The sequence below is a fragment of the Pristis pectinata genome, chromosome 34 (assembly GCF_009764475.1).
Source record: "Pristis pectinata isolate sPriPec2 chromosome 34, sPriPec2.1.pri, whole genome shotgun sequence".
NCBI lineage: Eukaryota > Metazoa > Chordata > Chondrichthyes > Rhinopristiformes > Pristidae > Pristis > Pristis pectinata.
The window spans coordinates 12,781,219-12,852,950 of record NC_067438.1 but is presented as its reverse complement, the minus strand read 5'-3'; the positions used below and the strand labels follow the sequence as shown (position 1 = coordinate 12,852,950).

The window sequence follows — 71,732 nt, the reverse complement described above, 5'->3', positions numbered from 1 at the left end:
GCTTCCTTCCAGCCCCTCCCCCCCTTTTCCCTCCAACCACTCCCCCTCACCTTCCCTCCATCCCCTCACCGTCCCTCCCCACCCTCTCCCATCCCCACTTCCCTCCATCCCCTTCCCCTCCCTAACTCCACCTCCCCTCCTCCTCACTCACCTCCCTCCCCTACCCATCCCCCTTAACGTCCACTCTTCCCCTCCCTCCTCCTCCTACACATCCCTCCTTACCTTTCCATCCTCCTCCTCCCCCTCCCCTCCAACCCCCCTCCCTTGCCAGCCTCCTTCCCTACCCACCCACCTCCCTCCTTACTCGCCACTCCCCCTCAGTCCACCTCACTCCACTCCCCCAGTCCCCCTTGCCTCACTACTCCTCCCACTTCCCCTCCCTCCCCCAACCCTCACCCCCTCCCTCTTCACACCCTCCCCAATCCATCCCCCTACCCGCCCCTCACCCACCCTTCCCCTCCCACCCCCTCCCTCTCCATCCCTCTCCCTCCCCCTCACTCCCTACCCTCCCCACATCCCCCTCCCTCCCCTACCCATACCCCTCCCCCACCCCTGCACTCCCCATCCCTCCCTCCCCTACCTGAACCCCTACCACTCTCCCTCCCTCCCCCTTATCCTCTCCCAACTCCTACTCCTCCCTCTCCCTCCACCCTCCTCCCCTTCTCGCCCCCTCCTCCTCCTCCCCCCACAATCTTCCCCTCTCTCAGCCTCTCCACTCCCCCTCCGTCCCCTCTCCTCCTCTTCCCCCACACCTCCCTCGCGCACTCCTCCCCCTCTCCCTCCTTCCCCTCCATCCCTACACAACCCCTCCCTCCTTACCCTCCCAATCTCCCTACCCCCTCCCCTCCCCACTTACTCCCCTCCCCCTTTTCCCTCCATCCTCCCCCTCTCCACTCCATCTCCTCCTCCCATCCCCTCCCCTCCACACTCCCATCCCCTCCTTCCCCCTCCCTCCCTATACACCCCTCCCTCATCCTCCCACCCTCCCTCCTCTCCCCACCTCACCCCATCCCCTGCCCACTCCCTTCCTCTATAATCCCTCTCCCTCAACACTCAGACTTTCCATCCCCACTTTCCCTCCCCCCTTCCGTCCTCCCTCCTTCTCCCACCACCCCCTCCCCCACTCCTGCTCCCCACCACCAGCCCTCCCCATCCTCCTCCCCCTCATCACCCCTCTCTCCTCCCCAATCCCTCCCTCCCTCGTTCACACTACCCCTTCATCCTACCTTCCCCTTCCCCTCTCTACACTCCTCTTCCCCTACCCCACAATTCCCTTCCCCTCCCCTCCCTACCCAACCCCTCCCCCCTCCCCATCCCATGGCCCTCCCCTCCCTCCTCCCATCCCCATTCATCCCACCTCCCTCACCTCCTGCTCCCCACCTCATTCCCTTCCCCCTCCCCTCCCCTCCTCCGACTCACCACTCCCCTTGTCCCACCTCCCCTCCTCTTCCCCCTCCCCTATACTCTTCTCCCTCTATACCCCCCTTCCCTCTCCCTCCATCCTCCTCCCCCTCCCTTGACCCTCCTCTTCATCCCCCTCCCTCCCCCGCACTCCCCTTCCCGTCCTCCCTATCCTCCCCTTCCCAACTCCCTCCCACTCCTTCCGTCTCTTCTCCTCCCCTCTTCCCCCATCTCTTCCCCCTCCCCTCTCTCCCATCCCTGCTTCCCTCCACCCCCTTCCCCTCCCTAACTCCTGTTAACCCGATTTTGAAGTTCCCCTTCTGTCTGTTGGAAGATCACACAGTGCCACAGTTCACTTCCAACGCATTTATTTAGCAATAAGTTGCTGGGGAGAAATTTTTTTAACAAAATAAACTTTATTCATAATGAAAGACAAACTATATACAATTACAAAACAGTGCAGGCCTTTCTATTCCTGTACAGATCATTCATTAGTGTTACCTTTTTATGTAGAAAATAAACAGCACCGATGCCACACGTGTGGCTCCCTGAAAACTACCCGGTCCCGTATTTACAATATTTAGGGGCTTTCTCCCTGACTCCGGCCCTCCCTCTCCAGTGGCAGAAGAACCCTACGCTGTCGTCCTTCCCCACCGAGCCTTTGCGTTGGCTGTGCCCAGCTTTAGTGCGTCCCTCAGCACGTACTCCTGCAGCCTGGAATGTGCCAGCCGGCAGCATTCCCCTACGGACATCTTGCAGTGCTGGGAGACCAACAAGTTTCAAGCAGACCAAAGAGCATCTCTCACCAAGTTGATGACCTTCCAGCAGCAGTTGATGTCCATCTCTGTGGGTGTCCCCGGGAACAGCCCGTAGATCAGAGAATCCTCTGTTATGCTGCTGCTGGGGATAAACCGTGACAAGGACCCCTGCATCTTTCGCCACACCCTCCTCGCAAACCTACAGCCCGCAAAGAGGTGGGCGACCATCTCATCGTTATCATAGAGACTGCAGCGGAGCTCTCCGAGGTACAGAGGGGGCAGACAGTAACTTATAGAAACATTGTCACGCACACTTTAATGAGCCAGGCGCCGGAATTCTTGGTTGAGCAGGAAACAAGCAAAGGGCTACTGCAGATGGACACAGGCAAAGGGCTACTGCAGATGGACAAAGAGCAGCCTCACACCCCAGGTTCAGCTCATCGTTTTGCAATCGGGTGAGACAAAGCCAGGTATCACCTTCATTGTTTGAGACAGCCTTCCCATTTCCCATTAAGATTGACCATCATCCATAGTCAAACATAATGGGAATCCAATTAAGTTCCAGACACAGCAATTACCACACAGCACCCAGCCCAGGAAAGCAGTGGTGTGGCTGTTCTGGCCTGAAGGACACTTTTAAAATCAGTATTTCGAGCAGCCATAATTCTCATCCGTTTTAAGATATGAATAGTTATAGTTTATTAATCCTACACCTCCTCACCTCTACCCTCCTCTTCACACCTCCCTCGTCACAACATCCCTCCCCTCTCTCCCCCAACCCACACCCCCTTAACCTCATCCCCTCCCCTTCTCCCCTCCTACCCCCTCAACTCCCTTGCCACCCTCTTCCCCATCCTCCCTCCCTTCCCACCTCACCCTCCCCCCTCCCTCCACCCCACCCACATCCTCCCTCTCCCTCCCTTCCCAACCCCTCCTTCTCCACTACCCCCTCTTCCTCCTTCCCTCCTTCCACCCTCCCCTCCTCCTCACACGCTCATCTACTCCCCCTCTCCCCTTCCACTCCACCCTCCCCGTCTCCCCCTCCCCTCACCTCCCTCCCCCTTCCTCCTCCCCTTGCCCTCTGCTCCCCCTCCTTCACCCCTCCCCCTCCTTCCCCCTTCCACCCCCTCCCCCTTGATCCCCCATCCGCCGCCTTCTCCGTATTCCACCATTCCCCTCCTGCCCCCATCCCCCACCCTACCCCTCACTCCCCATCCCTCCCCTACCCCAACCCTTCCCACACCCCCTCCCTCCCCTACCCCCTCCTCAACTCACACCCCTCCCTTTCCACACCTTTTCCTTCCACCCCTCCCTCTATAGAATATATAGAAAGTAGAGGCTATACTTTTTTTATTCATAGTCTGCTCTGTGTTTAAGATGGCTGCTGATCTCCTTAAGATGGCCGCTGGGCCTCCTTCTTCTTCAGCTTGAGCGCGGGAAACTCTTAGTGCGGGAAACGTACAGCTAATTAAGCAAATAGTTAGCCCATTCCTAGGAAGACACTGTTGATCTATTGTGCAGCTAATAGTTGTTATGGCTAGTGCAACTAATGATTTTGTAGCAGTTCTGTAGCTGATAGTTTTCATAACTAATAAGCCAGGTGCCAGAGTCTCAGAACTCATAAGTAATAGGGACACATTGTGATGTTTTATAACTGTTAGCCTTGCAGCGAATAAGCCTAGTATTGTTTTATAACTGAGTTCTGTAAGCCTAGTACCAATACCTCCAATGAACATAAATAATTGGGGCACCTTGTGATTGACTCAGGAAATGACTGTGGCGAAAGACAAATGGTTGTGAGCGAGGAGACAACTGTGAGGGAAGGCAAATGGTGATGGGTGAAACTGTGAAGAGAGAACACGATGGATTGTGATAATGTAATTGAGCTATGAAAAAAGGTATAAAAAAGGCCCACAAGCTTTGCTCGGGGGCAGTCAGAGAGAGCAGTAGTCAGAGGGTGACTGGTAACTGACTGTCTGACTGTCACAACTTTCCAAATAAAAGTTTAATTCTTGAGTAATCTTCTGCTTCTCCCGGTCATCTACTTCTTGCGGGTAACCGCGACACCTCCCCCTCCCTCCCTCTCCCTACCCCCTTCCCGTCCCCCATCTCCCTCCCTCCCCTTCCCAACCCCACCCCTCTGCCTCCCCTTCCCCTCCCACTCACTCCCCCCTCCCTGCCCTCCCCCTCCCACTCCCCCTTCCCCATCCTCTCCCACCTCCTACTACCCCCTCCTCCTTCCCCCACACTCTCCTCCTCCACTCCCTCCCTCCCCTCCTCCCCCTCATTCCCCCCTCACTACACACCCCCTCCCACCTTACCCTCCCACCCTCCCCACTCCCCCTCACTAACTCCCCCCTTTCCCTACCCCCTTCCCCTCACCCATTCCGTCCCCCCTTTCCCTCCACCCTCCTCCTGCTCCCTCCCTCCCACCCTCCCTCCTCTTCCTCCCCCTCCCCTACCCCTCATGCCCTCCACTCCTCCTCCCATCCCTCAAAACCACTCCTCCCTCCCTACCCTCCTCTTCCCCTCCCCTCATCCCCTCCCCCTCCTATTCCCTCACACCTCCACTCCCCCTCCCCTCCACCCTCCCATCCCATACACGCCTCCCCTTGCCCCACCACTCCCCCTCCCCTCCCGCCCTCCCCCTCCCCTTCACCCCTTTCCTACCCCTAACCCTCCTTCCCCTCCCCATCCCCTTCCCTCCATCCCCTCCCCAACTCCTTCTCCCCTCCCTTTCCTCAAACATCTCCCTCCCCTCCCTCCTATCCCCCCTCCTCCCCCTTCCTACTCCTCTCCCTCACCACCCTCATCTCCTCCACTCCCAAACCCTCCCACCCTACCCACTCATCTCCCCTTACCCTCGCCCCCACTCCCTCCTTCTTTCCCCTCCCGTCACCCTCCCACTCCCATCAACTTCATACCCTCCCCTTGCCCCTGCGTCCCTTCCCCCTCCCCACCGCCTCCCCACCATCCACTCCCCCTCCCTCTTCCTTCCATCCCCTCCCCTCACTCCCCCTGCTCTCCCTCCCTCCCCCTCCTTCCCTACCACCCTCTCCTTGCTCCCCCAATTCCCCTCCCTCCCCCACCGCACCCCCTCCCTCTTGCCCCCTCCCCACACTTTGCTCCCCACAGACCCCCCACTCCCCCCCACCCCCCCACACCTCACCCCCAACCCCCTCACACCTCACCCCCACTCCCCCCTCACCCCCCACTCCACTCACACCTCACCCCCAACCCCCTCACACCTCACCCCCACTCCCCCCTCACCCCCCCCACTCCCCACTCACACCTCACCCCCAACCCCCTCACACCTCACCTCCCACTCCCCCCTCACCCCCCACTCCCCCTCCCCTTTCAACAATCCCCTCCCCTTCCCTCTCCCCCACCTCACTCACACTCCACTCCACTCTACCCCAACTCACCCCTTCCACCCAATGCTCTCCTCCCTCCTCCATGATGCAAATCCAACTAATTTGCTCTGCCTGTACATGGTCTGTATTGCTCCCTCTGCCTGTACATGGTCTGCATCTCTCCCTCTGCCTGTACATGGTCTGCATCTCTCACTCTACCTGTACATGGGCTGCATCTATCTCTCTCTGCTTGTACATGGTCCGCACCTCTCTCTCCCTGTAGATGGTATGCTTCTCTCTCTGCCTGTACATGCTCTGCATCTCTCTCTCTCTCTCTGCCTGTACATGGTCCTCATCACTCCCTCTCTCTCCCTGTACATGGTCTGCACCTCTCTCTCTGCCTGTACATGGACTTCATCTCTCACTGTGCCGGTACATGGTCTGCATCTGTCTCTCAGCCTGTACATGGCTTGCACCTCTCTGCCTGTACATGGTCTGCATCCCTCTCTCTGCCTGTACATGGTCTGCATCTCTCTTTCTCTGCCTGTACATGGTTTGCACCTCTCTCTCTGCCTGTACATGGTCTGCACCTCTCTCTGCCTGTACATAGTGTGTTTCTCTCTGCCTGTACATGGTTTGCATCTCTCTCTCCGCCTGTACATGGTCTGCACATGTCTATCTGCCTGTACATGGTCTGCATCTCTCTCTCTCTCTGCCTGTACATGGTCTGCATCTCTCGTTCTGCCTGTACATGGTCTGAAACTCTCTACCTCTACATAGTCTGCTTTCTTTCTGCATGTACATTGTCTGCATCTCTCTCTCTGCCTGTACATGGTCTACACCTCTCCACCTGCACATGGTATGCATCTCTCTCTGCCTGTACATAGACTGCACCTCTCTTTGCCTGTACATGGTATGAATCACTTTCTCTGCCTGTACATGATCTGCATATATCTCTCTGCCTGTACATGGTCTGCACCTCTCTCTGCCTGTACATGGTCTGCATCTCTCTCTGCCATGCCCGTTTAACCCTACTCCTTACACTAACCCGACTTAGACCTCAACTGATGACTGTGGGTGTGGAGAGCGAGTCCTCTCCCACAACTCTGCGGCTGGCTTGTTATCACCTTGTGCTGTACATGATGTGTATCGCTTCCATTTCCTTCAATTGTTCGATGTTATTGAGGCCAATGTCACTGTTTCTTGGAAAGTTTCTTTGTGTAGAAGAACGAAACTGATGAATGAAACAGAAAGCGAATCTGCAGAACTGCGTCCCAGTCTGTTGCGGAGTGAGAACCCACTGCAGCCCTTGCACGGGTCTGGGACATCCTTTCCCTGCACATAACTGCACTTGCATCGGTGTCAACTCCAGGATGGTTGAAAGCACCTCGGCACATCAGAGCTCCCAGTGCTAGGCTTTTCATCAGTCCAATGACGTTCTGAGTCTGACTGACATGCTGAGAGTGCTGGAGGGGGCTGCCAGCGAGACCATCTGTACCACCGACAAGCTGCAGTCCCTCGTCAGCTTTGTGTGTGTGTCTCAGAGTGTGGGTATGTGGGTGTGTCTGTGTGAGTGTCTGTGTCTGTGGGTGGGTGTCTATGTCTGTGGGTGTGTGTGTATGTCTGTCTGTGTGTCTGTCCCTCTGTGTATCTGTGTGTTTGTGTGTGTCTGTCTATCTCTGTGTGTGTCTCTCTCTCACTCTGTGTCAGTGTATGTGTCTGTGTGTGTGTGTGTATCCTCCCACAGGTCCGGGACATCCTTTCTCTGCACATCTCCCCACTTGCTTCAGTGTCAACTCCAGTATCTGCTGAAAGCGCCTCGGGTCATCGTGGGGCTGTTAGTCAGCCCAGTGAGGTTCCGAGTCCGACCGACGTGCTGAGAGTGCCGGAGGGGGCTGCCAGTGAGACCATCCGTACCACCGACATCCTGCAGTCCCTCGTCAGCTGCAGACGGAGGCTTCATCTACCAGTGAGTGAGACAGGTTCATGTCCATCTGTTGAGTGCGAGTGAGGGTGTGTGTGAGGGTGTGTGTTTGTGTGTGTGTGGGAGTGGGTTTGTCTATTTGTCTGAGGGTGTGTGAGTCTGAGGGCGTCTGTGATGGTGTGTCTGTCTGTGTGTGGGTTTGTCTGTGTGTGGAGGTGTGTGTCTAAGGGTGTTTGTGTCTGAGGGTGTGTCTGTGTGGGAATGTGTCTGTGAGGGTGTGTGTGTATATGGCTGTGTGTCTGTGTGTGGCGAGGGTGTTTGTGTGTGCGTGTGCGTGTGTGTCTGTGAGGGTGTCTATGTGTGTGTGTGCGTCTGTGTGTGGGGAGTGTGTGTGTGTGTGTGGATGTGTGTGTGTCTGTCTGTCTGTGAGGGTGTGTGTGTGTGTGTGTGTGTGTGTGTGACACCAAGCGGGTCGTTAGTTTCAATGGATGTTCCCACTTGCGGGCGAGTTGAACAAACCAGCCCGTCACTTGTTCACTGACCGACGGTAAACGCTCAATAACAATCTGCATCCCGTGGGTTTGTTGTAGTCAGCAGTGTTCGTGTCATATTTAACATTATAATGCTGCTCTCAGTGGTGATTTGCCTGAATATTATTAAACAAGCGGAAGCCTTTCTCAACTGCATTATTTTGTTGTGAACAATCGAGGCGCGGAGTAAAACAAAGTACCGGGATGCACTGTGATGGCGGTCTGTTGGTTGATAAACGTGCAGAAAGTGACGGGTCGAGGAACAGTAATAACTGGTTTACGTCGATTACCTGAACACCAGATGCAAACAGGAACATTATTAGTTCCTGCCGTGTGCCGCAGACATTGGTTGAGGGAACCGCTGCCCCAGGAGTCTCCGCCTCCACCACCGCCTCAGGCCGTGAGCGCCGGATTCCAACCATCCCCTGGTTTATAACAATCTTCATTTCCCCATAAGACCTCTTACTGCTGCCACGGAGAGAAAAGTTTCTCACTGTCCGCCCTATCTCCACCTCTCAGAATTTTGTGTGCCGGGTTCGATTCCGGCCGCTGTCTGCAAGGAGTTTGTACGTTCTCTCTGTGTCTGCGTGGGTTTCCTCCGGGTGCTCCGGTTTCCTCCCACATTCCAAAGACGTACGGGTTAGGAAGTTGTGGGCGTGCTATGTTGGCGCCAGAAGCGTGGCGACACTTGCGGGCTGCCCCCAGAACACTCCGTGTTTCAATGTACGCGTGACCAAAAGGTACGCTGTCCTTATCACTGCTGAATTACTCACTTCTCCTGCCACTTGAACGGCTCCCTGTGCCATGGGGCCATGGACAGTTTGCACATCCTCCCTGCAGTCCTCATTAAACCACGAGCAAGGACCTGTTAGACAGGGGTAAAATATGAGGGCCTCCAGGATGACCCCCTGTACCTCCCTCTTTAACAGTCGGACCGTCCCGTCACTGAATCCGAGGGGTGCGACTGCCTCCTGGAACACAAGTGTCCAGGTACCTTTCCCACGACCTAAGGTGGCGCAGTGTCCGGAGCTCAGACCCCAGCACATCAACCCTGCGCTGAGGGTCCTCAGGTGCTGAACGCCTGCTGCAGATGTGATCACCGGGATCCAGCGGCTGCATCACGTTGGAAGGACAACACGCCGCCTGCTCAGCCGCTGCTGTTTTATCTCATCAATGAGATCAGACAAGTTGGGATTTAATTCTTCCGACCCGGACACAACATTCCCTCTTCCCGAAATCTCTTGGCCAATGAGAAGAGACTTTGAAGAAATACCCACCAATCACCGAGCCGCTGCGCGGTGACGTCGCAGGGCGGCCCCGACCGCCAGAAGCAGCTGTGACCAGGTGCGCGGCTCCTTCACGTTTCAACTCAACTTTCCCCCTCGTTCCCACCTCCCGCCCTCTCCCCCCGGACCTCCCGGCCTCTCCCCGCCCTCACCCCCCGGACCTCCCGCCCTCACCCCCCGGACCTCCCGGCCTCTCCCCGCCCTCACTCCCCGGACCTCCCGGCCTCTCCCCGCCCTCACCCCCCGGACCTCCCGCCCTCTCCCCGCCCTCACTCCCCGGACCTCCCGCCCTCTCCCCGCCTTCACCTCCCGCCCTCACCCCCCGCACCTCCCGCCCTGTCCCCGCCCTCACCCCCCGCACCTCCCGCCCTCTCCCCCGCACCTCCCGCCCTCTCCCCGCCCTCACCCCGCCCTCACCCCCCGCACCTCCCGCCCTCTCCCCGCCCTCACCCCCCGCACCTCCCGCCCTCTCCCCGCCCCCATCAGATCCCGGACCTCTCGCCCTTTTCGCGACCCGCCTCCCTCTCCTCCTCCTCCCCCTCGTCTCCTCCCACCAGACCCCGGACCTCCCGACTCTCCCCGCACCAGACATGGAACTCCCGCCCTCTGCCCTCACCCCCTCAGACCCTGACCTACCGCCCTTTCCCAGCCCACCTCAAACTCCGGACGTCCCGCCCTTTTCCCAGCCCCCTCAGACTCCGGACCACCCGCCCTTTTCCCCACCCACCAGACACGGATCTCCCGCCATTTCCTTGCTACCCCTCCCCCCCCCACTAGATCCCGAACCTCCTGCCCGCCCCTCCACCACAAGACCCCCTGACTTCCCGCACATTCCTAGGCGCCCCCCCACTAGACGCAGGACCTCCCGCAAGCTCCATCCCCCACTCCCCCCACTTCCCCCACCCCCCACCAGACCACAGACCTCCCCAGGACCATTGCTTCGGTCTGGCCAGTGCTGATCTCTGCACCGGTGCCCCACTCCGTGCCCACCGCCCCCCGGGGGCCCCTCACCTGTTGCTTCCTCCGTCCCTTTGGTTCAGGTCTGAGGCCCATCTCTCTCATGGATCCTGACCACAGCAGTGACGTCTCTTCCAAGGGACGACAGGCTGGAGAGGCTTTGGGTCTTGTTGCAAGGGACGGCATCATAACTATTGGTCAATGTGATTATCTGGCCTAAAGAACAGAAGGTGGTGCAACAGGGGTGGACTATTCGGCCCATCTTGCCTGTGCAGTGGTGTGTGCTTCCCCCGTACAGGTTGTCTGTCGACCCTATTGTGTAGCCACAGCTTGATACCCTCATCTCCTGTATAGGCTTGGGCTGCCATCGGGGTGTGCAGCATTATAAAGGTACCACATCAGTTCAGTGAACAGTCACATCTCCTCATTGCACCTCCAGTCACAGTCCAATGTGCACTTCAAAGTTCAGTCAGGAAAGTCTCCCAAACCGGGCAATTTCCGCTCTGCTGCTGCTGTGACCCTCCTGGTTCCCTCCATCTCGACATCCCAGCTCTGACAGATTTCAGTGTGAAATTCCCCCTCACCACAGACATGTAATGGGCCAAGCTGCTGTCTCCTGCTCACTGAGACTCAGCTCCTCTGTGAGGAGCCTGTCTGTGAGAAGTCGTGGCTGGTACGTGTGATCACTGTCCCTGCACCCCATTAAAACTGACAGATGTAACTTGTGTTGTTGTTCCTGATTTCTTACCAAACAGAATCACTTTGCCCTTCTTTGGATCAAATCATCATTGTTATTTGCTGCCTATTTCCCAACTCTGTGTTTCTGCTGGAGATTGTTATAACTCACTGAACCGTTCACAGCAGTTTTGTGTCCTCTCATCCTCATTTTCATTGAGGGTATTTATTTCAGAGAAACAACTACAGAGACTGTTACTGAGGCTGTTAAGCATTTTACTACGTGACTGAACAACTGCGAGCGAATGCTCACACTGCAGGGGAAGAGATCACCTTGTTCTGGGAGAGATGTGGATCTTCTAAATAGTTGTTCCACATCTTCATCTTCACTTTTCCCTCTAATGCCTCCCTCTGGCAGCTTTCCCATTCCCCCTCCAACTGTGGCCTCTCTCTATCACATTCCTCCCATCTCTCCATCCATCGCACTCTCCCCCTTTCCCAAAAACCTCTCTCTTGTTCTCCCTGCCCCTCTCTTCCCCTCTCTCTGTTGTCTCTCTTCCCGTCTCTATCGCATCTCTCGCGAAATCTCTGTCTCACTCTTCCATTCTTTACCGCTCTCTGGTGCCTCTCCCTCTCTCCGTTGCCTCACTCTCTCTCTCGCCACCTTCTTCATGTCGCCTTTCCCTTGATATCTCACCCCTACGTCCGTCACTTCTCCCTCACCTTGTCACCATTTCCTTCCTGATAGTCTCTCCTGGAAACACTCACGTTCTGCAGACCCAATTTTGAGATCGGTTGATCAATACTCGATAGGAGTGTTCAATTTCCTTGATTTGTAGCCTCTGGTGACCCGACATTTCTCTCAGGACAAGGTTAACTTCCTAATGAGTAGGTCTGAGCTTGAGCAAATGGTCTATTGAACAATTCTAGTGCATCAGCAATGTTTAATTCACAAATTTAGCTGCTATTGGAGTAAGCAAGCTGTTTATAGCAATGCAATGTCTAACAGGTTAACATGATTTAATATGCAGCAGAAACAAAGTAATAGAATCAATAATGTAGCATCCAGTAATAGAATCAATAATGCAGCAACAAAGTAATTTAATCAAAATAGTGGTCCCTTGGAAAGTTAGAGAATACTTCAGAATGGATAATGCTTGGTTCAAGTGATGCATCACTGTCTTCATGCTGTTGGGACGAGATGTTTATCCTACCGTCATGGTTTGAATTTCTGGACGTCCAGTCCAAATCTGACATGTGAATGACATTTAAAACTGAAGTAGTTCGAGTTCAGGACCAAGGTGTTTGCGCAAGGGTGAATGTAAGGACTGCAATTCCAAGGGACCTTGGGTGTCACGAGAAATCAATGGTTGGATAAAACAAAACGGGGTATATAGTAGGAATATAGAATAAAAAATGAGGACACTCTTAAAAATATCAAGAGTAGAACAGGCACAAAGTATCACTGGTGGATAAAGTCAGGAACAATCACAAAGCATTTTCTGAGAACAGTTGGGTAACCAGGGAGACAGTGGAGCCCATTAGGCAACAACCTCTCTGTGGAACATGTTATCATTAAAAAGCAGGTATTAGATATCGTAGCAGGCTATCTCCTCAGGGTGTGGATGTATCCCAGGCTCCTGTGGGAGGTAAGGGAGGAGATTGCTGTGGCCCTGACAGAGAATTTTACTGTCCACAAATGAAGTTCCAGGTGACTGAAGGACAGCAAATATGGCAGCTTTATTCAAGAAGGAATAAACCAGGAGATTACAAGGATCCGAGTCTAGAGTCAGTAGCAGGGAAGTTCCGGTGAAAAAAAATCGGAGGGCCAGGCTTGATCTGCACTTGCATGGTCCGGGATCCGTCACAGATTGTCAGAAAAGCATTGATGGGAGGAGATCCAGTTTGACCAATTTGAGTGAATGTTTTGAAGAGGTAACAAAGTGTATTGGATGAGGGCAGTGGGGTTATTGAAGTCTTTGACATGCTCGTACATGGGAAAGAATTCCAAAGGGTTAGAGCCCAAGGAATCCAGAAAAAATTGGATCCAAAATCGAATAGGTAATAGGAGTCAGTGGGTGTTGCTGCTGGATTGTGTTTGTGATTGAAGCCTGTGACCAACCGACAGTCAGCAGGCTGCTCTTTGGTAACACTGATAACATTGTACAGTAGGTGAGATGGACAGAGAGAAGGCAGGTAGAATTTGCCGCAGATAAAAGTGAGGTGAAGGCAGTGAGGTGAAGATCCTTGAGGTGAAGGATCCCTGAAGGCACAGACCGGCAGTGGAGAAAGCAGAAGGGATACTTGCCTCCATACCCCAGGTCATCGATGATCAAAACAGAGAGGTTACAATGCAGTTTATTAAACACTGGTCTGGCAACAGATGGAGTACTGTGAGCAGTTCTGACTGCAGCACTGCAGGAAGGAGGTGATTTTATTGGGCAGGGTGCAGAGCAGATGTTGGCTGGAACGGAGCATTTCAGTTACTGAGAGGGACTGATTAGTCTGGGTTTGTTTTCCTTGGGGAAACATGGGATGGGAGAACTAATGTGAAACCGAGAAATGCTGGAAACACTCAGCAGGTCAGGCAGCATCTGGGGAGACAGAAACAGTTAGCGTTTCAGGTCCTGACCGTTTATCAGAACCTCCCTGTGTCGCATTTGCTCCAATGTTGAGACATTCCACGTGTCTCTGAAGGCTCCGAAACATTAACTGTTTCCGTCACAGCAGATGTTGCTTGACCCACTGAGTGGTTCCAGCATTTGCTGGTTTTCTTTCAGGTTTTCATCATCTGCGGTTTTATTCTCTTTCATTATCAGGAGAATGAGGAGGTTGGTTGGCATTTGGCAGAGAGTAGATCACAGGGAAGGTGAAGGGAATGGGATTGATGATGCTGCTTTGAAACCAGCATTGACTCAGTGGGCTGAATGGCCTCCTATGCCGTTTGACGGAAAATATTGCTCTATTTTTCCCAGTTTGCATTTTTCTGCTGGGCATTTCATGGAACACATCCACCCCTCCCACCAGCCCGTGGGTCAGACTCTGACAGTGGCCCGGGAGCAGCACAGAGCTGGGAGAAGATTTCCCGTCATCCGGCACTGGATGGGGGAATGTGTCGTCTGCCAGCACGGAGAGAGTGGGGGTGGAGGGAGGAGGTGGGAAAGTGGAGCTGGGGGCAGCCTGTGTCCACAGGAAATGGACACTGTGACTCCGGTGTTATTTCCAAGGGGCGGGACACAGATGGGGAACAGGAGGGATGTGGATGGATTCTCGGGGTTGTCCACAGGGACCAGTGGACAGGGACAGGGACGGGAAGCAATTTCAGGTGAACCTCTGGCAGTGACTGGACCCAGGTGAGGTGGGTGCCGGCCAGTGGGGTGAGGAGAGGAGCGTTGAGGACCGAAGGTGTGGCGTTAAACACTGTGGGCAGATGGGGGAGGAGAAGGAGGGTGAATTGGAATGAGAGACTTGTTTATTGGCCAAGTGAGATATCCGGTTCTCCTTGGGAACAGCTGGAATGTTTGCTCGTGACCAGTGAACTAAGTTACCACATCCGTCTATGTCTTCCTAATGCATTTTACAGTCCATGAGATCCCTTTCTATTTTGCTTCACATCCTCTGCTGACATCTCTCCATTGGCAACTTTCTGTATTAACTCTGCCCGTTCCTTGACCTCCTGCAGTGCCTGAATTCGCTCCATGAACCCAGGCTTTGCCTCATCTTTCTCAGACTGAATCAGGAGGTCAATGTAAGCTGGGGTGGATAACGGGTTTGGTCTCAGAGCTATTTCCTCAAGTCTTCTAATGCTCTGTGATAATTGTTGTATCAGCTCCAGCACTGCATTCCGAACCTCAGCTAACTCAATCTCAAGTGCCTCCATGACTTTCTGTGTTGTCATCTTCTTACCATTGGCCTTCTCATACTTTTCTTTCAGCTCGTTGTATGTTCTCTTCTCCTTCTTTGTTTTATACTCAAACCTGTACTTCTGGTTGAAGTGAACACTCCAGACACAGTTTTGGGGACAGACTTCACAGTTCCCATCCCTGTCCATTGCTGCACATCCTCTTTTTTCATCATCATTAGGAATTTTACAGGGATAGTGGCAGGTGAATTGACATTTCTGACAGTTGGTTATGTAATTTCCAGTCCCACTGATATCCTCCTGTTCTGCAACTGTAATTTCAACCTCATACTCAAAGTCTTTATTTGCATCCAGTTCGGTCTGGTGTTGGTTGATAACCTGCTGCGTTTTCCTAAGTTCCTCCATTTTGGTCAGCTTGACTTTGATCTTTTTTTGCAAACCCTCCACTGCAGCCTCCAGCTGCTGACGTTCCTTCAGAACCTCTTTGGTCAAACGTAAACTTTTTGCTTTCATTGTAGTCAGAGCCTGAAAGAATTTCTTCATACTGTTTGCTCCCATCTTCCAGAATATCGCATCAAAGTTATCATCATCCTCTTCTGTGTCCCAGCTGTTATCGACACTTCCCATGTTTGCAGAGTTTCCAGAGTCTGGACGCTGAGCAAATATGGCAGAATTGTTAAACTTGAAGTGTACTGGCCTACCGTTTTTATCTTTGGGACACGGTACTTCAGCTACTTGCAAAGCCTCTAGAACGGGAGGACACTGTCCATCTGCGAATGTCACCAGTATATGAATGCTCTCCGCAATATCTTTGCCAAAAATAGAAAGAATTGAATCGAAGATATATTTCTGTGTGTGAGTCAGGCGAGCCAAAGAGGCTTGAACAACAAAACACACGGCATCGATCTGATCAACACCCTGTGGGGAGGTGAAAAACTCACGGATGTGGTCAGTGATCTGTTGATCTCGGCTTATCCCCCTGGTGTCTCCGAATCCAGGCGTATCAATGATAGTCAGAGAGTAATCGATTTTAAATCCTTTCTGATGGTGGAGTTGGTAGGCAGTGATGGAGGATGTCTGACTTTCAGCCTGGGATTTTCCTGTCTCTTCGTGTATTAACGTGTATCTGAAGTCGTCCGTCCATTCCACGCCCAAGATGTAGTTGATCATCCCATTGATGAGGGTCGTTTTCCCCGACCCTGTTGCTCCCAGAACCATAATTGTCTTAATTGTGCATTTTATGTTGCGTTTTCCAAAGGAACATTTCGCAAGGTGTCCGGACTGATCAAGCACCTCCTTCCGCAGGTTCAGCTTGTAAATGGAAGGGTGTCCTTTGGATATTAATTTGGTTTCTCTGTGACGTTTCTGGGCTATTCTGGTTGCTTCATTTTCTGTCTTTGTTGAAGCTGCTTCAGTTGGTGCACTGGAACCTGCTTCTCCACAGTCAGCAGACACTCGGACTCTGTTGACTGCATTAGGTTTCAGAGCCTTTGAATGATAGTGACATTGGCTGTCTGTTGTCTTTCCTTCCTCCCACAGTCCACTCTTCGTGTTGGACCCAACTGCTGTGACCTGAAACAGAAAATGTAATTATAAATAAAAAGGTGAATTCAGTCGGCACACATCAGGCAACGTGTTACAGATGCTCCTGTTTAGAGATGAAGTATCCGGGAGCGGGCTCTGGATATAATACACTCAAACACTGATAATCCGGTATCTGCTTGCTCATGAGTCCTCACTGTCTGCAGATCTGTCTATTCGTGAGGTCGACTGCATATTACTGGAAGTGTACAAGTCGTGTGCGGTGGTAGCCAGGATCCAGAAGGTTTTGCAAACTGAAACCATGTATAAAAATATGAACGAGAAATTTTTAAAAATTGCATGTCTTTCCTGGTGTCGTTCAGTCCATACATTCACTGCTATCAGTTTTGTACATTTGTACTATGAGCACTTTCTGTACACAGAGCAGCATTCAGTGCTCCGAAGCTTGTAGTTTTTGAGAAGGTTTGATGACAACCCCAGCACATAGTCTCCAGTGACAGAAGAACAGAAGAAGCTTGGACTTCAGTCCTTCCCCACTGAGACTTTGCATTGGCTGCACTGAGCTTCAGCGCGTCCCTCAGTACACACTCCCGCAGCCTGGGCTGTGCCAATCAACAGCCCTCACAAATATGGGGCATGTGGACAGAGCCAGGGTCTGGACTGCGGGCCTGAAGCATACAAGCTGAAACTCACCAGCTTCTGTTTCCTGCGCTTTCTTTAAGCTCACTGATTTGTATCTCACATCAGTACAGTCATTGTACAGACATATCAGTGTCTGTATATACAATGTGATCAGTATCACTGACCCTGTGTACAGTGAGATGGGTATCTCATGCAGTGGGTCTCCATGTACATGGTTGAACAGCAGTGTAAGAGACTCTCCAGCTAATCTTGCCAGTGAGATCCATCAGTTACTTCCTTGGCCCCCGTCTGCACCAGTCTGAACTCCACACCTCCCTTCCAGTTCCCCGTGCTGGCTGGCATTGTGTCTCCTCGGATCCGGTCACTCTCAGTTACCGACCGTGGTGTTATTCCACCCCTGAAACAAGTTCCCCGCCCTCTCCTCTGCACACGGCCTTCGTATCTCCGGGCTAATATTCCTTTCATCGGTCTGAGCACCTTCCCCCACATATGTGCACGGTTGTCCCCAGAACATCCCCGGCCAGATTTCCATTCCTGTCACAGAACTGAGGATCTCCAGAAGCCCTTCGATTTGCTGGTGTGGCAGTGATATAGAACAGGGAACGGTACAGCACAGGAGCAGGCCATTCCGCCCACCATATCTGTGCTGACCATGATGCCAAACAAACTGATCCTCTCTGCCTGCAAATGGTCTTTATCCGTCTATTCCCCGCCTGTTCATTTATCTGCCTGAAGCCTTCTGAAATGGTGCTGTTTGATCTGTTTCTGTCACGTTCCCTGGCAGCGTGTTCCATATACCGACCACCTTCTGTGGAAAGTAACTTGCCTCCGAACTCTCCTTTAAACTTTCCCCCTCTCATCTTAAACCTTTGCCCTCTACTATTTGACGTTACCACCCTGGTACTCAATCTGTCCGATCTCTGCCTTTCATAATTTGACTTCCATCTATCAGCCCTCCCCTCAGCCTCTGAGGCCCCAGAGAAAACTACTCACATGTTCTAGGCTATTAATCCAGATGCCGGGGTGACCAATCCAGCAGCTCACAGCTTTATGTCTAACACTGACAGTGAGGAAACTTGATCTCGTTGTTTATAAAGTCTGTGAAACTAACACTCTCTCGGCTAAATTTGTGGAACTATTTTAAGTGATGAAATGCAAACAGAAAGTTCTGGAAACGTTCAGTGGTTCAGGCAGCATCTTAACATTTCAGGTCAAAACCTTCGAATTAAAATATAAATTCTTGTTTCCCTCAACGCAAATGCTCCCTGATCGACTGAGTGTTTCCTGCATTTTCTGTTTTAATGAAATACTCAGCGAGAGAGGTCAGTGACTTCACATCCCAGAGACCAGCGCAGTGGCCAAAAGTCCTACATCTACACTGGAATCTCAGGTGGTTCTTTCTGGAAGGAGTTTGATGGAAGAGAAGCAGTTTCCAGGAGTAGGGTCAGCGGCTGGAGGATGTGGATTGATAGCAAGAGGGCAGATGAGAAATTAAAAACGCAGTGAGCTGTTGCGAAACACTCAGAGTGAGAGAGAGAGAGAGAGAGAGAGAGAGAGAGAGAGAGAGAGAGAGAGAGAGAGAGAGAGAGTATAGGACATTGAAATGGAAGGAGCCAGGCTTTGGATTTAGAGTTGAGGCTGAAGAGAACGAGTGTTCGTTATCTGTTGGATGGATACAATAAGGAGAAGCACTGGAGCAATTTATATCCACAAGTGGGACTGTTGTTAAACTTCAGTTCTCTGTATTTTCCATTGTCTGAATCTGCTCCTCAAATGCACCATTAACAAGTTAATGTCAACAGTGTTTAACCCCAATCAATTGCAAGTGATGGAGCCTTCTGAAAAAGTGTTTGCTTTTGCCACATCAGGGTGCAATTGATTGAGGTTAAATACTGGTGACATGAACTTGTTCATATCACAGTCTGGTCCCACCAAGGTGCACTCCCAGTGAAGTTCCTGAGCAATGGGACCTTGTGTCCTGGTTACAGATGAGGGTTTCCACCAGTGAGAGTGTCCCACACGGTCCCGGGCTTGGGCTGGCCCTGGGATATGAGAACACCGAGACCTCCAGCTGAACTAAAGGTAAGGGTCTGGCCACCTGGCCCCTGTGTGTTTCTGCACATGGAAACCAATCACTCAGTTGATTATTCAACTGGAGCAGGGCACATTACGAGAGTATTAGGCAGGAACTAGGGAGTGATGTTTGGGAACAGCTGTTTATGCACACGGCCACATTTGACATGGGGAGGGTGTCTAAAGCCGAACTGCACAGAGTACAGGACAGGCCTGTTCCAGTCAGAAGGAAGGACGAGGATAGCAAGGTAAGGGAACCTTGGATGTCAAGAGAGGGTGAGTCAAGAAGAAGGAAGTGTAGGTAAGCTTTAGTGTTGATGTACAGAGGGATCCTGGGGTCCAAGTCCATAGTTCCCTGAAGTGGCTGCAGAGGTTGACAGGGCAGTAAAGAAGGTGTACGGCACGCTTGCCTTTATTAGTCGAGGCGCTGGGTTCAAGAGTCGGGAAGTTACTTTGCAGCTTTATAATTCTCTAGTTAGGCCGTGTCTGGAGTACTGCATTCAATTCTGGTCGCCCCATTACAGGAAAGATGTGGAGGCTTTGGAGAGGGTGTAGAAGAGGTTTACCTGGATGCTGCCTGGATTAGAGGTCACGTGCAATGAGGAGAGTTTGGACAAACTTGGGTTGTTTTCTCCGGAGCGGCAGAGACTGAGGGGAGACCTGATAGAGGTTTATAAGATTATGAAAGGCCCAGATTGAGTAGACTTCTGGAATCTTTCTCCCAAGCTCGAAATGTCTAATACCAGAGGGCATACATTTAAGGCGAGAGGGGGAAAGTTGAAGGGGGAGGAGTGGGGCAATTTCTTGACCCGGGCGGTGGGTGCCTGGAATGTGCTGCCTGGGTTGGTGGTGGAGGGAAATAGGACAGAGGTGTTTAAGCAGCTCTTAGACACATGAATGTCCCGAGAATAGTGGTATATGAACATTGTGTAGGCAGAAAGAATTCGTTTAGTTCAGCATTTAATGCCTAATTGGTTCAGCACAACATGGTGGGCCAAAGGGCCTGTTGCTGTGCTGCAGTGTTCGATGCTCTGTGTTCACTCAGCCCATCCTCAGTTTGCCACTGGCCAGAGCTCCATCAGATCCCGCCCACCTTACTCGTGATGTGTTAATCTGGGCGGCTGAAGCCTGGCGCCTCAGGCTGAGAGGCGAAACCAGCGCCAATGTATTTCCTCCCGGTAATTGGTGACGCCGGCGGTGGGCTGCCTCCTCACAAGATCAAGATCACAAGCAAAGGAGCGGAAGTAGGCCATTCGGCCCATTGAGTCTGCTCCACTACCTCACCTATGAGCTGAACTATTCCTATATAGCCCCAATTCCCGGCCTTTTCCCCATATCCCTTGATCAGACTAATTAGATACCTATCAATCTCCTCCTTAAACACCCCCAATGATCGGGCCTCCACAGCTGTATGTGGCAACAAATTCCATGGATACACGACCCTCTGGCTAGAGAAATTTCTCCTCATTTCTGTTCTAAATGGGTACCCTCTAATTCTAAGTGTGCCCTCTTGTCCTGGACTCACCCACCAAGGGAAACAACCTAGCCACATCTACTTTGTCTAGTCCTTTCAAAATTCGAAATGTTTCTATGAGGTCCCCTCTCATTTTTCTGTACTCCAGTGAGTACAGTCCAAGAGTCGACAGTCCCTCGTCATATGTCAGCCTTTCATTCCGGGAATCATCCTCGTAAACCTTCTCTGATCCCTCTCCAACATCAGCACATCCTTCCTAAGGGGCCCAAAACTGCACACAGTATTCCAAATGAGGTCTCACTAGTGCCCCATAGAGCCTCATCAACACATGCTTACTTTTATACGTTATACCTCTCGAAATGAATGCCAACATAGCATTGGCTTTTCTTACCGCCGATCCAACCTGGTGGTTAACCTTTAGGGTATCCTGCACGAGGACCCCCAAGTCCCTTTGCACTTCTGTATTTGGAATTTTCTCCCCCTGTAGATAATATGCCAAGATACCTGTCTACCATCTGAATAATATACCTAGATAAATATATCTAGATACCTGCAACATCTGGGGCAGAAATGACCTGTACAAAAAGGACGCTTGCACTCGAATCCCAGGGCGACCAATATCCTGGTGGGGAGATTTGCTAAGGCTACTGGGGGGAGTTTAAACTAGAATTGATGGGGGGTGGGATCCGAACTGGAGAGACTGGGGAAGAGGCGTATGGCTCTCAAACAGAGAAAGCTTGTAGACAGTACGAGAGGGAGGATAGGCAGGTGATAGAGAAGGGACGCACTCAGACCGACGGTTTCAGATGTGTCTATTTTAACGCAAGGAGTATTGTGAACAAGGCGGTTGAGCATAGAGCTTGGATCAATACTTGGAGCTATGATGTGGTGGCCATTACAGAGACTTGGATATCTCAGGGACAGGTTTTAGATGCTTCAAAAAGGACAGGGAGGGAGGCAAAAGAGGTGGGGGAGTGGCAGTGTTGATCAGAGATAGTGTCACTGCTGCAGAAAAGGTGGACGTCATGGAGGGATTGTCTACAGAGTCTCTGGGGGTGGAGGTTAGGAACAGGAATGGGGCAATAGCTTTACTGGGTGTTTTTTACAGGCCGCCCAAGAGTAATGGGGACATAGAGGAGCAGATAGGGAAACAGATCCGAGAAAGGTGTGATAATAACAGAATTGTTATGATGGGAGATTTTAATTTCCCAAGTATTGATTGGCATCTCCATACAGCAAGGGGTTTAGATGGGGTGGAGTCTGTTAAGTGTGTTCAGGAGGGTTTCTTGACACAGTATGTAGATAAGCCTACAAGAGGATAGGCTGTGCTTGATTTGGTATTGGGGAATGAACCTGGTCAGGTGTCAGATCTCTCAGTGGGAGAGCATTTTGATCATAATCTCCTTTACAACAGCATTGGAGAGAGATAGGAACAGACAGACTGGAAAGGCGTTTAGCTGGAGTAAAGGGAATTATGAGACTCTCAGGCAGGAAATTGGAAGCTTAAATTGGGAACAGATGTTCTCAGGGAAAAGTACAGAAGAAATGTGGCAAATATTCAGGGGATATTTGTGTGGAGTTCTGAATAGGCATGTTCCAATGAGACAGGGAAGCTAAGATAGGATACAGGAACCGTAGTGTACAAAGGCAGTAATAAATCTAGTCAAAAAGAAAAGAAAAGCTTACAAAAGGTTCAGAGAGCTCGGTAATGTTAGATATCTGGAAGAGTATAAGGCTAACAGGAAGGAGTTTAAGAAGGAAATTAGCAGAGTCAGAAGGGGACATGAGAAGGCCTTGGCAGGCAGGATTAAGGAAAACCACAAGGCATTCTACAAGTATGTGAAGAGCAAGAGGATAAGATGTGAAAGAATAGGACCTATCAAGTGCAAAAGTGGGAAAGTGTGTATGGATCTGGAAGAACTGGCAGAGGTAGTTAATGAATACTTTACATCAGTATTCACTATGGAAAAAGATCTTGGTGACTGTAGTGAGGACTTGCAGCAGGCTGAAAAGCTTGAGTCCTGCCTTACGAGCCTGTTTGAATTTTTGATGATGTGACTAAACGCATTAAAGAAGGAAGAGCAGTAGATGTAGTGTATATGGATTTCAGCAAGGCATTTGATAAGGTACCCCATGCAAGGCTTATTGAGAAAGTAAGGAGGCATGGGATCCAAGGGGTCATTGCTTTGTGGATCTAGAACTGGCTGGCCTGCAGAAGGCAAAGAGTGGTTGTTTATGGGTCATATCCTGCATGGAGGTCGGTGACCAGTGGTGTACCTCAGGGATCTGTTCTGGGACCCTTACTGTTTGTGATTTTTATTAACGACCTGGATGAGGAAGTGGAGGGATGGGTTAGTAAGTTTGCTGATGACACAAAGGTTGGAGATGTTGTGGATAGTGTGGAGGGCTGTCAAAGGTTACAGCGGGACATAGATAGGATGCAAAATTTGGCTTAAAAGTGGCAGATGCAGTTCAACCCAGAAAAGTGTGAAGTGGTTCATTTTGGTAGGTCAAATATGATGGCAGAATATAGTATTAATGGTAAGGCTCCTGGTAGTGTGAAGGAGCAGAGGGATCTTGGGATCCAAGTCCATAGGTTGCTCAAAGTAACTGCACAGGTTGACCCTGTGGTTAAGAAGGCATATGGTGTATTGTCCTTCATCAATTGTGGAAGTGAATTTAGGAGCCAAGAGGTAATGTTGCAGCTATATAGGACCATGGTCAGACCCCACTTGGAGTACTATGCTCAGTTCTGGTCGCCTCACTACAGGAAGGATGTGGAAGTCATAGAAAAGGTGCAGAGGAGATTTACAAGGATGCTGCCTGGACTGGGGAGCATGCCTTATGAAAACAGGTTCAGGGAACGACGGAGGATGAGGGGGGACCTGATAAGAGGTGTATAAGATGACGAGAGGCATTGATCATGTGGATAGTCAGAGGCTATTTCCCAGGGCTGAAATGGTTGCCAGCAGAGAATACAGGTTTAAGGTGCTAGGGGTAGGTGTAAAGGAGATGTCGGGGTAAGTTTTTTACTCCGAGAGTGGTTAGTGCGTGGAATGGGCTGCCGGCAATGGTAGTTGAGGCGGATACGATAGGGTCTTTTAGGAGACTTTTGGATAGGTACATGGAGCTTAGAATAATAATGGGTAAGCCGAGTAATTTCTAAGGTAGGGACATGTTCAGCACAGCTTTGTGGGCCGAAGGGCCTGAATTGTGCTGGAGGTTTTACATGTTTCTAATAATCTGCCCGTTTATTTCTTTTTCCAAAGTGTACAACGGCACATTTCTCAACATTGAATCTCATCTGCCATTTCTTTGCCCATTCTCCTAAACTGTCTAAGTATCTCTGCAACTCCTGTTTCTTCAATACTCCCTACTCCTCCACCGATCTTGGTGTCATCGGCAAACTTAGCCACAAAAGCATTTACGCCATAATCTAAGTCATTGATATACAGCGTAAAAAGAAGTGGCCCCAACACCGACCCCTGCGGAACACCACTGGTGACCGGCAGCCAACCAGAACAGGATCCCTTTATTCCCACCTTTTGCTTTCTGCCGACCAGCCAATGCTTCACCCGTTCTAATATCCTTCCTGCAATTCCATGAGCTCTCATCTTATTAAGCAGCCTCTTGTGCGGCACTTTGTCAAAGGCGTTTTGAAAATCCAAATATACAACATCCACAGCCTCTCCCTTATCCATTGGACTTGAGATTTCCTCAAAAAACTCCAATAGGTTGGTCAGGCAGGATCTTGCCTTACCACCTCTCTTATACAGCGGAACTACCTTTGCGACCCTCCAGTCCTCCGGAACCATGCCGGAGTCTATTGATGCCTGGAAAATTATCACCAATGCGTCCTCAATCCCTAAAGCCACTTCCTTTAGAACCCAAGGGTTCACTTCATCCGGTCCGCAAGACTTATCAGTCTTTAGTCCATTTAGCTTCCTGAGCACCTTCTCTCTAGTAATCTTGACTGAACTCAGTTCTATCCCCTGAGACCCCTGACTATCAGCTATATTGCTGATGTCCTCCACAGCAAAGACTGATGCAAAATACGCATTTAGTTCTTCTGCCATCTCTTTATCATCCATTATAATCTCTCCTGCACCGTTTTCAAATGGTCCTATATCAACCCATGTCTCTCTTTTACTCTTTATATATTTAAAAAAAACTTCGTAGCCTTTTGAATATTATCTGCCAACTTCCTTTCATAATTCATCTTCTCTTTCCTAATGACCTTCTTAGTTTCTTTCTGTATGTTTTCAAAAGTTTCCCAGTCTTCTGTTTTCCCACTAATTTTTGCTTCCTTGTATGCCCTCCCATTTGCTTTTATTCTCGCCTTCACCTCTCTCGGTAGCCACATCTGCACCATGTTTCCATTCACACCCTTTTTTCTTGGAATATATCTGTCCCGCACTTTCCTTATTTCTTGTAGAAATTTCATCCATTTCTGCTCTGCCGTCCCTCCAACTAGCTTACTCTTCCAATCAATTTGGGCCAGTTCCTCTCTCATGGCACAGTAATTTCCTTTGTTCCGCTGAAATATTGACACACCTGATCTCAGCTTCACCTTTTCAAATTTGAAACTGAACTCAATCATATTATGATCACCACTTCCTAATGGTTCCTTTACCTTTAGTTCCCTAATCACCCTAGGTTCATTACACAGCACCCAATCCAAAACAGCCAAACCCCTGGTAGGCTCATCAACAAGCTGCTCCAAAAAGCCATCCTGTAGACATTCCACAAACTCTCTCTCCTGAGATCCACTACCTTCCTGGCTTTCCCAATCCACCTTCATGTTAAAATCCCCCATAATTATCTTGACATTGTCTCTCTGACATGCTTTTTCATTTCCAACTGTAACTTGTAGTCCACATCCCGGCTGTTAGGGGGCCTGTATATCACAGCTATTTGGGTCCTTTCACCCTTGCCATTTCTTAAGTCAACCCATAAAGATTCTACTTCTTCCGATCCTATGTCCCTTCTTTCTATTGATTTAATATCATTGCTAACCATGAGGCCCACACCACCCCCTCTGCCTACCCACCCATCTTTCCTATACACCGTGTACCCTTGGACATTCAGCTCCCAATCACATCCATCATTCAGCCATGACTCTGTGATGGCCACAAAGTCATATTTTTTCATCTGTTTGCTGTACTACAAGATCATCCACATTATTTCTAATGCTACGTGCATTTAAGTACAGTACATTTAGACCAGTATCTGCTACCGATTTCGCTGTATTTCTATTTCTCAGCAAATCACCCTGTCTTTTCAACTGCCTGTCCCTCTTACCATCTTTGTTACACACTATCTTGGACTTGTTTTTATATACTCTTCCTCAATCTTAACATCCTGGTTTCCTTCCCCCGCCAAATTAGCTTAAACCCTTCCAAACAGTAATCCTGAGATTACTACCCTGGAGGTCCTGCTTCTCAACCTTATTGCTAACTCCCTGTAATCTTCCTTCAGGACTTCCTCTCTTTTTCTATCTATGTCATTGGTACCAACACATACCAAGACCTCTGGCTGCTCACCCTCTCCCCTCAGAATACTCTGGACCCGATCTGAGACATCCCGTACCCTGGCACCAGGGAGGCAACACACGATCCCGGTATCGTTATCGGGCTTGCAGAATCTCCTGTCTGTTCCCCTCACGATTGAATCCCCAAGAACAACTGCATTTCTCCTTGCTGTTCTGGAGTCACCTACTCCCTTTGTCCCTTGATTCTTTCTGAAACAATATTCAACTCCTTGAGAAATTTCTCCTCATCTCATTCATATATAGCTCAGCCATTCATATATAGCTCATATGTTACACTGGTCCTGAGCTCCCATTGGGAACGCCCTTCCTGTCCAGTCCTGTTGTAGATCAGATCTCGTTATCAGTCACACGGACACACACAGTGAAATGCATCTTTTTGCGGCGATTGTTGTGCAAGTGTCGCCACACCTCCGGCGCCAACATAGCATGCCCACAACTTCCTAACTCGTACGTCTTTGGAATGAGGGAGGAAACCGGAGCACCCGGAGGAAACCCACGCAGACACGCGGAGAACTTTCAAACTCCTTACAGACAGCGAACGGAATCGAACCCGGCACACAAAATTCTGAGAGGCAGAGATAGGGCGGACAGTGAGAAACTTTTCTCTCTGTGACAGCAGTAAGAGATCTTACGGGGAAATCAGGAAGTTTGTTATAAACCAGGGGATGGTTGGAATCCGGCGCTCACTGCCTGAGGCGGTGGTGGAGGCGGAGACTCCCGGGGCAGCGGTTCCCTCAACCAATGTCTGCTGCACACGGCAGGAACTAAATAATGTTCCTGTTTGCATCTGGTGTTCAGGTAATCGACGTAAACCAGTTATTACTGTTCCTCGACCAGTCACTTTCTGCACGTTTATCAACCAACAGACCGCCATCACAGTGCATCCCGGTACTTTGTTTTACTCCGCGCCTCGACTGTTCACAACAAAATAATGCAGTTCAGAAAGGCTTCCGCTTGTTCAATAATATTCAGGCAAATCACCACAGAGAGCAGCATTATGATGTTAAATATGACATGAACACTGCTGACTACAACAAACCCACGGGATGCAGATTGTTATTGAGCGTTTACCGTCGGTCAGTGAACAAGTGACGGGCTGGTTTGTTCAACTCGCCCGCAAGTGGGAACATCCATTCAAACTAACGACCCGCTTGGTGTCACACACACACACACACACACACACACACACACACACACACACACACGCAAACACAAACTACCCCTACACACAGAAACACACCCACACACACAGACGCACCCTCACACACCCTCAGACACACACAGACAGACAACACCCCCCCCCCACACACACACACCCTCAGACAAACTCTCACTCGCACTCAACAGATGGACATAAACCCGTGTCACTCACTGGTGGATGACCCCTCTGTCTGCAGCTGACGGGGGATTGCGGCTTGCCGGTGGTACGGATGGTCTCGCTGGCAGCCCCCTCCGGCACTCTCAGCACGTCGGTCGGACTCGGAGCCTCACTGGGCTGATTAAAAGCCCGGTGCTGGGAGCTCTGATGATCCGAGGCGCTTTCAGCAGATACTGGAGTTGACATCGATGCAAGTGGGGAGATTTGCAGAGAAAGGATGTCCTGGCCCTGTGGAAGGACACACACACAGACACACACACACAAACACACAGATAGACAGACACACACACACACACACACAGGCACATACACTCACACAGAGTGAGAGAGACACACACAGAGATAGACAGACACACACAAACACACAGATACACAGAGGGACAGACAGACAGACAGACATACACACACACCCACAGAAAGAGACACCCACCCACAGACATAGACACCCACCCACACACACAGACACCCACCCACACACACAGACACACCCACATAACCACACTCCGAGACACACAGAGAAAGCTGACGAGGGACTGCAGGATGTCAGTGGTACGGAAGGTCTCGCTGGCAGCCCCCTCCAGCACTCTCAGCAGGTTGGTCGGACTCGGAACGTCACTGGACTGACGAAAAGCACCGTCCTGAGAGCTCTGATGAGCCGAGGCGCTTTCAACCATCCTGGAGATGACACCGATGCAAGTGGGGATATGTTCAGGGGAAGGATGTCCCGGAGCTGTGCAAGGGCTGCAGTGGGTTCCCGCTCCGCAGCAGACTGGGACGCAGTTCTGCAGATTCGCTTTCTGTTTCATTCATCAGTTTCGTTCTTCTACACGAAGAGACTTTCCGAGAAACAGTGACATTGGCCTCAATAACATCGAATCACAGAAGGAAAATGAGAGCGATGCACATCCTGTACACACAAGATGATATCAAGCCTGCCGCAGAGTTGTGGGAGAGGACTCGCTCTCCGCACCCACAGTCGTTAGGCGAGGTTCAAATAAGAGGAAGCAGATACGATGGCAACGTTTAAGGGTCATTTCCTCAGCCGCTTGAAAAGGCACGGCAGAGAGAGATGCAGACCACGTACAGGTGGAGAGAGATGCAGATCATATACAGGCAGAGAGGTGCAGCCCATGTACAGGCAGAGAGAGATGCAGACCACGTACAGGTGGAGAGAGATGCAGATCATATACAGGCAGAGAGAGATGCAGCCCATGTACAGGCAGAGCAAATTAATTGGATTCGCATCATGGTCTCCATGGTCATCGTGGAGGAGAGAGAAGGGGGAGGAAGTGGAGAGGGAGGGGTGAGGGAGCATGGGGGTGAGGGAAAGTGGGGGGAGGGGGAGGGGGTGTGAGCAGGAGGGTGTGTGTGGTGAGGGGGGAGTGGGGTTGATGGGAGTGGGGGTGTGGGGGAGAGTGGAGGTTGAGGGGGTGTGGGGGAATGGGGGTGAGGGGAGAGTGGGGGGAGGGGGTGGGGCGTGAGGGGTGAGGGGGTTGAGCGGGGAGGGGGACTGTGCGGTGAGGGGGCGGTGGGAGTGAGGGAGGAGGGGGAAGGGAGTTTGGAGGAGGGAGCGGAGGGGTATGGGAGTGGGGATGGGTGTGGAGAGGGGAGTGGGGAGGGGAGTAGGGAGGGGAGGGGAGTGGGGATGGTGGGAGGGGGAGGGGAGGGGTGAGGAGTGACACACAAAATTATGAGAGGCACAGATCGGGGAGACCATGTCGGGATTCGCATCATGGTCGGTGCAGACACGGTGGATCAAAGAGCCTTTTTCTGTCTTGTAATGTTCTCTGAAGCCGCAGATATTGCTTGGAGCTCTGTGCTGACATAAAATGACAACATTCAGAAATTACAGAAACTTTTTGATTCCATCCAATGATTCGGAAACCTCGGGTATTCAGCACCTTGCTCTCCGGATGATGTCTCCTGTGTTCCCTTGAAACTCACCGAGCCTCCGTTTCCCGAACTCCCTTGAACCTCACAGGGTTCACTGGGAAAGTGTATTATACTACCGTGTAATGTCTGAAAATGCCAACTGAAGGTGCATGGGAGTATTCAGCCAAATAGCATCCAATGGTCCAGAATCCAGTGTGTCACCACCAAAGCATGGGACGTGCTGGATCAGCAGAGGTTTACTGCATAGTCACATGTGACCTGTATCATCCAATTTATGGATGAACATTTTCCTGAACCACGTACAAACATTTATCACTTCTTGACCAACCCCAGATGAGACCGCGGCCACTACTCAGTCCCCAATCAGAAGAAACCGTCCCTTTCATTCAACTCTCCACAGCTCGTTTGTACTCAACAGCCTTGTTATTGGCAGCCACATTTCCTCTGCTGACCATCTCCGTTCACGGACATTTCACCTCATCCCACATTCTTGAAGGTGTTTATTCTTTTAAGAACAAATTTACACTCCTTTAATATCTTTTCCATCTTGTAGCTGCTCAATAGCCTGTCCACATCACCAACAGCCTGTCCTAGTCAAATCACGTAGAAGCCACGGCCAAGAAAGCTCACCAGTGCCTCTACTTCCCCAGGAGGCTAAAGAAATTTGGCATGTCCCCTTTGACACTCACCAACTTTTATCGATGCACCATAGAAAGCATCCTATCTGGAAGCATCACAGCTTGGTACGGCAACTGCTCTGCCCGGGACTGCAAGAAACTGCAGAGAGTTGTGGACACAGCCCAGCTCATCACAGACACCAGCCTCCCCTACCTGGACTCTGTCTTTACCTCTCGCTGTCTTGCTGAAGGAGCCAGCATAATCAAAGACCCCACCCACCCTGGTCATTCTCTCTTCTCCCCTCTCCTATCAGGCAGAAGATATAGGATCCTGAGGGCACATACCACCAGGCTCAAGGACAGCTTCTGTCCCACTGTGATAAGACTATTGAACAGTTCTCTTATATGATGAGATGGACTCTTGACCTCACAATCTACCTTGTTGTGACCTTGCACCTTATTGTCTACTTGCAATGCACTTCCCTGTAGCTGTGACACTTTATGCTGTACTGTTATTGTTTCTACCTGTACTACAGGAAGGCAGTGAAGTTATTGTTGACTTTGACAAGGCCATACATGGGAAACCAGTCAAAAGGTTAAAGACCATGAGATCCAGAGTAAATTGGATCTAAAAATGGATTGGTACTAGGAAGCAGATTATGAATGGTGGTCCTCGTGGGTATTGAGGGACGGGGGAACCTTGTTGTACCAGTTCAAGGATTCCTGAAGATGTCAGCACAGGTAGATGAGGTGGTGAAGAAGGCGTGCAGGATAATTGCCTTCATTAGCTCGGTTGGAAGGTTTAAGGTGTGACTTTATAACACATTTGGCTCAGTCACAGCTGGAGCAGTGCGTGCAGATCTGGTCACGTGATTGAATTGGAAAGCGTGTAGAGAAAGGTCAGCAGGATGTTGCCTGGGATGGTGAGACTGGATAGGCTGGCGTATGTTTTCCTTGAGGCACATGAGGATGAGGGGGGTCATGGTGGACCAAGGGCCTCTTTATTGCTTCATGAGCAATTCAATCCAGTGACTGGAGGTTATTTCATACATTGAGACCAACCTTTACAGGTGGTGCCATCGTCTCCTCTAGTCACTATAAAATAAGGTCGCTCCATAAATCAACATCAGAAGTTCCAAGGAAGTGTGGAATTTAGGAAGCGGAAGTTAGGTGAATTAGCACCAGTGCTGATTGAAAGGCCTGTTGTGGAAAGGGTGAGCAGCTTTATGTTCCTGGGTGTCAACATCTCAGAGGATCTATGCTGGGCCCAGCACATGGCTGCAATTCTACTTTCTTCGAAGCTGAAGGATATTCAGCATGTCATTGACGTTCCTAACAAACTTCCACAGACGTACAGTGCAAAGCACTCTGACTGGTTGCATCACAGCCTGGTGTGGAAACTCAATGCAAAGAAACACAAGAGGCTACAGAGCGTGGTGGACTCAGCCAGTTCTATCACAGGCACAGCTCTCCCCACCACTGAGGACATCTACAAGAGGAAATGTTTCAGGAAGGGGACATCCATTATTAAGTCCCCTTATCATCCAGGCCATACTCCCCTCTCGATGCTGCCATCAGGCAGGAGGTACAGGAGCCTGAAGACCCACAACTCAAGGTTCAACAACAGCTTCTTCCCCACTGCCATCAGGTTCTTGAACCCACCTGAGAAACACCAATTGCTCAGACTACATTTCCCTCAACTTGCACTAATGTGATTATGTTTGTCATGTATGTATGTTATTTCAATTTAAATTTATGTCATTTATGTTTGTAACGTACTGTGCTGATGCTGAAACAAGCAAATTTTCTTGGCATTTATACCTTGGGTATGTATTCCCATGGCAATGAACTTCAACCACTGAAATTGATATTAGTATAGGAAGCTACACCTTACATTGAGATCAACTCCGCTAAGTATCCAGTGGGGCTCTTTACATGAAGACGATTTGGAATGTTGGCTGTTGTGAATCGATCAATTGATGGAGGTGATATAATGCATTGAGAATGAGCTTTGCACATGACGCCACAGTCTGCTTTGGATGTCATAGACTAAGATTGGGTGCTTAATAGTACAAAAGCTTTTAACCAAACAGATCTACATCTTACTTTGAGATACAGTCTTTCAATGAATACCTTGTGGCTCCTTCAATGAGGCTGGAAGATAGTAAATTGGATCCATTGATGAGATGTAATTCAGGCATGGAACAAGAACAGAGCTGGTTGGGCCAGAGATCTCTTCAGATTCCATTTAATAACATTGGGTACTTCATAGTACAAGTGTCATTACCTTAACAGAGCTGTGTGTTACACTGTCAACAGCTTCCATAGACCGGTATTGCTCCTTGCATGGACTAAATTTGTATTGAATGTTTAATACACCATAATGATTCAGTGGCTAGAAAATAGTTCATCAAATAAGAATGCAGATTGTGCTTCTAGCCTCCTATGGACGCTGCTGAATAATTTTGACTGCTTCGTACTAACATTGATAGAAAATAGAATACAGCATCGAACAGGCCCTTCAGCCCATGATCTTGTTCTGAACTAATTAAGTTAATGACATCTAGTCCTCCGTATGGTCCATATACCTCCGTACCTGCACGTTCATGTGCCTATCTAAGAGCCTCTTAAATGCTCTCTCCTATCTGCCTACACCATTGCCATTGGCGACGCATTCCAGGCACCCACTACTCTTTGTGTAAAAGAAATCTTACCCCACACATCTCCTTTGAACTTTCCCTCTCTCACCCTAAATGCATGCCCTCTAGTATTAGACATTTCGACTCTGGAGGAAAAATACTGGCTGTCGACTCTATCTATGCCTCTCATAATTTTATAAACTTCTGCCCTCAGCCTCCGACACTCTGGAGAAAACAACCCAAGTTTGTCCAACCTCTCCTTATAGCTCATGCTCTCTAATCCAGGCAGCATCCTGGTGAACCTCTTCTGCACCCTCTGCAATAGCCTCCACGTCCTTCCTGTATTGGGGCGACCAGAATTGAATGCGATACTGTTTAATTCGTAGCAAGTGTAATTCACGCAATGATAACAACTAAATAGAACCATGTCTTACATTGAGTTGAACTGTTCTAACTGATCCAGTGTGACTCTGTATATGAAGATAAGGAGTTAAAAATGTTGCTTGTAGTTGTCAGTTGATAGAAGTTAGATACCACATTGAGAACAAGCTTTGCTGATGACCCTTTTGTCTACTCTAGATGCCACTGTCCTGCCTAATACAAATGTTACCAACTAAATGGAGAGAGGTCTTACATTGTGATGTATCCTCTCACAAATCAACTATGACTCTTCACGTGATGTCAAATAGTTTAGAAAGTTTGATTCAGCAATTTGAATCAGTTGATAGAAGGTAATTCACACTTTCCATTAAAGACGTCTACCGCTCCATCCCCCACCCTCATTTTGGAGAATCAGACCATCGGGCTGTGCTCCTTCTCCCTACTTACAAGCAGAAACTGAACTGTGAGTACCTGGTACAGGAAGTCCTACAGTGCTGGTCTGAGGAAATAGATGAACCTCTACGTGACTGCTTCGAGTTGGTGGACTGGTCTATAGTCAAGGACTCAGCAGTCAATCTAAATGAGTACGTCCCTGCCATCACAGACTTCATCTGCAAGTGTATAGAGGACTGCGTGCCAAAGAAGTCAGTCCCAGTTCGCTTTAACTAGAAGCCATGGATGAACTGAGAGATCCACTCCCTGCTGAAGTCCAGGTCTGTGGTGTTCGAATTGGGTGACCATGATCTGAAAAGGAGATCTAGGTATGACCTTCGGAGGTCAATCAGGGATGCCAAGAGACAACACCAGACCAAATTAGAGTCGCAGACAAGCTGTCAGTTGTGGCAAGACTTACATGCTATAACGGGCTGCAAAACGAATTCAGGCAATATGACTGGCAACTACACATCCCTCCCCGATGAGCTTAATGCATTTGATCCACGTTTCGATCACGGGAACCTTGTTGTACCAGTTCAAGGATCCTGGAGATGGCAGCAGAGGTCAATGAGGTGGTAAAGAAGGCGTACAGGATACTTGCCTTCATTAGCTTTTTTTAAATACAGGTAGTGGGTGCCTGGAATTGGCTTCCGGGGGTGGTGGTGGAAGCAGCTACGATAGAGGGGTTTATGAGGCTGTTGGATAGACAGATGAATGTGCAGGGAATGGAGGGATATAGATCATTCATAGGCGGAAGAGATTTAGTTTACTTGGGCATCATGTTTGGCGTAGACATCATGGGCTGAAGGGCCTGTTCCCGTGCTGTACTGTTCTTTGTTCTATGAACCAGCTGCACCCCTGTGCCTCCCAAGTACTGTTTCAGTCCCGTTCACATTGCACTTCCTTGAGCATTCCTTCTAGATGACTCCTCTACCTTCTGTTCTCAACAGAGTAAACAAAGCTGGGTCTATGTGAACCGTCCTCACACTCAGCCCCTGTAACACTCTGATGTATCCATGCCCCCTTCCCCAAGTATGGTGCCCACTACTGAACACGTCTAGCTGGGGTAAATCCAGACCTTTGTACAACTTGAGCATTGGTTTGTCCATTTTTGTATTCTAGTCTTCTTCAGGTGAAATGAAAATGCCAGATGCTGGAAATGTGAAATAAAACCAGAAAGTACTGGAAATATTCAGCAGGTTGGGCAACTGGTGTGGAAAGTAAAACAGTTCTTATTAAGGTTCCCAGACCTGAAACTTTCACTGTTTCTCTCTCTCCGGATGCTGGTTGACCTGGTGTTTCCAATATTTTGTGCTTTTATTTAAGATTTCCAGCATCTGCATTTTTTTTCCTTATTTTCATCTCCTCTTGAGATAAGGCTCTTTACGTTCAACTTCAGGGAACTGACTTCAGTATTTGGGCCCCTGATCTGATTCTTTACAGTTGGAGAGTACCATGAACTCTTTCTGAGATTTGATGTGACATACCCACACCGACCTCAATCCACTCAGTCCCTTGACAACGGCCGACATCACTCTGCAGCTCACACAGTGTTGTTGGCAAACCGTGCTCTTCAAGGACACACACTGCAGAGTACCGCTAGCCATAAGCTTACCGATGGCATATAAATCTGTTATCTGTGTTCCTACCTTTGATCACTCCAATTTCATTAATGTGCGCTTTTGTCAAAAAAACATAATCAGGAAGCTCCCAGAAATAACATTCAAAGATACTTATTTATCTTAACGGAGTTGGTTGGATGTAACTTGCTCATATAAATCTCATATTTATCCCAAATGCGCCTCTGTCCTGCCAATATTAACATCCCCACGGCAGATACTAAGATTAGCAAAGTTAATTTCCAAATCGCTCTTTCCCATCCTTCTTAAGTAACGATTTCGGTCCTGACAGTCATTCGGGAGTCTTGCAAGTTCATGGCTGGAGTATCTACTATCTCCTTTCCTTATTTTGGTCTCTACCTATCAGTGATGTTCCCCTTGTCCTACGCATCCCTCCTGCACCGTCTCTCCCACTGAATTTTTTTTCTTCTCTTTCTCATTTCCGACAAATTATGTTGCACCTGAAATGCAGACTGTTTCTCCCTGCACAGATGCTGCCTGACCTGCTGAGTGTTCCTAGCATTTTCTGTTTTTGATTTCCTTTTCTTGTTCCTTGGGTGGAATCCATCAGACTCTGGAGATTTATATCTATCGAGTCTCATTAATGTCACCATTAGTTTCTCTTCACATATTAAATCTAGTGAAATATTTTTCCTTCTGTTGCTGGCACTTTATTCTGTTCCTCTTGAAAGACCAACACAAAGAGATTCTTTAATATGTCTTCTATTTTATTTTCAATTACAATAGCACCTGCCTGCATCTTGACAGACCGACACTACCTCAACTGGCCTGCTTGCAAAGAATTCTACGGGGTGAGTGTGGAAGAGGGGCCTCTGACCTAGGCAGCGCTTTCACCTGAAGAGTTCTGGTCCATTTCGGCGTCGTTTTGAAAGCGAATATTCCGACGGCCGCGGGGCAGCATCGACTGATATGCTGGGACGTGCGGACACCAACGTGCAGTGAGGAAGAGAGAAGGGGCATTCAGCGGAGAGGTTCCTCAGACGCCCAGAGTGGTGAGTCTCAGTGAGTCTCCCTTGTGAGCGATGTAGAAATAGGGGAAAAGCTCCTCGATGAATTTGTCCGTGAAAGTGTAGAGATGGGACACGTCGTCGGCGTTGTAAAAAGACACCTGGCCGGCAGGATAGTCCAGGTAAACTCCTAGCTTCCGCAGTCTTCCCTTCAGACGCAGTTCAATGGGAGGGGATGTCAGGGCAGTGTAGTCTCCGTCCTGCAGAGCCAATGCCCAGACTCCGGCCTGGGGTTCTGGGGTGAAGAACTTCCGGCTCTCCTGCCAGTGGAAGGGGGCGAAGCCTCTCTTGCGGGGGACAGATGCCTTGGCCACCCCCACCTGCCAGACGGTACTGTCGCCTACCTCCACCTCCCAGCAGTGCTTGCCCGAGGTGAAGCCCTCCGAGCCCAGGACGCTCAGCCAGCGGCTGAACCTCTCCGGGTTGTCCGGGATGTCATCTTGCCTGTCACCCACTCGCACCTCCGTGCCATCCCGGGACAGGATGAGGTGCGAGTTGGCCGTTTTTGGGTCCAACGTGAGGAGAGTGGGAACTGAAACGGAAAGCAGCGGTGTCAGGGTTGGGGCAGGGGCGGGGCGAAACGAGGAAAAACACAGAGAGAGAGAACGCGAAACGTTGACAGAGAGAGAAATAGAGTAATAAAGGTGAGTGAGGAGTGAGACGAAATGAGAGTAAAATGTGTGATAGAGAGAAAAGTGCAATAAGCAGAAAAAATGAGCGAGAGAGAAACAGCAAGAGTGTGTGATGGAGAGAATAAAACAGAGCGACTGAAACAGAGCGAGAGAAAGTGAGCAAGCAGAAGAGCAATGGTAATAGTGATAGAGAGAAAGTAACAAAGAGAAAAAAGTGATAGAGAGGGTGAGTGAGAGAAAAGAGAAAAATAATGAGTCAGAGAGAGAAAAGTGCAAATAGAAAAGCAGAAAAAGAGCGAGAGAGAAAAAAAGCGAGAGAAAAGGCAAGAGAGAGAAAAACAGTGAGCGTGTTAAACAGCTCGAGAGAGAGAGAGAGAGAGAGAGAAAAGTGCAAGTGATAGAGAGAGAAGAGAACTGAAAGTGAGTAAGAGACAGAAACAGAGGCAGAGAGAGAGAGAAAAAACACAAGCGAGTGAAATATAAACAGAGTGAGTGAAAAGGAACAGAGAGCAAAGTTAAATCGCCAGTAACAAACACAGAAAATTCAAAGCAGTGTAAAAGCCCACACACGTTGTAATTCCATAGACCAGCTCACAAGGCGGAGAACAGTGGAAGGAAGGATTACAAATTCATAAGACTGCAGGACGAGACCATTCAGCCCATTCTTTCCAGTTGAATCGCATCTCTCCCACAGCAACTGCAGAGCGTTGTGGACACTGGCCCAGTCCATCACGCAAATCAGCCTCCCCTCCATTGTCCCCGTCTGCACATCCCACTGCCTTGGGAAAGCAGCCAACATAATCAGGAACCCCTCCCAGCCTGGTCATTCTCTCTTCTCCCATCCCTTCCTTCCATCAGGCTGAAGATACAAAAGCTTGGGAACCACGAGCCTCAAGGATGGCTTCTATCCCGATATTCCAAGACTCTTGATGGACCTCTTATACAATAAAGACAAACTCTTGATCTCTCAATCTACCTTGTCATGGCCCTTGCACTATTTGTCTGCCTGCACTTTCTCTGTAACTGCAACACTATATTCTGCATTCTGTTATTGTTTTTCCTTTCTACTACCTTATGTATGGAACGATCTATCTGAATGATGCGCAGACAAAAGTTTCTCCACTGTATCTCGGTACGTGTGGCAATAATAAACCAATTACAAATTGGCAGCTTGTTTCTGGCCCAAAAAGGAAGGGTGCATTGGTTCTAGGGGATGAAGCGGGACAAGTAAATTTCAATTGCAGAACATTCAGAAGAGAGTGATCATAACATAGTAAAATTTAGGCTAACCGTAGAAAAGGAGGGGTGATCCAAAGTCATTTTAATTATTTGAGGAATGGTCCATTTCAACGGATCAGGTAAATTGGAATCAAAGGGTAACAGAAAACAGCGGTGGGTGCTGCCTTTGAGGTAAAGCGGTTCAGGCACAATTGAAACTCATTCCCAAAAGGAGCAAAAGGAAGCGCAAACAAATCCAGAGCTCCTTGGAAGTCAAAAGTGACATTGAGGAAGATAAAACAAAAAAAACCGCTTATATCAAGAGTCTCTTTGTAAATACCAGCAGGAATGAGCCTGATTACAAAAGAATCAAAGGGGAATTGAAAATTAAACTAAGAGGCAAAGAGAAAAGATTAGTTGCCAACATACATGAGGATATGGAAGTGTTCTCCGGGTATATAAATAGTAGAAGAGGAGGACTTGGAGAAATGGGGCTCATTAAGGACAAAAGTGGAACGCACATGGATTACATTGCCTCAGCCTGCATTGAGTAAGAAGGTGCTCCCAACTGAAAACTGAAGGAGAGGAGACGTTGGGACACTCACCACTTTAACATTGACATGGGTATTAGGAAAATTGGATGAACTTAAAGTCAGTAACTCACCAGGGACGGGGGGTGCGGAGGGATGGAGTGGGAATCCGGAGGGAGGGAGAGAAGGATGGTTGGAATCCAGAGGGAGAGAGCGATGGTGGGAATCCGGAGGGAGGGAGGGATGGAGTGAGGAGCCAGTGAGAATCCAGAGTGAGGGAGAGATAGAGTGAGTGAGAGGTGGAGGGAGGGATGGAGTGGGAATCCAGAGTGAGGGATGGAGTGGGAATCCGGGAGGGAGGGAGGGATGGGAGTGGGGAAGGAGTGAGCAGAAGTGACAATGAATCAGTCGGGTCGGTGGCAGCGGAGAGGATGCTGACTCAAGCCCCCCGTGACCACAAAGCCCCCCTGGGCAGCCCAACAGGGCCTGGATCGAAACCTCGTCCCACAGTTTGCCCCTCCGACAGCAGAGCACATCTTCCAGTCACGATCAGGACTGGCTGCCTGCCAGAACCACACATGGGCAGCGTCTGGGCCTTTGGAGGAAATGGTAGCAGGCAATTCAACTCGGGGTGGAATCACCACGTCCCTGATATTCAGACGACCTGCAGCCCACCCACTGAATAATTGGACGTTGGTAATAGCAGCCTCTACTCCATCGAGCTCCCCTGAAGCACCACCCCAACTGCCGCCAGACACCCAGAGAGTTTTACCTGGTTTGATGTGTTTTAACATCCGTTTCCACACTGAGTACTGCAGGGGGACGTTATATCCACCCTGACTCAGATCCAGAGGCAGTTCCTTGGGTTTCCGTAAAAGGTTTCCAGACCTGTGGAAAGATATCTTTATTAGTCACATGCACTTCAAAACGCACAGTGAAATACATCTTTTGCGTAGAGTGTTCTGGGGGCAGCCTGCAAGTGTCGCCACGCTTCCGGCGCCAACATAGCATGCCAACAACTTCCTAACCCATACGTCTTTGGAACGTGGGAGGAAACCGGAGCACTTGGAGGAAACCCACGCAGACACACGGGGAGAACGTACAAACTCCTTACAGACAGTGGTGGGAATTGAACCCGGCTCGCTGGCGCTGTAATACCATTATGTTAACTGCTACACTACCGTGCCTGCCTGGAAAGCAGGGTAACAGAGTCAAGCCCTGGTGTAAGGGGAGTAATTAAGTTTATCAGAACATCATTCCACACTGAAGTTCAACGGTTCAAACAGGAGACCAGTCTGCTCCACATCCCTGTTGCTGTACAACAGGGTACCCATCTCCTCTGCATCAGTGAGAGTCAGGTATCGCTTTCCCAAGCACCCGCACTCTGTCCCGAGGCCGCCTGGAGCTCTCAGTTCTCAGCCATCATAATTCTCCTCCCCACTCCCACACCGACCTGTCTGTCCTCAGCTGCCTCCACTGTCAGGGTGAGGTTAAATGCAAATTGGAGGAACAGCCCCTCATATTCCCCCTGGGTCATCTACAACCTGACGGCATGAACATCAAATTCTGAAACTTCTGGTCACCGCTCCCCCTCTGTCCCTCCCCCCCACCTCCCATTTTCCTTTCCTCTCTCCTCCTGATCCATTTGGCCCCCGTCACCCTATCTATTTTCCCTCCCCCACACTCTCCATCTGCCTGTCACCCACGGACCCCTCCCACCGGTTCCACTCCCCACCTTAATCCCACTACTCCACACCCCACCGTCCTCTGCTGTCAGATTCCCTCATCTTCAGCCCTTTTGTCACTTGCGCCTATCGCCTCCCAGCTCCCGACATCATTCTCACTCTCCCCCCCCCCTCATCTGCCCATCACCCCCCCCCCTTTCACCTGGAATCACCTATCACCTGCCAGCTTTTGCTCTACCCCTTCCCTCCACCTTTGAACATGAGCTATCTCTCATCTTTCTTTCCAGTCCAGATGAAGGGTCTCGACCTGAAACATCGACTGTCCATTTCCCTCCACAGATGCTGCCTGGACCTGCTGAGTTTCCCCAGTGCTTTGTCTGTTGATTTACAGCATTTGCTGTCGCTTGTGTCTCCACCCTGATAGAATAGATGCTGAGATGTTTCCACTAGTGGGAGAGTCTAGAACGAAGGGACATAGTTGCAGGATAAAGGGCTGGTTATTTAAAACTGAGGTGCCAAGGAAATGTAGAGGGTAGGTTATTGAGAGGTTAGAGTAGGCTGGGAGCCAGTCCAATAGGAATTACTTCTGAAAAAGTCTGGAGCTTGTATTTCTGCACAGATGCTGTCTGACCTGCTGAGTGTTTCCAGCATTTTCTGTTTTTATTTCCGATCTCCAGCACCTGCAGTTTCTTGATTCTCAGGGACTAGATCTGCTCAGCTGTAACAAGGAGTTTTGTTTTTGTTGGCAAGTCGTATGGAAAGAGAAGAAAAAGCAGATTACATCCATCTGGATAAGGATATCAAAAAGCTCACTCACCTGTCAAATATGGTGCCGATATTCTGTAAACAGGAAGAAATGAAGATTGTCAGCGCAAAGATTAAACAATGTCAAACAAGCTCAGAACAGCCGTACATTCATAAGTACAGGCCCTTCAGCCCAACCAGTCCATTCTGAGCAGGGTGCCCACCCAACGTCCCAATTTCCTGCGTTTGGCCCATATCCCTCCAAGCCTTGCCTCGCCATGTACCTATCCAAGTGCTTCTTAAATGATACCATTGTACCTGCCTCACCCACTTCCTCTGGCAGCTCGTTCCATATACTCACCACCCTCTGTGTGAAAAAGTTGCCCCTCAGGTCCCTTTTAATCCTTTCCTCTCTCACCTTAAACCTATGCCCTCTAGTTTTGGACTCCACTACCCTAGGGAAAAGACTGTTACCGTCCACCTAATCTATGCCAATTTTAAACATTTCTCCAAGGTCAGTATAATTCAACGGTGATGTTTATCTGAAAGGAGGAAGCAGTTTCCCACAGTGCTGTTTGAAGGGCTGAGGGGTGACTGAGGTTTTCACCACCAAACTCAGTCCAGTTTCAGCACAGTGGGTACAGGCCCCGCCTCCAGCGATCCGGGTTCGATGCCAGCCTCCGGCGCTGTCTGTGTGTGGAGTCTACACGTTCTCCCTATAACCGCGTGACTTTCCCCCGGGTGCTCTGGTTTCCTCCCGCATTGCAGAAACGTGCAGGCTGGCAGGTTAATTAGCCGCAGTAGATTGTCCCAAGTGTATGGGCGAGGAGTAACAACGATGTGGGGAGAATATGTTACAGGGAAAATTAGTAGGGAGTGGGGTTGCTGTATGAGCTGGGGCAGGTTCGATGGACCAAAGGAATGTATGGAGATATGGAAAGAAGGCACCTTTGAAAATGGAGGTTTGGTGGGGTGGGAAGTGAGGGCAAAGGTTGGGAGGGGTCTTTTCCTTAGCTCCACTGGGTCCCTTGGCCCAACAGTAAACACCCTCCACCACCCATCCCTCCCACTGCCTCAGTGTGACCTGTCTCCACAAGCTCCTATGGCCCATCGGTGCAGGCAGCCACGAGAGGGTCAGCCACATACCGGCGTCTCGCCCCGCCTCGCTAAAAGGAAGCTGGTCAGGGGCACAATCAGTGAGGGGGCAGCACTGAAGGAGTGGCAGGGGGTATCGGGGGGGGGGGAGTTTTGTAGGGAGAGAACTGCAGCACGTCACGTTTGTCATACAGCAACAGGCCCTTTGGCCCAACCCGAGTCCCTGCTGGACCATCAACCACCCATTTACACTGGTCCCATTTTATTCTTCCCCCACGTTACCAACAACTCCCCCGCCCCCAAAAGCCACAAGGTAATTCCAACCTCCAATGATCACTGCAGTGAAACCTCACAGAGGCTGCGGGGTCATAGGGTTGTGGCTAATTCAAGGAAGAGCCCGAAGGCTGACACTCAATGCTTCAGGAACAACTTCTTCCCCTCCGCCATCAGGTTTCTGAATGGCCCATGAACACTACCTCGTTATTCCTTTTTTTTTGAACAATTTACTTATTTTTGTAATTTATAGTAATTTTCTGTCTTTGCACTGTACTGCCGCTGCAAAACAACAAGATTCACATCATCTAAGTCGGTGATAATAAATCTGGTTCTGAGCTGCTATGGGATTGATGGGCAAGATAGTCTCCTGCTTCGCTGTGGAATAAACCATTAGACTTTTATAGCCAATTAACCCAGCCAGTCGTCTTACCTTAAGTAAGGGAATGTCCTCCTGCGGTAACTTTTTTTTAATATCTGCTATGAGGTGACTCAGGGTGACAGGGTTGCCTCCAGTTTGAGCATTGCTCTCTTCCAGCTCTTGCAAGAAGTGCTCTTCCTGTCCTTCGACCTCTGTAGAAATGGCCTTTTCCTCCTTCTCCAGAAACTTCCGCAAAGAGTCGAAAGCAAGCTGGACCTTGTCCCGAACGGTGTCGCCCTGATTCTGGACAAAGCGACAGTGTCAGGAGGTTCTACAGCATAGTGCGGTTCTCCTAGTACTGATGCAGTGCCGGGTGTGCTGCGTCTCTGACTGGAGCTTGTTCTGCCACCTTAGGTTGGGAAATGGCCTCTACTTCAATGAAGGGTGAGGAGGAATCAGAGAACGTTAGGACAGATGGGAAAGGTCAAGGATGGGGAAGAGATCTGTGGATATTGGAAGTGTTTGAAATAGAAAGGGTCGACAACTATGTCCAACTTTAACTCGGTGCTGTTTGTAGGATTGGGAAGATCCCTCCACCGCTCCCCCAAAGGAGTGGCTTGGTTCTGTGCCTTACGAATCAACAACACAATGAGCTCCAATTCCACACAATAAGCAGAAGAACTAATGCAAAACATCAACACGCGAGTGGCAACTTCCATTTAAAAGAGAACCCATCTGCACCATATCGGGGAGGAAATAAATAGAGACAGGGGAGACTGCAGGTGCTGGAATCTGGAGCAAATAACAAACTGCTGGAGGAACTCAGCGGGTCAGGCAGCATCTGTGGAGGTAAATGGGCAGCAGACAGGCCCTTCATCAGGACTCGGTGGATAATTTGTCTCCTGAGGTGGAGAGAGAGAGAGAGATATCAAGGGCAGAGAGGTGTTGGGAACAGTCCAAGTGAATTTGAGGACAAGGTGGAAGTTGGTTGCGAAGTTGATGAAATTGACGAGCTCTGCACGGGTGCGGGAAGCAGCAACAATGCAGTCATGCATGCTGCGGAGGCAGAGTTGGGGAGTGGTGCCAGAGTTGGTTTGGAGCAAAGACCCATCTACATAGCCAACGAAAAGGCAGGCATAGCCAGAGCCCATGCAAGTACCCATGACCACACCTTCGATTTGCAGAAAAGAAGTTGTTCAGATAATGACAATACTATTATGTCCTTAGGGTATTTCTTTTGCCTTTTTTCTTACCAAACAGCTTCGGTTTTGGTAGTGAGGTTAGATTTTTTTTCTAATGAAATTATTCCAATTTTTTAATATTAATTAGTTACCATTTCTGTTTATTAATATAAAGTATTGTGATTTCAAGTGATTCAACACAACATATTTTGTAACATTTTGTCTTTTGTTTTATGTACTTTGTATTTTTTATTTGGAATTAATAAAAATATCAAAAAAGAAAGAAAAGGATAAGCACAAGTTCTGCCAAGTGAAGGAGAGTGCTGGTGGAGAGTTCAGATGAAGGGTTTCGACCCAAAATGTAGTCTGTCCATCTTCCCCCACAGATGCTGCCTGACTCGTTGAGTTCCTCCAGCAGTTTGTTTCTTGTTCAAGGAAATAAACATGTTCATTTCCAGCAATAGCCGATCTCCAGCTTCAGATCCATTGTGTAGTAAGCCTTGGGAATGGTGGTGCTGGATCAACAGATATCTGCTTCACCTTCTCCTGCATCTTCCCATTCATCTACACGATTCTCCAAATACTCCTCGAGGAGCAGTGCTGCAGTTGTACAGATGCTGCCTCACAACGCCAGAGACTCTGGTTCGATCCTGACCTCCGGCACTGTCCGTGTGGAGTTTGCATGTTCTCCCTGTGACTGGGTGGGTCCCCCCACCCCAGGGTGCTCCAGTTTCCTCCCACATCCCAACGATGTGCGGGTCGGTGGGTTAATTGACGGTTGTGAATTGTCCCCATTGTGTAGATGAGTGGTAGAATCTGCGGTGGTGGGGGGAGGAGTTGATGGGAACGTGGGGATATTAAATGGGATTAGTGCATGTTTAGTTTAAAGTAGTGCTCGATAGTCAGCACGCACTTGGCAGGCTAAAGGACCGATTTCTGTGCTGTATCTGTGACAAATTTTGAGCTTTAATTCAACCTCAGTCACTTCCAGCAACGTGGCCACCGGGCTTGAGTGACAGAAAGATTAACCAATCAGGTTTTGAAAAGAAAATTGAAAAAAAACTGCAGATGCCAAATAAAACAAATACAGAAGTTTGCAAAGACTCAGCAGGTCAGGCTGAATACGTGGGAAGAAAAACTCGAGTACTTCCAACATTTTCTCCTTGGAGAGACGAAGGATGAGGGGGGACCTGATTGAGGTGTATAAGATGATGAGAGGTATTGATAGGGTAGGTAGTCAGAGGCTTTTCCCCAGGGTTGAACTGGTGGCCACAAGAGGACATAGGTGTAAGGTGCTGGGGAGTAGATATAGAGAAGACGTCAGGGGTAAGTTTTTTGTTTTTACTCAGAGAGCGGTGAGTGTGTGGAATGGGCTGCCGCCAACGGTGGTGGAGGCGGATACGATAGGGTCTTTCAAGAGACAGTTAGATCGGTATATGGAGCTCCGTAAAATAGAGGGCTATGGGTAAGCCTAGTAATTTCTAGGGTAGGGACATGTTTGGCACAGCTTTGTGGGCCGAAGGGCCTAAATTGTGCAGTAATTCTTCTATGTTCTATTATCCGCTTTTATTTCACGTTTTGAATCTGTTTCTAATTACGAGCCGCCCAATCTTAAACCCACCAATCACATCACACCACTGACCCTCCTCAGTCTTACTCTGCCACCTGACCCTTGCATTGCCTTTACTGAAAAAAAGCCTCCAGGCTATTCAGTCTTTCTTGAGAGTTACCGATAGTACGTTAGCAAGGCTTCATTTCAACTCCATCAGTGCCTCACTTCAGAATCCTTGAATGATAGAAAATTAATGACACGGGGAAGCTATTCATCGTGTCTGGGACAATCTCCCTTCTAGCCAGCCCAACCTCCCTTCTGGTACAAGGTCCAGCAGAGCTCCTCAAGTTCTCATCCAAGTAAATTTGGTGAAGAGTTTGCTTCAGGTCATTAGTTCTTATCCTCAGCCAACCTCTGCGTGAAAAGTGATTTCCTCATCTCCCTTCTAATCCTTCTACCAATTCATTTAAATATGTCCTCTGGGCCTTTGAACCTTCTGCTGAGAACACAAGAAAAAAAGTAGGCCACTCGGTCCATCAAGCCTGGCCCACCATTCAGTATGACCATGGCTGATCTACCCCAAGCCTCATCTCCTCTTCTGTGCCAGTTCCCCACAGCCCTCAATTCCCTGCTCTTTCTAAAAATTTGTCTACTTTGATTACCTCCCAATGATCTATCCTCTGGGATAGATTCCAGAGATTTGCCGCCCTCTGCAAGAATAAACGGAAATAAAAGTCCTTCCTATAAACTATATGTAGGCCTTACACATCCCAAGTAATCCCATTCTTGAGTGGGTGAGTCCAGGACTAGAGGGCACAGTCTTAGAATTAGAGGGTACCCATTTAGAACAGAAATGAGGAGAAATTTCTTTAGCCAGAGGGTCATGGATCTACGGAATTCATTGCCACATACAGCTGTGGAGGCCCGATCATTGGGTGTTTAAGGAGGAGATTGATAGGTATCTAATTAGTCAAGGTATGAAGGGATATGGGGGAAAGGCCAGGAATTGGGGCTAGATGGAAGAATAGTTTAGCTCATAGCAAGGTAGCGGAGCAGACTTCATGGGCTGAATGGCCTACTTCTGCTCCTTTGTCTTGTGATCTTCTGAGCCTCCCCCAACCCAAATAAAAACAATGCTAGACTTTTTCCCAGGGCGACAATGGCTAACATGAGGGGGGCATAGTTTTAAGGGGATTGGAAGAAGATATGAAAGGGACGTCAGGGTATTTTTTTTATACACAGAGAGTGGTGGGTGTGTGGAACACACTGCCAGCAGAGGTTGTGGGGGCAGATACATTAGGGACATTTAAGAGACTCTTAGATAGACACATGAATGATAGAGAAATGGAGAGCTATGTGGGAGGGAAGGGTTAGGTAGATCTTACAGCAAGATAAAATGTCGGCACAACATTGTGGGCTGAAGGGCCTGTACTGTGCTATAATGCTCTATGTTTATCCATAGCTAAATCCTAGTAAATCTCCTGTACACCCCTCCAAAGTAGTCACGCCATTCCTTTTGCTGTATAAACAGAGGAAAGAATCACTAGAAGCACAGTTTAATCAAGATTCTGTATGTTTAACATCGCTTCATTGCTTTCCATCTCATATTCTGCTTGGATTTTTTTGCTTTTATTTTTATCTTTCATTGAACTGTCACCACTTTCAGTGATTTGTGGAGAGACCTCTGATCTGTCTGCTTCCATAACCTAATAAAACTCTGATAATCTGGCACTCTCAGGACGTTGACACCCTCAGTAGTGTAATAAACCTTCCAGTGAACAAGGTTCAGTCATCTCTCACAAGGAGCGATCTGTGATTGCTCTGAAGCCATGAACTCTTCAGACTCGTTCATTGTGTAACATCGCTCCTCAGCATTTCCTAGGCTGATAATCCAAATCCTATTCACCGTTTTATTGGTTCATCATCAGCTTTGTTAACAATTCTGCACATATTTCTATTTGTTTTCTGCATTAATGTTGAAATAATCCCAAACTACTGATTTTCAGTGACACCCTACATCAGGTGAGATATGAAGTGAGCATCAGAACAAAAACCCATTTGAAGGAATAGCATAAAATAATAAGGATTAATGTCTGTTTCATTGATTAGAAACCATTGGATCAAGTAGGGATACAACTTGCTGACTAATTGACCACACATTGTGTCAGTTGAGAAGATTGGTTTGGAAAACTCTGTCCACTAGTAAGAGCCTCCACCCCACTGCCTCACCTTCAGGTCGATGAGGTTCATCTGCTCGTCGCGTCCCACATTCTCTGCTGCCTGACTCTCCAGGTATTCCAAGGTTTGCTGAAGTTTCGCCTGTGAAAGCACAAAGCCGAGCCAAGTTAAACTGGGAAATGGGAGTCACCCAGGTTCTGTTTGTCAGATTTACTGGTCTTCTGTTGGACCAGCCTACTTTCACAGAGGTGCCAAAGTGCCAGGGTTCAGTGTGAAAATTGGGCATTGGTGAGAACTCACTGCAGGCCCATTAACTGTTGGGAATTTACAGCATTCATATCATCTCATTTTATTACAAGGAGCAGGAGCAGGCCACTCAAGCCTGCCCCACCATTCAATATGGTCATGGCTGATCTGCTCCAGACCTCAACTCCTCTTTGGTACTGGATATTATTGTCACTTGTACCGAGGTACAGTGAAAAACTTGTCTTGCATACCGATCATACAGGTCAATTCATTACACAGTGCAGTTACATTGGGTTAGTACAGAATGCATTGAGGTAGTACAGGTAAAGACAATAACAGTACAGAGTAAAGTGTCACAGCTACAGAGAAAGTGCAGTGTAATAAGGTGCAAGGTCACAACAAGGTAGATCATAAGATTATAGTCCAGCTCATTGTATAAGGGAACCATTCAATAGTCTTATCACAGTGGGGTAGCAGCTGTCCTTAAGTCTGGTGGTACGTGCCCTCAGGCTCCTGTATCTTCTACCCGATGGAAGAGGAGAGAGGAGAGAATGACCTTGGTGGGTGGGGTCTTTGATTTTGCTGGCTGCTTCACCAGGGCAGCGAGAGGCATAGACAAGAGTCCATAGAGGGGAGGCTGGTGTCCGTGATGCACTGGGCCACGTCCACAGCTCTCTGCAGTTTCTTGCGGTCCTGGGCAGAGCAGTTGATGTACCGGATAGGATGTTTTCTATGGTGCATCAGTAAAAGTTGGTGAGAGTCAAAGAGGATAAACCAAATTTCTTTAGCCTCTTCTAGGATATCTTTATTAGTCACATGTACGTTGAAACACACAGTGAAATACATCTTTTGCGTAGAATGTTCAGGGGGCAGCCCACAAGTGTCGCCACACTTCCGGCGCCAACACAGCATGCCCACAACTTCCTAACCCGTGCGTCTTTGGAATGTGGGAGGAAACCGGAGCACCCGGAGGAAACCCATGCTGACACGGGGAGAACATACAAACTCCTTACAAACAGCGGCCGGATTTGAACCTGGGTCGCTGGCGCTGTAAAACGTTACGCTGACCGCTACACTACCATGCCTGCTCCTCATAGCCTTCAATTCCCTAATTGTTCAAAAGTGTATCTACCACCTCTTTAAATACCCCGAGTGATCCAGTCTCCACAACGCTTGGGGGCAGTGAATTTCAGAGATTAACCATGTGAGAAGAATTTCCTACACACCTCAGTTTTAAATGACCACCCCCTAAATATTGTAACCTTTGTCCCCTCAGTCGAGACTCTCCCACCTGTGGAAACATCTTGATATCTATATCTACCCTTTCCAGCCCAATTAGGGACTTATCTGTTTCAAAAGTTTCACCCCAAGACTTCTAAACTCCTAGCGAAATCACATTTCTTAACCCACCTGTGATAGGACCACCCTCTTATTCCAGGAATTGGCCTGGTGAATGCTCAGACTGCCTCAAAGTCAACGGCTGCCTTTTAAATTGAAGGTGCTGTCGTACACAGAGAAAGTGACAGCTCTCTTTTTTCATTTTTCTTACACACAGCAAGGTCTCACAAATAGGAAACAGCTATATACTAGCGTAGCAGTTAGCGTAACGCTGTTTTAGCGCCAGCAACCCGGGTTCAATTCCAGCCGCCGTCTGTACGTTCTCACCATGTCTGCGTGGGTTTCTTCCAGATGCTCTGGTTTCCAGCTGGTGTTTCTGCTCAGACGCAACCCTCCTCCCAATCCTTTTCATTCTGATTCACCACCACATTCCTTCACCCCCTCACTTCTCTTCAAACACCAGTCAACTCCCCGGGTCCACTGTGGTGCCAAATGTCACATCCCATCCACTCCAAGTAAAGAAGTTTCAGCACAACTATCTGGGGGATTTATTGGTGTCCATCATATCCAGACTCAAGAAAAGCTCCCCCCACCCCCCACTATCAGACTCCTGAACCAATCGCCTCTTTCACATCCCCTTCCCGGTTGTGCTGCCATGTTCTCCGACTCTTAATTCTACCCCTCTTGTTTATTCCGTTATTGTTGCTTTAGCGTCTCTTTTTGCACTACAACCTTTGCACCACTCTGTTGTTTTGTGCTCGTTGCTGTGTTTATTGTTGTATTCATTAATACAATGTATACTGTTTACTCTTTCAGCTTCACGCAAGCAAGGAACTTCATCGCACCCTGGTGGAGATGACAATAATTTAAACTGAATCCAAATCTGCTTCCCCACTTTGGACTAGCCCCGCGTGGAAATATCTTCCAGTTCTGTCCACCTGAATGTCAGCATTTCAAGCTAAAGATTACTCAGTCTGGATCTTAACCCATTTCTGATGTTGACATAGAACATTACAGCACAGTACAGGCCCTTCAGCCCACAATGTTGTGCCGACATGTTATCCTGCTCTAAGATCTATCTAACCCTTCCCACCCACATCACCCCCCCCCCCCAATTTCTCTATCATTCATGTGTCTATCTAAGAGTTTCTTAAACGTCCCTAATGTACCTGCCCTTTTTCATCCTTTATGTCTAACTTATTCAATAAGGGCACTTCCCTTGTGCAAACACAATTTCCCCCTCTCTGCTGCAAACGTTACACAGCAATATGAAGACTTGGAAACCCTCCCCAACTGGTTACATTTGCCCACCATCCATCCCTTATCTGGTTCCACGTCACCATCACTACTCATCAGAATCCAGCATCTGAAGTCCTTTGTTGACTCCACTTATCCCCTTCCAGCATCTGTCCCTTCCTCACCCCCCCCCCCCAAACACACCTGGCTCCATCTGACCTCTTTTTCACCTTTCTTCTTACCTGCTTCTACCCATCACCCACCAGTCACCATCTCCCAACTCCATCCCCCCCCCCCCCACCTGGGTCCGTCTGCCCATCACCACCCACCTCACATGGCTCCACCAGCCCCCTGCTTCACCCCTCCCTCTCACCTCTTTAACCCTGCTATCTTCCCTCTACACTCAACCCTCATGCAGGGTCTCAACCCAAAACTTCGACCATCCCTTTCCCTCCACAGATGCTGCCTGACCCACTGAGTTCTGCCAGCAGTTTGTTCTTTGCTCTGTTTGGGAGTCATGATAGTCTGGCATCTGGATCTGTTAAGAGAAAGGAATGAGGCAAACGGACAGGTTCAACTGCCCAAACTAATGGATTTTAAAAAGGCATTATTGACTACACAGGTGAATTTCACTGCTCTACTGGGGCTCAGACTCCCTCACTTCCCTTCACTTCACCCAGTTCTGCTACGCGCGCTCCTTTGATTCTGACCTGCTTCCATTTCCCACACTCCCTTTAAACTTACCAGGGCCTTGTTACCTGCGCTACCTTTAAACTTAGGATCCACTGGAAAGTTTATTATTCTACTGTGTAACATTTGAAGAAAAAGTGAATAGTCCATAAAATTGGCTAGTCTGTCACCAAAGTCCCGGCTATGCCAGATTATCAGAACTTTACTGTAGTGCTATCAGAATAGTTATCCAATTTAAATACAAGTGATTTGGAGCAATTTGATATTATGTTTTAACTGCCAATCTCATTGCTAAAAACACAAATGTTTCAAACTGTAACTGACTGACTGCTGATTTTCCCAGTAATTCTAAGCTAGTTTGGTAACATTGAATGACAATGATACAAAACTAACAAATCTTGCAGACCACGTGGCCGTAAAATATCGTAACCATGGTAGATAGCTGAGTTTTGCTGATGTTTTACATTGTCAGCTGCCCAGAGTTTTTGAAAACTGTTACTACAGATGGCAGTGCAGTAGGTTTCACATCACACAATCTCCTTCTATGTACAGGCGACCCCCACGATACAGGGGAGGGTGCAGGGAGGTGTGCAGAAGGAGGTTTCATTCCTTGAAAACAGTCAACATCGTGATTTTCCTTCGTCATCTGTGCAAGCATCAAGAAGTCAGAGTTGAAAAATAATAAATTTTGTGTTTATTTACTCCTCCCCCCCCCCACCCCCACCCCATATGTTTTGCAAGAGCAAATTTGTATTCCATATCACAGATTTTTGGTAGTGATTTGTGAATTCTACAAGGGCAAAATTCCATTAGCCGATCCCGTCATAATTTGGTGGGGGGGGGGGTTGGGGTTCGTCTGTACAGTAAAACTCTGATAATCTGACACCTGCAGGCCTTTGGTGGTGCCAGACTAGATTTTCCAGACTTTTGGATGTGAATAATCATTTTAATTCATATTTTTCATTCATTTAAAAAACTTTTATATTGCAGTATTGTACATTTTCTAACGTACCCAGTGAATTCAAAAGAGGTACAGGACACAGGGTTCTGACAAGCTTAGAGGGACCACAGGACATGGGACCCCAACAAGTTGAGAGGAATCACAGCCACAGAGGAGCCAGATTTGAACTACTGTGATTTCAAAACAATTGGACTGCAGACAATCAGAATTCTTATCTATTGGGTTGCTATTGGGCAGGCACAGTAGTGTAGCAGTTTGCGTAACGCTTTACAGCACCAGCGACCCAGGTTCAATTCCCGCCACAGTCTGTAAGGAGCTTGTACGTTCTCCCCGTGTCTGCGTGGGCTTCCTCCGGGTGCTCCGGTTTCCCCCCACATTCCAAAGATGTATGGGTTAGGAAGTTGTGGGCATGCTATGTTGGCGCCGGAAGCATGGTGACACTTGCAGGCTGCCCCAAAAACACTCAACACAAAAGGTGCATTCCACTGTGTGTTTCGATGTACATGTGACTAATAAGGAGATCTTATCTTATCTCAGAGGAGAAATTTATTGAACATTTTAAAGCAATTGCTCAATGGATGTGTGTGTAGGTGTTGGAATCTCCAACTAATGCACAAACCCCAGCACCAAGCTCCCCAACAATACAGCGCCAGTTCCCTGCCCTGACACCCCCCCCCCCTCATAATGTTGGCATTTCAGTGTCACCCTGAAACACACAGCTGCAGGCAAAGTCACACCAATCCAACCCTCCCACCTACTGGGCCTCTCTACCCTGTTCCCCCATGCTCACCAGAACTAGCTTTTCTATCGAGCTCCTCTTATAAGCATCCTTAGACAACCCCATAAATACACACAGCCCTGGGGAACACCCTGCAAAAACACCCCTCCAAGTACTCAGAACTCTGCATGACCTTTATGTACAAAAATCCCACAGAGACCATTCCACTCTCTAACACCACCCAAATACCCCATACAAATTAAAACAGGAGGACATAACGATAGGAGCAGGCAAAGGCCATTTGACCACTTTCCATTGTGTTGTCATTTACTTCAGCACTATTTTCCTAAACTAATCAAATATCCTTCGACATAACAGGGAAAACGGCCCTTCGACCATCTGAATCCTCACTGACCACCAACCTCCCATTTACACAAATCTCATTCTTTATTTAAATTCTCCCTATAGTCCCATCAACCTCTCCCCCCCCCACACCCAGATTCCACTCACCTACACACCGGGGGGGGAGGGATTTACAACGGCCGATTAACCTACTGACCCGCACGCCTTTGGGATGTGGGAGGAAACTGGAGCACCCCGGTGGGGGGGGGCGGGGTGGGAACGACCCACACAGTCACAGGGAAAACGTGTAAACTCCACACAGACGGTGTCGGAGGTTGGGATCGAATTTGGGTCTCTGGAGCTGAAGGCAGTGGCTCTACCTGCTGAGTCACTGTGCTGCCCATAAAGGGAGAGATACAACACAGAAACAGGCCCTTTGGCCCATTGAGACTGCTGGCTATCAACCAAAGGGCACCTCTTGTTCCGCCCCCCCCCCCACCACCACCACCAAAAAGACTTCTGGCCATGTCTACAATGCAACATGTAGCTTTCTAGGGTGACTTGTAAAGGTGTGGATTATTTTTATAAGTGAGCAACTTGCAGGATGGTAAACTACACCCAGCATTCCCAACACATGTAGACTCCCCCTGATAATCTCCCCATCACAGCCTTATCTCTGCCTCTAAGTGCCCAGGACAAGTTCATACCCCTGCATCTCTCTGAAAAATTGTTGCAACCAAGTCCCCTAAATCTCATAGTGCAAAGTCACAGCTAGGGTTTGCACAGAAGCATGTCTGCAGATTAAAAATAGCAATTTAACCCTGGCTCCAGGCAGGAATTCCAATGGATTTCCACTGTTAGTATTACTCTCCAAGAGCTTAAATACTCTTCATAACCCCATGAGATAAGTGTGGGGAGGACAGAACGCCAGAATCTGGGCACCTTACTGATGCAGGACACTTGGGAGCACAACAGCACAGAATTGGGTGTTCATTTGATGCAAGGATTTTGGCTGGTGAGGGACAACAGATCCCATATCTTACTCTGCGTGGGTTGCACACAGTGCATATGACTGGAGGGTAACTTCGACCTTGCATGCTGGCAAACAGACCACAGTATATTTCACTGAATACATGCAAATACAGCACAACTGCGATGCACTTACAGGAAGGATGTGATGGCAATGGAGAGGGTGCAGAAGAGATTCACCAGGATGTTGCCTGGAATGAAGGGCTGTGGTTACAAGGAGAGATTGGATAGGCTGGGTTTATTCTCACTGGAACATAGGAGCTGAGAGGTAACCAAATGGACGTTTATAAATTATGAAGGGCATGGAGAGTCAGAAGGGCAAGTGAATCTAGAACAAGACGGCAAAGGTGCCAGGTGAGAGGGGAGAAATTTAAAGGAGATCTGAGGATAAATTTTTCATACAGAGGATGGTGAATATCTGGAACGAGTTGCCAGAGGTGGTGGTAGAGGCCATTACAATTAGGATGTTTAAGAGACAGGATAGATAGATTATTCTTCCCCAGTGTAGAAATATCAAACACATGAGGACACACATTTAAAGGTGAGAGGGGATGTTTAAAGGAGATGCGTGGGGCAAGTTGTTTTTTGTCACAGAGAGAGCAGGGTGCCTGGAACAGGCTCTCAGGGGCAGTGACGGGGTTAAGGGGAGTTTTTTAGACATGAATATGCAGGGGATGGAGGGATGTGGATCATGTGCAGGCAGAAGAGATCTGGTTTAAGTGGCATAGTATTCAGCACAGTGGGCCGAAGGGCCTGTTCCTGTGCTGTACTGTTCTACAGGGAGTTTGGACTTGATAGGCCTAGAAGGATTATGGGTCAAATGGGAGTGTTGATGGGTATCACGGTCAGAATGGACGAGGTGGTCCGAAGGACCTCATGATGTAAGTTCCTACGCCTCTTACGACGACCCCGCGGGTTCAACGTACCTTAAATCGCTCGGCCGCCTCCTTTATCGGGATGTTACGACAGTCCGGGTGCTCCTTGGCACTTCTGTCGCAGACCAGCTTCAGGTGATCCAGGCAGAAGCCGGTGTAGGGCAAGTTGTGCTTCTCGCAGTAGTCCTGCTCCCCCTCGCTCAGCTCCAGGATCCTCTTGAGCGTCTCCACCATCTTGGCGGCTAACTCGTTGTCCACCACCTCCACAGGAGTGCAGCCGGCCGAGCACGTTGGGCAGGACACCCTGCCATTCCTGTCAACCTCGAGTTTGCTCACACACTCCCTGCACGAAGTGTGGCCGCAGCCCAGGGTCACCGGCTCCTTGAAGAAGAGCCCACAGAGAGCGCAGGTGACCTGCTCCTTCAGCTTGGCGATCTCCTCATCACAAGACATGCTGCCCGCTCCCAGGACCGACCGCCCGCAGCTGCTCCGCTCCCCGTCTCCGGGACCGAGCGATCTTCCCAGTCTCGGGGGAGGGGGTGCGAGAGGGAGGAGCGAGGTGGGTTGTGCGGGGATCCCATTGGCCAGCGTTTGATTGGCACCGGTCACCGCCCCGGCGGCCGCCCAATGGGAATCCTTCCCATCTGGCCCGCCGCCTCGCCCATCGTGGGCACCCAAGGTTTCCCGCTCGCATTCCGCCGGTCATCCGGGACGCGCAGGAGGCCATTCGGCCCTCTGGGTCCCTGCTGACCATCAAGTAAGTGAAAATGCCAAAGGAAATCTGCAGATGCTGGAGGTCTGCAACAGAAGATGCCGGAAATACTCAAGAGGGCCTCGTCTTTTTTATGATTATTCATTTATTCATTCAAGGGGCGTGGGTTTCGGAGGCTGAGTCAGAATTTAATTGCCCATCGCTAGTTGGTGGTGAGCTGCCTTCTTGAGCCGCTGCAGTCCTTGAAGTCCATAAACCTGTCAGGGAGGGAGGTTCCAGGACTTTGACCCAGCGACGGTGAAGGAACGGCGATATATTTCCACATCGGGATGGTGTGTGGCTTGGGGGGGGGCAACTTCTGGGCGGTGGTGTTCCCCAGGCTTCTGCAGCCCTTGTCCTTCTCGCTGGTAGAGATGGTGGGTTTAGAAGGTAGCAAAAAAAAAACCAAAATGATGGAGGAACTCAGTTGGTCAGGCAGCATCTGTGGCGGGAAATGGACAGTCGACTTTTAAGCTTGAGACCCTTCATCTGGACTGAAAGATAGAGGGGAGATAGTCGGTATAGAGGTGGAGGGGAAGGGTGGAGCAAGAGCTGGCAGGTGATAGGTGGATCCAGGTGAGTAGGGTTGATAGGCAGATGGAGGAGGGGAGAGTGGGTGGAGGCAACAAAGGGCTGCAGAGGATGAAATCTAATAGGAACAGAAGGTGGAGCATGGAACCAAGTAAAGGAGGTGGGGAGGGCAGATGGGAACAGTGGGGGAGGAAAATTAGTGGGGGGGGTGGTGTGGGTGATAGGTGGGTGGTGGAGGAACTGAGTAGATCAGGAGGGGAGGGGTAAGGGACAGAGGGTGAGCAGCTTACCTGAAATTGGAGAATATAGTGTTCATGACGTCGGGTCGTAGACGACCCAGGTGGAACATAAGGTTCCTTCCCACATCCCAAAGACATGTAGGTTGGCAGGTCAATCGTAATTTGCCCTTGGTGTGTAGGCAAGTGGCAGAATCTGGGGGAAGTTGATGGGAATGTGGGGAGAATAAAATGGGATTGGTGTAAATGGGTTGGTACGGACTCAGTGGGCTGAAGGGCCTGATTCTGTGCTCTATGACTCTAGATTAACTCATCATGGGATGTAGCACTCCCAAAGCTGGCAGGTGGAAGGAATTCCATTTCTTCTCTTTGAGGATAAAGTTCAACAAGTTTTCTATCGCCATGCTTGTTGTCATTCTCGCTGCACAGTTTAATATCCGACCTTCACTGCCAGGAAGTATAACATCATCTGTAACTGATTGTCCAACAGTATTTTATTTTTATACAGCACAACTGTCACATCAATAAAGTTTTCACACTTAAAATCATCGGTTTGGAATGTTGGTTTATGAATGTTTCCTGCCTTTAACCCTGACACCCTTGGTACACTCACTGAAATGTCAAAAATAACATCATCTGCTTGTTGCTGTTAAAGGTCATCACTCATGATGGGGATGCAGTAATGGAACACACAATCTTTCCCCCTTCCCCCCACGTAAACAGCAGCTTCATCCCAATGTATAAATTACAAGGGTCTGATTTCCAATTAATTGCTAATTAGGTTATTATTGATCTGGTCAGTTTAAAGGGAGTGTGGGAAACAGGGCCCCAGTGGGTTTAAAGGGAGTGCAGGAAATGGGGTTTCAGTGACTTTAGATGGAGTGCAGGAATCAGGGGCTGGTGAGTTTAAAGGGAGTGCAGGAAACTGCATCAGTAAGACAAATGCCAAACCATCAAATTATTGGTGTTTTATTGTATTTACCTTAACCATTTAAAGGGCTGAATTGAAGGAAGATTAATGACTCAACAAAACTTAACTATCCCACCTCTGGCTGGCCATCAGTTTTACTAACTTGAGACACAAGAAACTGCAGATGCTGGAATCTGGAGCAACAAACAAAATGCTGGAGGAACTCAGCGGGTCAGGCAGCATCTGTGGAGGGAAATGGACAATCGACGTTTCAGGTTGAGAACCTTTATTTGGGCTGATTCAATGATTTGTCCTGATGAATGAAGTCCAGGTACACTGGTTGGAAATCCAGCAATCTAACCAATGAAGTACTGTAGCCAACATGTTTCTGTTGCCTGGCACTTCCAGTGAAACTGTTAACATGTTCAAGGAGAATGGATTTACTGATACATTGAAACCACAGTGCATGAACAACCTTCATGAACCATCTACACTGTAGCGACAGCTAGTAACTGCATTACGTACTGAATACCAATGACTCAATTTCGAAAGTAATTTATTACTTGTGAAACACCTCAGATACTTTGGGGTGTAAAAGGTGTCAGAACAGGTTGTTAATTTCCAAATTTACTAATGACATGAAGGAGACCATTTGAGTCTATGCAAAGCAATCCCATCCCTTCCCCTCCCCTAATTTCCCTGTAACCTATTCCCATGTTATTCGCCCCAGATTCCCACCAACTCCCCCCAGACTCTGCCACTCACCCACACACTAGGAGCAATTTACAGTGGCCAAGTAACCCACCAAATTGCACGTCTTTTGGGATATGGGGAGGAAACCGGAGCACCCAGGGGAAAACTCACGCAGTCACAGGGAGAACATGCAAGCTCCACACAGACCGCGCCGGAGGTCGGGATCAAACCTGGGTCTCTGGAGCCATGAGGTAGCAGCTCTACCAGCTGAGCCACTGCAGAGGAGACCACAATGAGTGCCAAACGCGGTACACCAAATTGGAATTTCAATGAATAACTCACTGCTTCACCTACAGGGAGTGTTTGAGATCATGTATGATAGGAGGAAAGAGGCAAGAGGGTTTAGAAGAATGAGAAGGGATCTCATAGAAACCACAAAATTTTCTCAGGACTGGACGGACTAGAATCATGGGGGGGGGGGGGGGGTCCCAATGGCAGGAAGCCTGGGACTAGGGGTCACAATCTAAGGATAAGGGGTAAGGGGTGAGACTGAGATGAGGGGAAATTTCTTCTCCCAGATCATGGTGAACGTGTTGAATTCTCTACCACAGGAAGCAGTTGAAGCCAGATAACTAAGTATATTCAATATGGAGTTGGATTCACTAGAATGATTCCAGGAATGAGAGGGTTAACATATGAAGAACGTTTGACGGCTCTTGGACTGCAAGGAGTACAGAAGAATGAGGGGGGACCTCATAGAAACATTTCAAAGGTTAAAAGGCCCGGACAGAGTAGATGTGGCAAAGTTGTTTCCCATGGTAGGTGAGTCTAGTACAAGAGGGCAAGACTTCAGGATTGAAGGGCGCCCATTCAGAACAGAAATGCGGAGAAATTTCTTTAGCCAGAGAGTGGTGAATCTGCGGAATTTGTTGCCACAGGCAGCTGTGGAGGCAAAGTCATTGGGTGTATTTAAGGCAGAGATTGATAGGTATCTGAGTAGCCAGGGCATCAAAGGTTATGGTGAGAAGGCGGGGGGGGGGGAGTGGGGCTAAATGGGAGAATGGATCAGCTCATGATAGAATGGCGGAGCAGACTCGATGGGCCAAACGGCCAACTTCTGCTCCTTTGTCTAATGGTCTTATGGTCTTATGGATATTGTTCTTGAGGCTGGATGGATCAAGGGATTTATTTGGGAGAAAGCTGGAAGTGAGGACTGAATTTGAATGATCACCCTTGATCATATTGAATACCAGAACAGGTGTGAAGGGTCAAATGGCCTCCTACTGATCCTATTTTCTATGTTGCTGCCTTCTCCCTCGATCCCATCCCTCTAACGCGAGTGGTGACTGGACCCTGGCAACCAACTCTCACCTCCTTTACTTATCTGAGTCCAGCTCTGGTAGTGCATTGTGTTCCTGCTCGTCTCCCTCCAGCCACTGTCTCCTATCTTCACCTTCCCCTTCCCCCGCCTCGCTCCATTTATTCTTTGTCTGTTTCCATACATCATTCACCTGCCACTATCTTCACTTCCCACTCCCACACTGAGAGGTCTATCCACGGCCTCCTCTACTGCCACGTTGAGGCCAGACGCAGGTTGGAGGAACAACATCTTATATTCCTCCTTGGGAGTCTCCAACCTGATGGCCTCAACATCGATTTCTCTAACTGTCAGTGACCCCTCCCCTCTGTTTTCCCCTTACCCCCATTTGTTTTCTATCTATTCTTGTGGCCCCCCCTAACCCTTCCTCTTTCCCCTCCGCCGCCCTCACGACCGGGCCTCACCTCCCTCTCATTCCCCACCTCCTTCCCTTTATTCCATGGTCCACTGGCCTCTCTTACCAGATTCCTTCTTCTTCAGCCCTTTGCCTCTTCCCCTATCACCTCTCAGCTTCTCACATCACCCCTCATCCCCCACCAACCTACCTTCCCCCCTCTCACCTGGACTTACCTATCACCCGCCAGCCTATGCTCCTCCCCCTCCCCCTGACCTTCTTATTTTGGCTTCTGCCTTCTTCCCAGTCCTGATGAAGGGTCTCGACCTGAAACGTCGACTGTTTATTTCCCTCCACGGATGCTGCCTGACCTGCTGAGTTCCTCCAGCGTTTTGTGTGTGTATTGATCCAGATTCCAACATCCGCAGAACCTCTTGTCTGCCTCAATCCAACATTGACCTGCCACTGTCTCCCAACTCCACCCCTGCCCACTCCCACCCCAACCTGGCACTACCTTCCTGTCACCTTACACCCCTCCTCAGTCCACCAATCACCTTGGAATCCTTTCTTGCCACCCCCCCCCACCTCCTCTTTTAGTTGCCATCTCCCCTCTGCTCTCCCTGTCCTGATGCAGGGTGTCGACCTGAAACGTCAACAGCTATTTTCCTCCCACAGATGCTGCTCGACCTGCTGTGAGTTCCTCCAGCACATTGTTTGCTGGTGAGACCGCACTGAGAATACTGTGTACATTTTTGGTCGCCCTGTTATAGGAAAGATATTGAACTAGAGATACTGCATAGACGATTTATAAGGATGGCAGGACTCAAGTGCCTGAGTTACAGGGAGAGTTTTTAAAAAAAAAAATATTTTTTTTTATTTACAGCGTGGTAACAAGCCCTTCGGGCCCAAACCAAAATAAAAGGAAACTCCGGTAATCCGGCATCTCACCGGCGGTGGTGCGGGAAGATTGGATGTGGCCCCAACACACTTTTTTCTAAAAAAAAGTCACACTGCAGTTTCATAACTTTTCTCAGTGAACCAGCAGACTTCAAAGGAGGCGCCGGACCCGGGTGGGTTTGGGGAGGGGGCGCGGGAAACGGGGCTCCCGTGAGTTTAAAGCGAGTGGAGGGAAGAGAACCAGGTGCGCCAGGTACCGTACCATCGAGATTTGTGAACAATCCGACAGTGGATTTTGAAAAGTCTCTTTAAAGGGCGCAGCCAACGCAAGGGCTCGGTGGGGAAGGGCTACAGTTTAGGGTTCTTCTGCCACTGGAGAGGGAGGGGCGGGGTCAGGCGCGGAAGCCCCTTAAATACTGTAAATATGGGATTGGGGTATCACCCCAGGGAGCCACACGAATGGCATCGATACTGTGTTTTTTTTAATAAAAAGGGAACACTAATGATTGATCAGTACACGAATGTAAAGGTTTACACTGTTTTATTGTTGTATATAGTTTGTTTTTTTATGATGAATAAAGTTTATTTTGGAATGATAAAAAGAATAAAACTCTTCAGATGCCACCTTCAGAGGACCCAAGATGTATTGTCCCTTTCCTGCTCGGGGGCACTGCTATTGGGACTTCAGAAAGGATATCTGTTGCACCCAGTCGTGTTCGTCGGATGCTACCAGCGACACTGGAGGCCAATCCCCGAGTCCCGGGAGCAATTTCACATGTAGCTCCCTCTACAGGAACGCAAGATCGGTGCCAAATAGAAGGGGGTGGGGAAACTTGCGACACTCTTCCATCCAATTTATCCGTCTCAGAGAAATCCAACCTTCATTATGTATCAGAGGACGCGCACAGTTTAAGATATCCCTGTAATAAAAGCTAAGAGCATGATTTGTGTAGGAAAGTGCCAGTCAATGCCTGGATACTCTTTGTTCATGACCCGCGGGGCGGTTTGATATCCTGGTAGAAGCCAAGGGTCGCGTCCGTCAAGGTGTGAAGAACATTTATAGTGAGGGAGTCACACTCAATTAACCATCATCAGAGTCACGCATGAGCGTTGTCAACCAAATAACATTGTTATGCTCCCTCGCAAAGTCTGTGCTGGTGACCTGTACGGACAGATCAAAGAGACGGCTGGCTATTTAGGGCTTGGGGGCTGGAGAGAGACTCAGTAAGCAAAAAAAAGGATGTCTTGCGTGTGCCACTGAGGTTCAAGCAGGGAAGATTTGCTGATTCAAAAGGGACGAATTTCACTCACCCTAGGAGAAACAGAATGCATCAGAACTTTGTGAGTTGGCAGCTGGTTTTTATGCTGTTTTATTTGAGCTTTCATTTGTTTGAACTACAGACTGTGAAGTCAACAGAGCACAATTTCAACTTGGTATTCACATTTGTATGAATAGATCAGCTTCTCTAAATGCCGCAAAACAAGCGTGAGGCGTAGGAAGAACGTTGCAAACTCCTTGAACGGTGAATGTCTAAGGAAGGTGCAGAGATGGAGGCGATTGTGACACAAAACATTAACAGTGTTAATTCGGGTAGAAAAACAACCTGATTCATGCCCGGAAGAGCAACATTACAAAGCAATTATTCAGGACTTTATTTCTGGTTTCCAGTCGTATACAACGTCAGGAGGGGCATAGATAAGGTGGTTTTTCCCCGTGGCAGAGTTTTCTAAAACTAGAAGGCATAGGTTTAAGCTAAGAGGTTTAGAGGGGATCTGAGGAGGATTTGTTTTACATCCAGAGAGTGGTTGGAACCTGGAACGCACGGTGGAGGTAGAGGCATCTCAGCTAAGAAATATCTGGATGACCACCGAGGTATAGAAGGAACTGAATTAAATGCTGGAATGTGGGACTGGTATGAGTGGTTGGCATGGATGTGGTGGGCTGGTGGTCCTGTGGTGGTTTTCTGTGCTGTATTACTCTAGGTTACAAAGATGCTGGAGACAGTGCAAAAGGATTGCTGGAATAATGCCCCAAGTGGTTCCCTCAAGAGGGAAGGCTGGGGTTCAGAAAGGGCACGCCTCCTCTTTAGAGCAGAAGGGGGTTGCAACGAGATGTGATCGAGTTCTCCAAAATCATAATGTTCAGATAGGGTGAATAGCGGCAAGCTGTTCCCATTTGTGAAGGTGTCAAGATACAGATTAAAAACCAATGCCAAAAGGTTCCAGGGGCAATTCAGGGTAAAACTGTGCCCCCACATCGCGTGTAGTTATGACCTTGAATGCAGTGCCCAAGAGCAGAGGCGGAAGCAGATTCAATCACAACTTTCAGAAAAGAATATTGCAAGGTAAAATTGCAAGGGCATGTACTGGAGAATGGGGTCCTCTGCATTGCTCAATGGATGGGGAAACACCCTCCTTCTGATGTAATAATTCTGATTGGGGAAGACTTTCCGTTTTTGGAGATGAAAAGGGGAGGTCATAGATGAATTGTGAATTCAAGAAAAGGAAATCACTAACTGGAGATATGGAACATGGAACTCACCACCACAAAGAGCAGGTGAGGATTCAAGCACAGACGTACCTTCGGGGAACAAAGTAAAGGAGATAGGGATGGGAGTTAAGCAAAAGAGGAACACTAGAATAGATCTGATGGGTCAAATGAACTGCTTCCACGTTACAATTCCAAAGCAAATATTTGTGTTGTTAACTGCTCGTATGACAAGACTAAGAAAGGAGCAGAAAATATACGCTTTGGGGTTTTCAGTGGATGCTCACTCTCAGTATGTTCGGAACTGAGACCAGTGGATATGGGTTTAGAGTGGGAGATTATACATTCACCGTTCAACAGCGGAGCCAGCTCTTGAGCACGTTGTCACCCCCATTTCTAACACAGTCAGGTATCACCTGGAAGTCACAAATCCTACAATGTTTAAATCAGAAACCATGAACAAAGAATCAGTGTTTGTATTACGTTACCAGAGTCCACCATCTTCAGTAACCTGAAAATGACGTTACAGTAAAGTTGCAAATCACATTGTCATCGTTCAACTGCAGATTCCAAAACCTGGGAATGAAATTTGCTTTGAGTGGAGGTGAAACGTGATAGACCACCAGTTTAATATTCGTCCCATTCCTGTTTACACTGGGGTGGTCTATACTGTAAGATTATCATCTAAGGGAAATCTCAGCCACCTTTCCTTGCCATAGTTTAGAACCCACAGGTGAACATTTAGATTTAACAAAGAGCTGAATATGGTGAAAATCACCAAAGGCCGTCTGCTTACAGGAACATGAGAATTAGGAGTTGGATTGGGTCATCTGGCCCTTCGAGTCTGTTGCCCCATTCACCAGGATTGTGGCCGATCTTCTACTTCAGCTCCACTTCCAGCGCTATCCACGTCTCCCTCGCTCCTCTGAACATCCAGGATTGAACTCAGTGACTGAGCCTCCACATCCCTCTGGGAGTCGAGAATCGCAAAGGTTCAACACCTCCTGAGTGAAGATGTTCCTCCTTATCTCAGTGCTAAACATCCAACCCTTTACTCTAAGACTGTACCCCCTGCTTCCCTACTGCTCAGCCAAGGGGAAATGTCTTCCTTGCATCCACCTTGCAAGGCTTTTCAGTTTCATTTATCTTGCATCTAAACCCTTGTCCAATTTCCCCACCATCCAATACAACTGGATATGACTATATATTAACGTTCTTTTTCTGTTCCAACCCATTAGAAACAAATGTGCCATCTGGTGCGTTTTTGATAGCACGGTGTATCTAGAGGTTTAATTAGAGAGCTCAGAGGATCAGAGGCAGCGGTGGACATGGCTGGTCACGGGCCCACCGAGTGGTTGTACATCCTCCTGTTCTATTCAGCGATCGGCTACAGCGGTGAGAATAGCATCTCAACTCTTTGTACCGTACTTATCTCCACTGTCACGTGTCAATAACCGGTTTTGAGCCTGTGCTCTGGGTCTGCCTCTCTTAACGTCGGTCCACTTTGCCGCTGCATTTACTACAGCCGAGGTTACTTCAAATAGTCAGAAACTCCGGTTGTGTCCAAACTGTGTCGGTTAACTGTGAGGTGATTATATCTCCAGCTCTTTCCTGAATAATCTTTTACTGCCTCGTACATCTCCTCTTTCCCAATGAATCGTACCTCTGTTTACAACAGAAGCACTCAGTTGCATATTAATCCGAACCCCCACCGCCTCCCCTCCCCCTAACGTCCCCGCCTGACGCAAAGTGCCGACGAAAGGTTGGCCTCTCAAGAGACTGCAGACGCTGGAATCTGGAGCAAGATAAAAACCTGGAGGAACTCAACGGGTCGAGCAGCATCTGTGGAGGCAAAGGGAGGGTTGGTGTTTCGGGTCATGACCTTGCATCGGGACTGAGAGCGTAGAGGGAAGATGGACATTATAACGAGGAGAGAGGGAGGAGGGGTGGAAGAGAAGCTGGAAGGTGACAGGTAGAAATGGATAAGGAAAAAAAATGAGCAGATGGAGCCAGGTAGGGGAGGGAAGGGAGAAGGTAGTCTGGAAGGTGATGTGCAACCAGGTAAGGGAGACCTGATGGGCAGATGGAGCCATATTGTGGGGGTGGTGGGGGAGATAGACAGGGTAGGCCAGGAGGAGAAGAAACCCCAGTGGAGATGTGTGTGTGTGATAGATGGAAAAGGGGCAGGTGAACAAAGGGAGAGAGACCCTGGGTGGACCTCTAGGAATGGGAAAGGAGCACAGAGAGTGTGGGTTACCTGGAATTGGAAAATTCAATGTTCACACCACTGGTTTGTTGGCTACTCAAGTGGAATATGAGGTGTTGTTCTAGTTCGCGCTTGGCCTCGCTGTGGCCAGTGGAGAAGGCCGAGGACAGATAGGTCAGCATGGGAATGGGGAGTGGAGTTGAAGTATGCAACCTGGAACCCTCAGCATGCGGCCAGAAGCTCAAGATTCCCATTGTGGAAAGAGCACAGATGCTCTGCGAAACAGCGGCCCTTTCCACACTTGGTCCCGCCGATGTGGAGGAGGCCACATCAGGAGCAACCAAATGCAGCAGGCGAGGTTGGAGGAGGTGCGGGTGAATCTCTGCCTCACCTGGAAGGGCTGTTTAGGTCCCTGGATGGTGGTGAGGGAGGTGTGAAAGGGAACAAGCCCTGTGGTTGCATTGACAAGTTCCTGTAAAGTAACACTACAGACTAACTCTTTGCTAACTCAGCCAATGACGTGGTGGGGTGAAAGGGGGCGGGGTTTAATACAGCAATAGAGCCACAACTTTACCCGCACCCCCCAACCATAATCAGTAAGAAATAAAAACAGGAAACAGGAATAGACTAATCAATAAGCTCATAGCTAATCTTTTTACCTCAGCGCTACTTTCCTGTACTCGACCCATATCCATTCATTCTCTTAATATCTAAAAATCTATCAACCTCTGCCCTGGATCTACTCATCGACTGAGCCTCCACTTCCCTCTTAGGAAGAAAATTGCAAACACGCACTACCTTCTGGGCGAAGAAATGTCTTCTCATTTCACTTAGATGGTGAGACAGTGATTCCTGGTTCTGGCCAGCGGAAACCTTGTCCCTGCACTCACCCTATCAATCACCATCAGGGCTTTCTGTGTTTACCTTCATTATTTGAAAGTTAGGAGACGACGGGCCCAGTCTTCTTAAAGTCCTCACAGCACAAGCCTGCCTTCCCAGGAATCGTTCTGCTGAATCATTATTTCACTCCCCAAATATATGTTTCCTTAGATAGCGAGATCAAGTTTGGACACAATATTCCATATCATTCTACATAATTGACTTGATGGAAGGAAGCAGAAGGTTATTGTGAAAGGTAGTGTCTCAGACTGGAGGCCTGTGACTAGTGCTGTGCCTTGGGTTGGTGCTGGGCCCATTGTTGTTTGTCGTCTATGTCAACGATTTGGATGAGAATGTACAAGGCATGGTTAGTAAGTTTGCAGATGATACAAAAATATTATCATCGACAGTGAAGAAGGTTATCAAAAATTAAAGGGAGACCTTGATCAGCTGGGTAAGTGGGCCGTGGAATTGTAAATGGAGTTTAATTCAGATAAACGTGAGGTGTTGCATTTTGGTAAGTAAAATCAAGGTAGGACTTTCACAGTGAATGGCAGGGCCCTGGGGAGTGTTGTAGAACAGAAGGACCTTGGGGTTCAGGTACACTGTTCCCTGAAAGTGGAGTCAAAGGTAGACAGGGTGGTGAAGGTTTTTGGCACGTTGGCCTTCATCAGTCAGGACATTGAGCATAGAAGTTGGGAGGACATGGTGCGGTTGTACAGGATGCTGGTGAGGAAAATTGTGTTCAGGTTTGGTCACCCTCCTATATGAAAGATCTTATTAAACCCGAAAGAATACAGAAAAGATTTACAAGGATGTTTCCAGGACTCGAGGGACTGAGTTATAGGAAGAGGTTGGACAGGCTAGGACTTTTTCCCTTGCAGCGTAGGAGACTGAGAGGTGATCTTATAGAGGTGTATAAAATCATGAGGGGCACATATAGGGTGAATGCACACAGTCTTTTTCCCAGGATTAGGGAATCAAGAACCAGAGGGCATAGGTTTAAGGTGAGAGGGGAAAGCTTTAGCAGGAATTTGAAGGGCAATTTTCTTTTACGCAGAGGGTAAAATATGTGAAATGAACTGCCAGGGGAAGTGGTTGATGCAGGTACAGGGACAATTTTTAAAAGACAGTTGAACAGGTACATGTATAGGAAAGGTTTAGAAAGTTATGGGCCAAGCGCTGGCAAATTGCTTGGATGGCCATCTTGGTTGACATGGACCAGTTGGGCTGAAGGGCCTGTTTCCCTGCTATGTATAACTCGATGAATCTAATTACAGAAATGCGTTTGTACTGAAATCCTCTTGCAGTAAAAGCCAATGTACTGTTTGCCTTCTTAATTACTTGGTGTACCTGTACACTAACTTTCAGTGACCCATGCACAAGAACACTCAGGTTGCCTTGAACGCCAACATAGAGACACATAAGTGTGAATATGTTTGATATGTGTTTAACGTGGAAAAGTAGTCACTGTGCATTGACCTAATCGCTTTAAGGGAGAGTTGTGGAGTGGGGATGGAGGGGGTGCAGAGATATATAGCATGACTTCCCACACTAATTCAGAAAACTTTAAGCCTTTTAAAATGTTTAAATGTGCCTTACTATTCCCTCCGTTAGAACCTGCTCCGTTCCAGTCACGGAACTGGTCAGGTGATTGGAATGCAGAATATTACAAGATGTTATATTGGAATGTTACAAAACACTGGTTCAGCTGCATTTGAGGTATGATGCACAGTTCTGGTCGCCATGCTTCAGGAGGGATGTGGTTGCGCCGGGGAGCGTGCAGAGGAGATTCACCAGGACGTTGCCTGGACTGGAGGACTGCAGTTCTGGGGAGAGATTGGGCTTGTTTTCCCTGGAGGCCGAGGATGACCTGATAGAAGTGTAAACGGTTATGAGAAACATAAATAGAGTAGATGCTCAAAATCCTTTTGTCCATGGAAGGGGTATCAAAACCAAAAAGGCATAGTTCAAAGGTGAGAGGAAGGAGATTTAAAGGTGATCTTAGAAGTAAGTTTTTACACAGCGAGTGCTTGATATCTGTAACACACTGCCAGAGGAGGTGACGAACTTGGACACAGTCACTAAGTTTAATGGGCATTTAGACAGACACTAGAATAGGCAGGGGATAAAAGGATGCATGGGTAATGGGATTAGTGTAGAAGAGCAAAAAAGTTGCCTGGACATGGTGGGCCGAAGGGCCTTTTTCTGTGCTGTACAACTTTATAATTCTATGACCACGCTATCAACTTGCTGCTTTGCATTTTACTGAAGTTAATTTATTAACTGAAACACTTCACTCTGCATTCTGTTGTTGTTTACCTTGTTCTACCTCAATGCACTGTTGTAATGAATTGATCTGTATGAACGGTATGCAAGACGATTTTTTTCACTGTACCTCAGTACATGTGACAATAATAAACCAATTTACCAATTTAATTAATTCTCCAGTAAACGGATCACCCAGTAGTCAGTTAGGAAGGTTCGTTGGGTTCAGAAATACCTTCCAGCAAGGTATTTCCCACTTTCTTCCATTGCATGCCATACGCTCAGCGTGAGGAATGGTCAGTCTTGATGAAAGGAGAGTGGTGGTAAATGGTTACTGTGGAATGAGCAGTGATTAGGTAGAATGCTCCCAAAGATTAGGAGCGTTCTAGACTGGGGAATGGTTAGTGTGCAATGGGCAGGATGAACTCCTGAACTCTTGATTTTCTAATCTACCTCGTCATGGCCACTGCACTTTACTTGTCTACCTGCAGTGCACTTTCTCTGTAACTGGAACACTATATTCTGCATTCTGTTTCCTTTCAACTACCTCAATATAATTATATGTGGAATGATGTGTCTGGATGATAGGCAAACAAACAGCTTTTCTCTGTATCTCAGTACATGTAACAATCATAAACCAATACCAATGCCAGTGATTAGATGAATGCTCCTTGAGATTATAAATGTTGTAGACTGGTGAATAGTTAGCATGGAATGGGTGGTGATTAGCTACAATGCCTCTTGGGATTAGGTGTGCTGCAGAGTGGAGAATATTACTGCTGCAGAGTGGAAAGAATTTATGTGAGAGCAGTGTTGAGGAATTTGCAGTGTTCTGCAGCAGACAGTATTTAGGAATTATCATGTTTATGTGTGGACAGGTTGGAGGAATTGGTGGTGTTGAATTTCAGGAATGGACATGTGTGGAATGGTGATTGCGGTGGAATGGCAAGTGTGCAGTTGATGTGTGAGCAGCTTTGAGGAGTGAGCAGTATCGTTAAGTGGGCAGTGGTTCAGTGATGGGGTAGTGGGTCAGTGTTGAAGAGTATGCATATCTGAGTGATGTTGCAAGATGGTCAGTTGGCGAACCAATTATGTTGGAGAGTGGGTCAGGTCTGCTTGAAGGCGACATTGTGTGATACTGAGATATAAGCACCAGTGTGGTAATGGACTGTAGTCACAGTTGGGATAGTCAGAGTGTATAATGTTGGATGCTGAGCTTCCTATTTCTGAATGAGCTGAGAGAGCTCATTGGTCCGTCCAGTCCATTCCTTGGCACCAATCAACCATCAAGAAATCTCAGACACAGGAGATCTGAAACAAAAACAGAAAATGCTGGAAACACTGAGCAGGTCAGGCAGTATCCGTGGAGAGAGGAACAGAGTTAATGTTTCAGGCCGATGCCCTTTCATTTGAACTGGGAACATTTAGATACCGGTCAAGTTTTAACTTACAGAGAAGGGGAACAAAGGGAGTATCTCCATTGTGGTGGAGATCATGAGAACATTGATGACATGGATTGGTCTCAGCTGAGAAAGGGCATTGAGGGCTGGATAATGGCAGCTAAGAAGCAAATAAATAATGCTGGACTGTAAGATCCAGAATGCCACAGATGTTGGAAATCCAAAACAAAAATAAAATGTTCTGGAAACACCCAGCAGATCAGGCAGCATCTGTGGAGGGAGAACTGCTGGAGGAACCCAACAGGTCAGGCAACGGGGGGGGGGGCTAGAATTGGCCTTTCAGGTCACAATGCAGGTTCATTGGTCTGGGGTGTGGCTCAGTTTCACTCTCCACGGATGCTGACTGGCTGTTGAATGTTTCCCTCATTTTCTACTTAGATTTCCACCATCTTAACGTTATTTTGCTGCTCGATCTCTGGTCTGTTCTGATGTTGACATTCAGCCGGTAACATTAACTCAGTTCTTCCTCTCTCCATAGATGCTATCTGATCTGCTGGGGCTTCACTGTTGGTATTTGCTCAACGCTCACTGCTGCTCCAGTGCTCAACACTGTCTATTCATCACCAGCCATTCCCCAACACCGTCCATTCTACAACATTGACCATTCCCCAACACGGCCCATTTCACAACACAGCCTGCGCATTATCAGCAATCACTGAACACTATTAACATAGCAATACAGAGTAAGACAGGCTATTTGTCACCAGCCCACTTGTCACATCAATTTTGCCCACTCGTGATCACTGTCCACTTCGCAACACCATCCACTCCCCAACACTACCCACTCCCCATCACTGCCCATACCTCAACACTGCCCCCTCCCAACATTAACCATTCCTCTACACTGCCCATTACCAACAGTTCCCATTCTCCACTCAACACTGCCCAACCCCACCCCTGTCCATTCCCCAGAACTTCTCAATCCCGACATTTCATTTCCCACTCCCAACACCACTCATTCCCCCACAATGCCCACTCCTCAATGTCAACTGTTCCCAGCACTGGCCATTCCTGAACACCACTCGTCCCCCAGCACTGCCCATGGAAAGTGATACTGTCCGTCCCTAACTTAAGGTCCTAACTTGAGGAAAGGCTGATTCCAACAGCATAAACAATGACATGGTGAAAATAGACTCGGTGCAGATCTTTGTGGGTAAAACAACATCTGATGTGTGAGTCTTTTAAAAGAGAGTTAGTAATAATAAAGGACCAGCACTTATTGGTAAGGCTGAAAAGCAAAGATGGCAAGATTAGGGAATATTGGTTGTTGAAGGTTTGAGCTAGAATAGTAAAAAAAAATGAAGCACTTGGCAGCATATGGCAACTGGAATTGTGTGAGTCTCTTATAGAGTGGGGGGAGGGTGTAGGAGAAGAAAGATCTTAGGAGGACAAAGAGAGGCCATAAAATATTATTGGCAGGTAGATTAAGGAGAATGCTAAGTCATTATATAAGCATATCAGGAGCAAGAGGGTAGCTGGGGAAAGGGTAGATTCCTTTCGGGACCAAATGGGGAATTTATGTGTGGAGGCTGGGGATGTGGGCGAGGTCCTAGATGAATACTTCTTGTCAGTATTCACCAAGGAGATGGATGAGGTGAACAGTGAGTTCAGGGAGGTGTGTTTGAGAGTCTGGAGCACGTAGGCATGAAGAAGGTGGAGGTGTCTGATGTCTTGGAATGCATAAGACTGGAGAAATCCTCAGAGCTGGGTGAGGCCTATCGCAGGTTGCAATTTTAAACAAAGGAGGAGAGAGCGGGAGCCTTGATGGAGATTTTTGCATCTTCGTCAGGCACAGGTGA

General features: G+C 48.6%; 2 protein-coding genes across 2 annotated transcripts; both read right to left on the bottom strand.

Moving 5' to 3' along the window:
• Positions 1-14,461: 14,461 nt before the first annotated feature.
• On the bottom strand, positions 14,462-28,080 carry LOC127585958 (uncharacterized). The gene is made up of 4 exons (XM_052043714.1): positions 27,895-28,080; positions 27,401-27,634; positions 15,400-16,318; positions 14,462-15,342 (listed from the first exon to the last, which is right to left on the bottom strand). Exons 1-4 carry the CDS (start codon positions 28,078-28,080, stop codon positions 14,462-14,464), a joined length of 2,220 nt encoding a protein of 739 aa, XP_051899674.1.
• Positions 28,081-35,987: 7,907 nt separating this feature from the next.
• Positions 35,988-55,355, bottom strand: LOC127585957 (E3 ubiquitin-protein ligase TRIM39-like). The gene is made up of 6 exons (XM_052043713.1): positions 54,954-55,355; positions 47,519-47,608; positions 42,629-42,859; positions 40,901-40,923; positions 39,171-39,286; positions 35,988-36,550 (listed from the first exon to the last, which is right to left on the bottom strand). The coding sequence occupies exons 1-6, from the start codon at positions 55,353-55,355 to the stop codon at positions 35,988-35,990; spliced, it is 1,425 nt and encodes a 474-aa protein (XP_051899673.1).
• Positions 55,356-71,732: the final 16,377 nt, after the last annotated feature.

Bases quoted from the DNA above. Each gene is read 5' to 3' on its own strand.
- LOC127585958 (XM_052043714.1), bottom strand. From the start codon at position 28,080: ATGGTTGAAAGCGCCTCGGCTCATCAGAGCTCTCAGGACGGTGCTTTT. The intron at 27,635-27,894 runs GTGTGTCTGTGT...GTCCTTCCACAG, and splicing joins CTCGGAGTGTGGTTATGTGG to GGCCAGGACATCCTTTCTCT. The intron at 15,343-15,399 runs GTCCAGACTCTG...GCTGGGACACAG, and splicing joins TTCTGCCATATTTGCTCAGC to AAGAGGATGATGATAACTTT.
- LOC127585957 (XM_052043713.1), bottom strand. From the start codon at position 55,355: ATGTCTTGTGATGAGGAGATCGCCAAGCTGAAGGAGCAGGTCACCTGC. The intron at 47,609-54,953 runs GTACGTTGAACC...GTGCTTTCACAG, and splicing joins AGGCGGCCGAGCGATTTAAG to GCGAAACTTCAGCAAACCTT. The intron at 42,860-47,518 runs GTGAGGCAGTGG...CGCTTTGTCCAG, and splicing joins TGAACCTCATCGACCTGAAG to AATCAGGGCGACACCGTTCG.